Source organism: Parasteatoda tepidariorum, chromosome 5 (genome assembly GCF_982258835.1).
Source record: "Parasteatoda tepidariorum strain Cologne lab strain chromosome 5, Ptep-v5.0, whole genome shotgun sequence".
NCBI classification, from domain to species: Eukaryota; Metazoa; Arthropoda; class Arachnida; order Araneae; family Theridiidae; genus Parasteatoda; species Parasteatoda tepidariorum.
Window position 1 is genome coordinate 25,155,585 of NC_141759.1, and position 72,089 is coordinate 25,227,673.

General features: G+C 30.8%; 5 protein-coding genes and 1 long non-coding RNA gene across 6 annotated transcripts; 5 read left to right on the forward strand and 1 right to left on the reverse strand.

Annotated features, from left to right (window-relative positions):
* Positions 1-10,757: 10,757 nt before the first annotated feature.
* LOC107437228 (uncharacterized) lies at positions 10,758-31,494 on the forward strand. Its single transcript, XM_087162699.1, has 5 exons — positions 10,758-10,832; positions 14,087-14,528; positions 17,632-17,888; positions 28,816-28,954; positions 31,274-31,494. The coding sequence occupies exons 1-5, from the start codon at positions 10,758-10,760 to the stop codon at positions 31,492-31,494; spliced, it is 1,134 nt and encodes a 377-aa protein (XP_087018825.1).
* LOC122269801 (uncharacterized) lies at positions 19,123-22,128 on the reverse strand. The gene is made up of 3 exons (XR_015433652.1): positions 21,911-22,128; positions 20,878-21,037; positions 19,123-19,293 (listed from the first exon to the last, which is right to left on the reverse strand). It is a non-coding gene; the product is annotated as an uncharacterized LOC122269801 (long non-coding RNA).
* Positions 31,495-32,113: 619 nt separating the features above from the next.
* Positions 32,114-34,732, forward strand: LOC122269799 (protein toll-like). Its single transcript, XM_087165225.1, has 2 exons — positions 32,114-32,293; positions 34,295-34,732. The coding sequence occupies exons 1-2, from the start codon at positions 32,247-32,249 to the stop codon at positions 34,587-34,589; spliced, it is 342 nt and encodes a 113-aa protein (XP_087021351.1). The 5' UTR covers positions 32,114-32,246; the 3' UTR covers positions 34,590-34,732.
* Positions 34,733-41,148: 6,416 nt separating this feature from the next.
* LOC107437229 (leucine-rich repeat transmembrane protein FLRT3-like) lies at positions 41,149-48,697 on the forward strand. The gene is made up of 4 exons (XM_087162700.1): positions 41,149-41,628; positions 44,012-44,453; positions 46,760-47,013; positions 48,614-48,697. Exons 1-4 carry the CDS (start codon positions 41,149-41,151, stop codon positions 48,695-48,697), a joined length of 1,260 nt encoding a protein of 419 aa, XP_087018826.1.
* A 274-nt stretch (positions 48,698-48,971) lies between these two features.
* On the forward strand, positions 48,972-50,750 carry LOC147808706 (uncharacterized). The gene is made up of 2 exons (XM_087162701.1): positions 48,972-49,300; positions 50,556-50,750. Exons 1-2 carry the CDS (start codon positions 49,016-49,018, stop codon positions 50,748-50,750), a joined length of 480 nt encoding a protein of 159 aa, XP_087018827.1. The 5' UTR covers positions 48,972-49,015.
* Positions 50,751-54,337: 3,587 nt separating this feature from the next.
* Positions 54,338-56,921, forward strand: LOC147808707 (protein toll-like). Its single transcript, XM_087165226.1, has 2 exons — positions 54,338-54,499; positions 56,580-56,921. The coding sequence occupies exons 1-2, from the start codon at positions 54,453-54,455 to the stop codon at positions 56,872-56,874; spliced, it is 342 nt and encodes a 113-aa protein (XP_087021352.1). The 5' UTR covers positions 54,338-54,452; the 3' UTR covers positions 56,875-56,921.
* The last annotated feature ends 15,168 nt before the right edge of the window (positions 56,922-72,089 follow it).

A 72,089-nucleotide genomic window follows, 5' to 3' on the forward strand; every position in this document is an offset into this window, starting at 1 on the left:
TTAATTTGTAAAATAGACAATGAAATTTATTTCAAGTATTCTTACATAAAATTATAATAATTATATATTTTATAAACAAAATGATCTTTCGTCTTAAAAGTATCGCAATTTTAAGAGGGGGGGAACAAGGATGAACTAGAAGACATCATAAGGATCGGCAAGAGGAACGAGCAGAACGCGAAGCCTCGAGTATAATAAATGATTATTACTGATACAATAAATTCAAAACATTTATTATTTAAAAAGATGGTTTTAAGGAATATTTTTCTTTTTGAAATACTTTAGTCCTTTAAAACGCAAAGATACAGTGAAATTTGATCAAAGACTAACTCTCTTCAATAACCAGCTAGCTTACCTTTCAAATGTACTTTTTGCATTACCTCCAACATCTGTTTTGACAAAATACTTCTTCCTGGGACAAAATTTTCTTAATTCCAAGTTAATAAAATATGAGTTGACTCAGGTTCGAATCTCAGCAGTGGCTGACTGATACAAATCTTGCTGCTCCAGGCTCACACCGTCAAAAGCGCTGGCGTGAAATATCCTCTGCAGTGGAAGGATCATTGGACGGAGTCCACTTACAGTCAGGCTGACCATGGGTGGTTTTTGTGATTTTCCTCTCAATGTAACGCAAATAGAAGTTGGTTTCATCAAAAAGTCTTTGACGAAGGTAAATTCTTCCTGATTTTAGATTCAGGATTGCTTGATTCCTTTGTCTTCTGGATTGGGTTCAAAATTAAAAATTATACGGATATTCTGTAAATTGCGGGGATATTCGGAAAAAGGTCGGTGTTTGAGAAAACATATCACAGTTAAGCTTAAAAAATAATGGCGATACAATATCCTCTACAACTAATAGATTTCGTGAAAACTTGTTTTCAGTTAAATGTTAATTTTTTTGGAAAATTTTAAAAACTATCTATAAAAAACCAATCCGAAATTCGGAAATCTGGTGCTAAGATGTACAAATGCTGTCGACACCTTTAAAATTAAATTTTATAGCTATACCTCATAATGAGAAACACACAGACGCAGTAATTCAAGCATACACACGCAAATTTCCTATTTTACTAATAGCAGTTGTGTAGAGGTATCGATGGAAAAGAAGCTTTAAATATTTTTAATCAAATAAAAATAACTACTTTCACAAAAATTTAAAATAATTTATTGCTACACAGTAGAACGTTGACATTTTATTTGCAGAGCCTGAGAATATTCAATACAGAATACATGTTGTAAAAATCCTAACATACTTAAATGACAGTGAATAAACCAGAGATTGCAATTTAATTATTCATTGTGAATTAATGCATTCATTAAAAGTGGATGTGTCATTAATGGTCCCCTGACAGTAGAAAAAAAATCCATGCGATTCGGAGAAGTTAATTTACATCATTTTTTTTATGCACAAGTAAAGCAAGTTGAATAAGTTCATAATCGTGATTGCCGACCAATATTCAATACCAACACTTGCAGATTAAATGTTGAAAAACCTTCTGTACTAAACTGACAATGAATGAAGTGAACACCAGAGTTTGTGATGTATTTATTTATAATGAATTATTCCATCGACTAAAAGCACATACGTCAAAAATGATCCCATGATACTAAAGAAAAACCCACGTGTTAAAGGTGAAATTTTCCAAACAGTCAAATTTACACCATTTTCCTTACGCATGAGTAAAACAAGTTGAACTAGTTCATGATTGTAATTGTCGACTGACTGGCATACACTGTTCAGCAGTTCCTCCCATGATTCTGTCACCAAAGCTGCTGAACACGTAGATATCAGTAAACCAATTGATAAGTTTATAAACATTGTCCACATTGATAAACGGTATGCTAAAGTCGTACCGATTTCATCTATAGGATAGAGTATTAAGAATATGGCATTGTATATAACGCAGAATCCAAAGATCGTAGATTCAAACATAATTAAGGAGTGAGCATCATCAAAAGAATTAACTAAATACTTGACATCTCTGTATGCATGCTTCAGTTTAACAAAAAGGTGTGGCTCATATAATAATACTTGTTTCTTTTTTATAAGACTTCTAATATGAAGGCATGTGAGTACATAAAAGAAAGAGGCTGAGTTTATTGGGAATATATGTATTAGCTGACACCGTAAAGGATGAAAGAATATTCTAGCAGCATATCCCATGGTAGGATGGTTGGTAAAATATGATTCCAAAAATGGAAGCGGGAATGCTGCAGCAACGGCGTGCGTATTTTTTCTCACGATTAAATGTATGACACAAATTATGTTGATCAGATACATCATAAAAGTTGATACTACCCATGCAGAGAACCATGAAGGTGTCTTTTGATATCGAATAGATTTTCTCATTGCAAAAGCAATTTGTTTCATAACTGGAATCTTGAAGCTGATTGTTATTCTCAATGTTAAAATCATTATAAGAGTAAAAATGCGTATTGCCTTCCCTAAATCAATGCCGTCTATTGCGTTGTGAAGAATTTCCATAATATCGATGAAAGAAAAAAGCATGTTGCAAATGATTAGAAGTAGTTTATAAATTTTATTAACATTACAATCTTTTGAATCAATAGAGTAAGGCACGGCTGCGGTAGCGTTAAAAAACAAGAATATAATTGAAAACGGCAGGCGTTTGAAACTATGCTTTTTATCGTACATCTTTATCAATGATAAAACTGCCCAAACAGCAAATTATGCTACAGTTTGGATATAAATGGTGGAATGATAATAAAAAGTTTTCTATTGGTGCTTACGTAAAAGTTTCCTTTTGGTTACTGGAAACTTACGTTAAGTATACTTACCTATTATTTTGCTTACAACAATTGTTAACGGACTGTGCGCGTGACAGTTTTTCAAATTTAATTAATTCACATCTACTTTCAGATTATAAAAGAACTCGTGATGTTGTTAAATGTTTCACATGTATTCAAAATTGTTTAATTTATTATTCATGCAAATCCATTGACATTAAAACTCAATGATCAATCTTAAGGTATTATTTGAATAGTGGTCTAAATCCAATATTGATTATATTGAAATAAAGTATCTAAAGTCTAATGATTGTGTTGTTTTTCCTACAGAGTCTGTTTTTTCCTTCTTTCGCAGCAAAAATAAATTGGATAGAAATAATCTGTTCTCAAGTTAAGAAGTGAGCTCTACTCCATTTTAATATTACTCGGAATTACAGGACTTAATTTAATCTTTCTCTTATAACTTTAATTTAACAAACCATTTTCTTTTTAAAATGATTTCATTAAATTATAAATAAGACTGCGTGTAATAGTTTTTTAAAGCCTATAAACTGAAGATTGCGTGATTCAGTTTGTTTTGGTTGTTAGAAATCACGCAAGTGATGTTGGAAATGGTTTTCTAATCTAATTTTATTTTCCAGTGATGTGTACCACTAGCATATTAATTGACTTTTCCTGACTGAGTTATGCATATTAAAATAATTATAATTTTAATTTATATTCATTAACTTTATTTTTAATAGTTATTTGATTTATTTTATTCTCTTTTTTCTTAAAAAGAAATACTTATCTAATATGTTAATTAATATATGAGAGAATCATAAAAATGAAAAAAATAGACTTTCAGCCTAATATATTGTATGTCATTTTGATCAAAAGACTATAGAAAAACGCCCAGAAATCGATATGTGTTGTGTACGTATAAGTACTTAAAAGTAAAGTTGTTTTGCTGGCTTTCAAGCAGCATCTATTAGAATTATGCATAGAAGAATTTTATTACAGAAAATATTCTATTCTTTACATTTATTGCAAGATTTTTCCCTTCATTTAATATAAACGTGGATACCTTTTGTGGGACATAACTTTATGCTTAAATGCAAGATAAGACTTTTTTGCTTTACCTGGGCCGCGCAGAAGGCACATATCCCATGCATCGTGAAATATTACCAAAGTTAAAATAAAAAACAGTTTGAGTTCAGCAGTCTATGGGGTTGCTGTTCCTGGAAAGATGAGCATACCTGTCAACTCTTCTGGATTTTCCCGAAGATTTTATTTTCATATTTAAAGTGGTAGCAATACTCAGGTTATTCCAATTAACTTTTTGAATTATAATGATAATTATAGATGAGTCTGACCACCACTACATATAAATAATTACAATAAATATATCAAAGCATAATAATCTTTACACCAGCAAATTTCAACGGGATCAAAATATAAATATATTTTTGAATCAAATTGATTTTCGGTAATTGTTTTACAACCACTCTGAAAATCCATTCTCGGAAGGAGTGAAAGTTGGCAGGTATGGATAAGCACACCTGCCAACTTTTAATACGTTCGACGATGATTATTCCCAGTGGTAGAAAAATGGAATTTAAATTCCAATTTTAGGCTGAAACAAACACTGTAATTTTAGGACATTTATGCGGATTACAACTTAGACTGATGGTGTGTTCGAAGTACCTGTCCACTCTTTCATCATGAGGTAGAGCCCGTAGTCGCCTGTAGCACTGTATTTTACAACAATAGTATTATATTAATATCATACCTGCCAACTTTTAATCCTTTCGAGGATGATTTTCCACAGTGGTAGTAAAATGGAATTTAAATTACAAATTTAAGCAGAAACATACGGTGTATTTTAGTAAAGTTTATGTGGACTACCATAACGGTATTACACATTAATATCTGACAAATTTTTTTAAAAATAGTGGTGGATAAAAGGATAATAAATTAAGTTTAAAAATGCAAGGAATCTATAGAAAACATACATTTTACTACCACTTTTAATATAGAAATAAAATTTTACGCCAAATGCGTAAAAGTTGGCAGGTATGGATAACATTTTATTTTACTTTATTTAAAAACAGCTGGGCACCTGGGCCGCGCAGCGGCCCCTATCCCATTCATCATGAAACTACAAAAATGAGTTAAAAACATTTTGAATATAAGCAGTCGTTGTGGTAGCTTTACAATAATATTACCATGATTAGAGAAAATACAAACTTGAACAGAGATATTTACAGTAATTGCCATGAAAAATGTACAGAAAATATAACCTTGATTAGAAAACATTACAACTTGAAATTTACATTAATTGCCATAAATATGTACAGAAAATTGAATATGAGCATGAATAAATGATGATTATATATATATACAAAAGTCGTGATTCATAGGCGTGAAGGTTTTACATAAATTTTGTCAGGCCTTAGTGGCGCCATCTAGTATGATCAACTTTAATTTGAAAGGGCAGTATGCAGTATTTATTTTAATAATCTGTATGGAAAATTAGAGTTCTGAATAATAATAAGAGTTCAAATAGAAGTTCAAATCAAGTCAAAAAAGACGTTACTGTGCAAGAGTGGCTTCCCCCATAATCCTCTGAAGCAGTTGAAGCACTTCTTGATTTTTTTAAAAGTTCTTGCAATTCTTTAATTATTGTAACCAACCTTTGAGCAAGTCCTGTTGTTGGTGGTGGTATGGCACGTGTTCCCCTCCTGCGGGGACGGGCTCTGCACCCCGTGTAGTTGGCTGTATGAGAGTCTCCGCAGTTACTGCACTTAGGTGGTGTATTTTCATCTTTTTGGCACTCGTATGATCGGTGTTTGGCGGCGCACTTAACACATCTTGACGGTGAATTACATGATCTTTGACTGTGTTCAAATTCTTGGCAGTTGTAACACTGGATTGGATTTTGCCCGCCTCGGAACCTTTCAATACTGACCGGGATACTTTGTATATTGGTGATAGAGAAAATTTGTCGATTAACATCTGTTTCTGTGAGAATTGTGAGAAAAAGTGGGAGGAACCTGTAGGTCCCGCCCACTTTTCTCTTAAACTGAACTATCTTTTGCGTTATGATGTCTGACTTTGCCAGTTCCTGGGAGATATGATCAGTATAGAATCCAACTGGAAGACCACGAATAAGAACTTTTATATGCTTAATTGGTTGAACTTTTGCTGGAGTTGTGGGTGGATCTACAGTTTAACTGGAATCCTCCTTGGGTGGAGCTAAGTCAGTATCAGATATAGATTCAGATGGTTGTAAGGAGGTGGCGGTATCTATCGGTGAACAATGTTTACTATTTGTGGTCATGATTAGATTTGCTTCAGCTTTTTTGACATTATTTTTCTTTTTCTTCTTCTTCAAAGGGGGTTCTGCAATATTTTTGGTTGAGCTTTCTGAATCTCTGGTTGACTCATTCCCCGTCTGCTCCAAAAGTTGGCCGCCTTCATAAGTTTCCATATCAATGACATCAATTGGTGTTGTCGGTATTTCGGGCCTATTTGGCACAGGCATGAGAGACTGCTCCAAATGATTTAGTTTCTCAAGTAGTTCTTTATTTTTCCTTTCATCTTCTTTAATTCTCCTTCCCATGTCTGCTAACTTTTCAGCCATTTTGGTTTCAAAATCCGAGCATTCCTCATCCGTCGTTAAGCCACGTGCACGTCTTTCGGTCAGCCGCTTTCCACCACGTCCGTGTTGGTGATACGTAGCCATTGTTGCGTGATTGCGAATATTAACTTCAGCAGTGATGTTAACGTAAATTGAAAGCTACTATATCGGGCAGAATCTTAACTTAACTTGCATCTACTCATACTCTTAAGTTAATTCAGAATTAGAAAAACATACATGATTGCAAGAGTATGAAATAGGTATTACTCACTCAAAAGACACCAATGATAATCCGAAAGTTCTACGACCTCCTCGCGTCTCGATCAAACGTTTTCACATCACATAACCATAACATCAGGCAGCAGAATTTCGCATCACGATTTCGAATCCGTTACCTCCTCCTTCATCCGCATGTCATCTCTTTCGGCATCCAGAAAATCCGCTTGACATCAAGATTCGGTATGGATAATACAATAATCTTAGACGTATATATTTTCTTAGCAAAATAAAGTTTAGTGGTGAGCTAAAATTTACTTTTTCTTATTACATGTAGGGGAGAGGGGGGCACATGTGAACAGGGGGCACATGTGAACATGGTATGTTTTACCAATATGATTTGAAATAAAAAATCTCGAAAAATTTTCAATTGATGGCAGTACTAGTCCTACCTCTCTGAAAAACTTTCGGAGCAATGAGACATTTTGTTGGTCTATTCTGACAATTTCTTTGTATCAGCTGGTGTTGCATATATTATAATCACTCGCTTCTCCAAGTGAAAGCATAATATAAATCAACTAATAAACTAAAATTAACTATTGCAGATCATTATATGAACATTCAGGTAAGTTTATGACAATTATTCTTTTTTTTTACTCAATTAAAAGTTCATTATTTTTCAAGTTAGGTTTAAGAAGGATGATGGGGGCACTTGTGAACAAAACATCTGGGGCAGATGTGAACAGTTCACAAGTGCCCCTACATAGTATTAAGATTATTATCCTCATGATATTATAAGTTTAAAAAATATGTATGCATTTAAAATTATCATTATTTAATTTTCCATGATTAATTTATTAATTTTTCCTTTAAAAAATTTTTTTTATTAAATGGTTGATCGCGCATCACGCATATTAACTGATACACCTGAGAAAATAGAATTGTTAAAGCTACAAATGAAAAGATAGAAAAAATGAAAAAAAAGCATGAAAGAGTATTAGAGAAGAAAGAAAAAGGCCCATTACAACACCCGTGGAACATGAAGTTGCGAAAAACCCAATTACGGATAAATTATTGTACAGCTGAAAAATTATTTTCTTATTGACAGTACTGTTGTACAATTTAAATTCACATAGTAAGCTGCAACCCCCTCAGTATAATGCGTATCTATATCTGTTATATTAAAGATTTTTTTTCTTTGAAATATGATGATTGCTTTGTGTTTTTAATCTTGTTCATATGTGCCCCAGGCCTGTTCACATGTGCCCCCAATAGGGGCACATGTGAACAATTGAAGTCATTTTTCTAAAATATTATAAAGTAAAGAAATATTTTATTGAAAAATCTCAAAAAATTCCACAAGACAAAGAAAATACTATTTAAACATATGAACTTTTTTACTATGAAAAATTGATGATATTTTTCGAAAATTGAAGAAATAAAAAAAATTGTTCACATGTGCCCCCCTCTCCCCTACTTTGTCTTATTTTCGTTATAACTATCATCAAGTTTTCTAGAAACTGTAGGACACCTGATACTTTTTTAATTGATTAACCGAGAATTTACCGAGGCAGAAGTTGTAGGTTTCCCCTCTATTTAAAGTGCTGGTGTAATATCAATATGGATTAGTTGGTTTAATATTGCAATCCCTTAAAAACTTCCTCTCACTATTAGCAGGTTTTACATACTTGTTTTATTTGTTGATAGATCTCGATGGCCAAATTAATGTAAATCAACTTTTATATATCAGAAATGAAATATGAAATAGCAATAATTGAATATTTAAGAAAAATATATTTCTGAAGCAAAAGTAAAGTAAATTCATTCATTATCAAAAACAAATAATAATAACTACGCCAACCCATCTGCAATTATCGTTCCCACATACTGATTCAATTCTGCACAACTTCAAACAAATATAGTGTAGAGCAAGCTGCTCATTTTACTATTCAAGCAAAGTGCTTGAAGCATTCACCAAAGCTACCCCACTAAATGATTCCCTCAATTTTCAACCAAAATAGAACTACGGTTCCACGATGAATGGAATAGGGGCCGCTTCGCGACCCATGTACCTAGTAAAGTTAAATCACTAGGACTAAAATTCATTCATTTATTAGGGTTTATCAAAAGCAACTTTTAAAAAATAAAATTTATTAAAGAAATGTATGTAGACCTCGGTGTCGGTCTTCTTTGAACTGCTCTTACCGTTAAGTGCTCGACTTCACTCACAGGTCCTCGAGCTATCTAAACGGGGTAACCATCCTCGCTACAGAAGATCAAAAATGTGATCTTCGGATCCTTTTCAGGGATGTTTCCCAAACTTCGCCGATAGCCTATCTTCCAGCTCTAATGCGACATAAATAAAGTAAAACTTATACTATTTCTGATAAAAACAATCGAAAATAATAATTAGTGAGGATCATATCATGTGGTTTGATTGTTCAATCATGATTGACAGCATGAATTGTTTGATAATCGTGACGTTTTAGATCATAGATTCTCAACCTTTTTAACGTTGCCGCCCCCTTTAGGAGCAAAAAATATATCAACGCCCCCTTCGTGAAAATGCAGTTGTTTAGAGCATGGGGACGTAGGGAGGTGTGCTGAATTATAAGCAAAATTTTAATTTCTTTACGCTTTAAATTTGTTTTAAAAAATATAATGTGCTCATTAACTCGATAATTTTCTCGCGGCAGGTAATCGCAGTCTATTTGTTATAATAAAAATAAATACGTTCAATGAAAAAAATGCAACAAAGAAACCTATGCTTAAAAAAATAATTTATTCTCAATTAGATAATTAAAAAAACAACAAAAATGATTTTTAACACTAAAAAGTAGTATCAGCGAAACATTCAAGTAACTATGTTAGTGGGATGATTGAACTTAATGGTTCAGAACCAATTTCTTAACGGTCGGCTCAATACTTTTAGTGAGATGAAGACACTAATCCCCTCGTTGCACAATTTTGAGTCGATTTCTCCTTTTTGTGATAAGATCTGTAACAACATTGATTCCACGTTCGACAAGCTAGGGGGAGGCAATTAAAAAATTTTAATGATAGTCTACAGTCCAGGATAGAGACGACTGATGTTACCTTTAAGCAAAAATTCTGTGAGACGATCATCATTTCAAAGTTTACTTAGTTAAAAGTTCAACCAATTCCTCGTAAATCTGAACCTCTGCTGTTTCAATATTCGCAAAAGGCTTCAGAACCCATAAACCCATTGAGGCACTTCTAGGGAACAAAACATCCTTAAACCGATCAGAAAAGTTCATGTACAAAGAGTCATGGTGTTGACAATAATCTTGTGCGTCATCAGAGTGAATTTCACCTGCTTGGCTGAACTCATTCCAACTAAAATTCTGCTTCCACGAAATGAGTCTTCTTAGAAAGGCAGAAATAACTGATTTTGTAGGGATCAAATTGAGCTCGTTTCCTTGAAGATGCAAATTATCACCCTTAAATTTTACAGATAAATCTGTCAAAGTCTTTCTTAAATTCTAGCAATCTGTCTCTCAGAGCTACATCTCTGTTTTCGAGGAACTCAAGCATAGAATCAAAAAGATTCCAATATCTATTGAGACAGAAGCTCTTGGAAAGCAAGCAAATCTCGGTGTATAGTAGCAAGTGATTGAATTCTTTATCGTTTTTCTTTCTCAGCTGTCTGAATAATCAATCGTAGAGAGCATTACAATGAATTTTGTTCACAGCAGATATGGCATATTGCAATGATTGATGCAAACGGTTGCTGAGATTTTCCCCTACTAAATGCTTTCTGTGAATCACGCAGTGAACAGCTAAGACATCTGGTACCTTCCTTTCCAAAAGGGCAATGTCATCCCACCATTGTAGGAGCCTATCAGTGGTAATAGATATAATATTCGCAAGAGGAATGTTTTTCTCTTTAAAATAATCTTTGAAAGTATTAAAAATAGATTTACCTTTGATATCTACAATCAAGCATCTCTTGAATAATTTTTCCTACCTTTACAAACCGGACCTATGCTTACAGTAAAGCCTACATTATCTGGCAAGGTTGACTTATCAACTTGAAGGGAAAATTCGTTGGATATCAAAAGTTTGCGTAAAGAAATTTCAACGTCTTCAGCCAATTCATCATTTCGTCGCCGCACTGTATCGTTGCTTACGGGATATTTTTTTTTTTACAATGGATGCGACTGGATGGGGTAAAACTGTTTCTAAAACTTCCTTGACAAACGGCAGTCTCAACTCTGCTCCGATGGTATGAGCTTTCCCAGATTTATCGATAATTTTTGATATATTATAAGAAGCTATTAAACCATCGTCGCATTTTTGTGATGAGGTTGCTAGTAACCCCGAGACCGAAGGAGCCTTCAGAAGCGTGAACGAAGATGTTCACGAAAAATGTCAAATCTTTATTTTGTTTGTCAGGATAAGTTTTTTGCAAATGCTCCTGATCACGGTAAGATTTCATTACCTCATTAGATAAAACCTTATTACAAAGTAAACACATGGGTAGTTGAGAGTTCAACAGTGATTGAACTAATCCCAACTTCAAGTACGTGGCACTGTATTGATGACACCTCTTTTTATTAACCGACATTGTTGGTGACAGGGGAAAAACTGTAATGAAGCTAAGAAAAACCATTATAAGAAACACGGGTCAAATCAAAAATTCCTACTGAAAGCGCAATGACTTCAATTTTCACCAAATGGCTTGAATAAGTCTAAGGCAAAAGGTACAGACTCATGCGCTGAGGTGTGTTGGTTCGGATCGGAGAATAGGTGCCGTATAAGTTCGTTTTATTGCTGGTACAAATGGTGTATCGGATAACCTTTATATATTAATTTAATTTTTTTTCTCTTTAATATTAATTTTAGATTGATTTTATTTATTAAGTAAATCTTAATTTAATAATTTTATTTCTAAGTTTTAAATTTGAATGACAAAACATGCTCATCGACCCCTACCACCCAAAACGTACCCAACGCCCCCCTACTGCCCAAAACAAGTTCACCGCCCCTCAGCATATTCCCAACGCCCCCAGGGGGGCGATATTGCCCCCGTTGAGAGCCAATGTTTTAGATTAAAGCAACCTTTTGAAGGAGAAGGGATAAAAAAATATTAAGCAATGTTTGAAACCTTAAATTGATCTGAAATATTGCAAACATCGTTATGAAATTGCTATCTTACATATCTATTTTAATACTTTTTCGAATTTTTTCCCGCGAAACCGGAATAAGTGAGTAGATTGAAAGTGATCGTTGGTATCAACCTTTGTTTTCAAACTGATATTCTTAGAGCATATCACAATATCTTTATATCACAAACAGCTTCATTCTAACAGAATTTTTATGCGTTAAAGATTATCTCACTTCCCAAACACATGTTATCAGAACAAGAAAAAAATAACTTTAAAAACTTTCATTTTATAGAGTATTAAGATTGAACAGGATTGATTTGGTGTGCGATTATTTACTAGTCTTCGTATAGAATAATTAAGTATTCTGATAATTGAACGTGAGACTTATCTACATGCCTGCTTTCTCTCAAATACTAAGTTTCGCTCTTTGCTATAATTTCTAAAATGAATATTACTTTATTGATTTTATTTGTGACGTTTGGCATTTTTTCGGTAGTTGACACGAACGGCAAATGTAAGGTGAAATATGGGGAAAGAAACATCAGCGTGACTTGCAGACGTTTTCGAGACTGTCATTTTAGAAGTACATTTGTTGACTATCCGAAATCAAGGCCAGTTTTCCGAGTGCTACTCCAGTGCAAAGTGGCAAATCAATGCCAAAATTGCGAGAGGTCAAAAATTTGCAAAAGTCCAGGTATAATTAACAATGTATTTTCTAAACTCAGGAATATATCTGAAATAATTATGCAATGCCCCCTTCGAAGTATAGAAGACAACGCCTTCGACCATACTAGATCACTGACTAAACTACTTCTTTCTAAAACAAAATTTCATGGAATCCCAAGTGCCATTAGTAGAATCAAGAGTTTAAAAACACTTGAGATTGTGCAAGGTAGATTAACTGAGATTACAACAGAACTTCAATATATGCCTGAGCTTGTAAACCTCTCATTGACTAAGAACAGAATAAGTTCTATATTAGGCAGTGCTTTTATGGGTGATCAAAAACTCCAATCAATTATTCTAACGCGTAATAAGTTGAAGAGCTTAGATAATAAAACATTTGATCCATGCCTGAGTCTACGATTGATTAAATTGGACCAGAACGCTCTCGTAACAGTTGATGGCTTATTTCAAAATCCTAGTTTGATGGTAAATTTCATAATCTATTTCTATTTTTATCTTTTTCCTTCTATCTTTAATATGTGTCAGTATTAATGAAAGCATCAATGGCTCAATGGTTAAAACACTAAGCTCTCTTTGTGAAGTGCTGAGGTCTAATCCCAAGTGGTCACCTAGCCTTAAATAGATAGGTACAAGCTGGACTGGGAAGTAAAAGCATGCAGTACGCAATGCTACCCTCATTTCCACCGTCACGCAGTTGGTCACGTAACCTCTGTAACTTTTTCCAGCCCACACTGAAACTTTAACAGCAAAGCATTAAAATAATAGCAAAATATCACAGATTTTCAAAAAATATGTGCTACTGCATTTTTTTTCTTTACACGAAAAAACAATTTATTTATTATCTGTTTAACAAAGAATTTATTTGATTATCCATTCGTATATACGGTTTCCTGTTAGTAAATTATTTAAATTTTACTCTAAAAGTCATTATTAAATCATAGACTATATAAATATATATATATATATATATATATATATATATATATATATATATATATATATATATATATATATATATATATATATATATAAATATATATATATATATATATATATATATATATATATATATATATATATATATATATATATATATATATATATATATATATATATATATATATATATATATATATATATATATATTGATCGATTTTATTTTATTTTATAACCGTTTTACTTTCTGGGGAAAGCAGCATATCTTCAACCTACAAGAATGCGATATCACAGAGTGCTTCTTGATGGCCTACAGGAACCTTCAGTACTAAGCCATCTGCGAACTCCACTTTATCCTCGGCTGAAATTCTGTACTTATTTTGCTCTTAGTACCTTGATATTCCTTAGAACTACTTTTAAGGCAATACATCCACAAATACCCTTCCTGTAAACAGGTTTTTTCTGGCTAACGGAACAAACATCATCGAAACATTTCAATGACTCTACTCCCTCTCTAAAGTTGGAACTTAGCAGAACCAACTTTTCTTCCTCAAAATCAGATAATATTCTTTTAAAGAAAGACATATCAAATTCTCCCCAATTTTTTGCCCATTATACTTCTAAACTAATTAATATGCATTAAGAGAACTCTTCTTAAATAGAAGAGCGTTCTACTTTCTGGCTCGTGTTGTAATTAATTTGGCCTATGCATTCTAAACTAATGACTTTCTTCTTTATTTTTTTACAGAAAATCGACTTGAGCTATAACTTATTGACAACAGTACCTAAAGATCGTTTCGACAATTTGGAAAATTTGCCTAGTGTTAATGTGAATAGAAATCATGTAAGGAATGTTACAAAATGGTTTTCTGGAAACAATCGTTTGGAATATATCGATTTAAGTAACAACTTAATCGAATCTTGCGATTATACATTTCAATCCTTGCTATCGTTGAAGACTATTAATTTACAGGATAACCGTGTTAGTAAAATAACAAAAAATTGCTTTTCGTCGATTCCATCGCTTGAAGAATTGATACTGAGTCAGAATGATATTTCCCGAATCGATTCCGAAGCTTTGACTCAGCTAGACCGGTTGCAAAATATTGATGTATCTCTTAATAGACTAAAAACATTGTCAAGAAAATCCTTTCCTGGTGCTTTAAAGATTAGAGAATTATTTGCACATGGTAAGTACATTTAATCTCCAACAATTTTCATCGGAATTTTAGAAAACAAACACAAAACACACAAAATTATTTTTCGTCAATTCCATTGCGTTAATAATTGATACTCAGTCAGAAATATGTTTCTCAAATTGATTCAGAACGTCAATATTTCATTCAAAGTTAATTTTCTACGTTATGACTTGCATTCAATTCGAACATGTATAGATGAATATGAATATATATCAGTCAATGTATTTTAATGTTTAGAGTGTGATGATTAAATGTACCTGCTAAGCCTCTGAACGCGATTACAGCGCCAGTAAAGTTATAATTAAAATCAACTACACGTTACAAAAACTGTCCTTTAATGGAATTCAACCTTGCCAAAAGAATTGTTTCCTTGTTTTTTAGAGATTCAAGAAATATTTTCACTTGGAAAGCACATTTAATTCCCAACAATTTGAATCGGAATTTCAGGAAAAAAAATTACTTCACAGTCGTAGCAAGGGTTGCGTAGAAGGGTTTCGTTAATCGGGAGATGATAGTCTAAATAAAAATTAGCGACAAATATCTCCAATGGCTATTGAAAATTTTCGATAATGAACATTTGAATTCTCAGGAACTATTCTGCCTATTTCGCTCAAATTTTGTGTTTTGTTATCCAGATCCATTTTCTTTAAAATGATATAAAAAGCTGTATACCTTACAGTCCAACTTTTTTTTAATTTAATAAATAAAATAATATGAAATATTTACTATAGTTCTATTTGCCAGGAATTTTCATTGGAAAAAACAACATTTTTAATTCTGTTAAAAGGCTTGTCAATTCGCTTAAAAAGTTTTCGAGATATGGCAAAATACGAAAAAAGTAAAATTAACATTAAGGAGTCCAAACTTTGAAAAGCTCTCCAGAAAAAACTATGGGGGGCATATTTCCCAAGTTGCAGGTATTTCTGAAATTTCGATGATCAAAGAATGGTATGTTTATTCAGAAAAAGCACGTTTTTTATTCTGATTTCGTAACTAATTAACACTAATTAATTAGCATACTTGATACTACACTAATGAATTACCATATTTCAGATTATCCCTTCGAACCATTAAGATTGAGTCCTAGAACCTGAAGTTCCTCAAATTGGATAAAAAGTTATTTAATTTGGTCCGATTGTTATTTATTCACTGAACGTTGATTACCGAAAAGGTACTTTTCTTACATATGAGTATAAATTGCTCATCAAAATAATTGTATAAGAAATTTATTATTACTAGGAGGCTTCGCCCCCTGCTCGCTGGTGCTCACCAACCAACGGAACTGCTTTCACAGTTCATTTCGGATTGCTTCGCAATCCAATGCTCGCTTTGCTCGCTCATTGGATACGTTCTTAACGTCTGGTTTTTGTATACTTTCGAAAACTTTTCACTGTAGAAAATTCTAAACCTGTACTTTTCAATATTAATTTGAAATTGCAAACAGTTCACATATTTTTCTTAATCACACTATTCTAAATTTCAGTTGTTGAGAAAAGTAACTGTTGTAAGTTTTGTTTTAAAGTCTTTCCCACCAGAGGGCTAAAGCCATGTGTTGTAAAACAATATGAAATAGTAGTCTGCCACTGAACGCCGGATGTAAAGCATCGGCTTCGATGAAGATAATTTTGTATTTTTAATTCTCTGAAGGGCACCACCCTAATATTATGGAATTTGTAAAATAAATGTATATATTTTTGATTGTTGATGAAGCCCATTATTTTGTGTTTTCATCAGTGTTCAGAAGCAGAACAACTATAAGTTTTTTATTTTATCACAAAAATATAAAATATATAAAAAACAAAGAAAAGAGTAAGAAAATGAGTATAGTCATAGAAAAAGTTAAAATTATAATATAGTATTTGTCAGTTAAAATATAACTTTTTGTTTAATTCATTGTTAACAATTCAAATTTCTCCGAGGCAATTCTAAACCTTAATTTTGCTCTAAATGTCAGTATTCAGACATACAACGGAAGTTTAATATGAAGTTCTAAAATGCATATATATATACATATATATATGCATTTATAATTATTGCATTTATAATTGCATATATAAAAGGGATCATAGTAATTATGTAAGTAAAAATTAAGGTAGTATTGTTAAGTTGAAACACAATATTTTTAGTTTTGATGTCAACAATACAATTCAATTTTTCACAAAAACGATTGTTTCCATTGTTAAGTCTTAATCTCTAAATATTATTTTTTTTATGTACACATTTCTAAATGTCAGTATTCAACCACAAAGCAACTTCAAGTCCTCAAATTTAGCATGAAGTTGTAAAATGTAATGAAAGAGGGTCATAGCAATAATGAAAGTAGAAGTAAAGTTAGAACTGTAAAATTAAAACAATATTTTTAATCAATGAGCCAAGTTCTTCAAGAAGCAGTTGTAGAAGTAGGTTGTTTATTTAAAACTTTTTATAAAATTTCTTTAAGAACACAATTGTTAATTTGGGCATTTGGCGATACAACACTTTTAGAATTGAAGGATTTGTTACGCCAAGCGCTCAGGTATCATAATTTCGATCTAGTTTGATTTATGTTGCTAAGTTAACTTTCAAAAAATTCTATGGCTTTCAACAGCATTTTTATTTTTTAAGGTGTTTATTTTTATTTCTTTTGGAATTCGTTATTGTTTTAGCGAAATGTTTTTTAACCTAACAGAATTCTTTGCCGGCTGTTTTCTCTATGAATGAAGAAAATAGAGTAAATATTTAACTGTTGTGAAAAGAATCTTATTTAGTTGTACAAAGTACTTCAGCCAAAATTTGGGAGCCACGTAAGAGAATTATATATATTAGATCAGAAACACATCATTAAAAGGCAGAATGCTTTGGTGTTTTCAAAACAAAACAAACGTTGCCACCGGCGGAAAAGAAATACAGCCAAAATTTGGGAGCCACGTAAGAGAATTATATATAATAGATTTTTATGGCTCACGTTTCATCACTGAGAAAAGTATCTGATATTTTTTATACATTTTTTCAGCAGTTCAATATTTATAAGAAATGAAATCGGCAGTATCGAATCACAGACTAAACTTTTCCTGTTTTGAAAATTTAAGTTATTTACATTCTTTTTATTTTATAGGAAATTATTGGATGTGTGATTGTCGCCTTTTGTGGATCAGAGATTGGATGATGGAGAACACAACATTAAATGCATCAAATTTTGATTTTTCTTGTTCTTTGCCAATCAGGTTCAAATCAAAACAGCTGAGCGAATTGACTAAAGAAGATTTATCATGGCCAAAAGAAGACTGCCCATCGTATTGTGACTGTTCGTGCGTTGCCTACCGAGACGAGGGATACGCAAATGTGAATTGCGCATCAAAAAGATTGACTCAGGTATTTATTATTATTTTCTTATAAACTCACTAGTTTAATTACTCTCTGAATCTATAATAATAATAACCCATATAGCAAAAATTCTTCCGTAGTAGCTCCCACGGAGGAATCGCTCACCCTCCCCCGGAGATCCCGACTTTTCCAGAATTCCTCCCGCGGAGCTCCTCAGTAATGCAAAATGTCCGCACCTTTCAATTCCTCAGTCCCTCCGACGGGCTTCCCGAAAGTCACTCCATTGGAGCAGCCGAGGAAGAACGGTTAGGAAGTTTCAAGGTCACATACTTTCCGATGGCTTTCCCCGGGCAGTCTCATAAGGAAGAACTGAGGAAGTTTCAAGGTCACATACTTTCCGACGGCTTTCCTCGGGCAGTCTCCTAAGGAAGTACTGAGGAAGTTTCCACAGGGCAAAATTTTTAGTAAATCCGTACTCCGGCTATACAAGTTAATATAGTTTTTTAGTTATATTTCTTTTGATAAATTTCAAATTATAGCCCATTTGTAACACTGATGCTCAAGTGAAATAATATTGAATTTTTGATTATTTTCATTACATACCTCCTCAGTCTTATTGTCTTTAAATATTTTATTTAAAAATAGATTTTTAAATTGAAAAAGAAAACTTGAAAATTACTGCTACAAAAATTGTAGCAGCAATTTTCTACTAAAAGCAATGATTCTCAATTGGAAACTTAATTCATTAGCATGAAAAACACTGCATATAACATATTTAATAAAAACAATGTGCATTGCAACTTATTTTATTAGTTAACGGAAATTTCAAATGAAGAATATTGCGTTTAATATAGAGCTGCTGACAGTTGAAAAAAAATGTGCGTACATGTTGCTTAAATTTTTTTTTAATATACAAAAGTGACATTTATTGTCACTTATGACATATGTTATTCATTTTAAGTAATTGTTACTTTTCGAAAATTAAACTTAACGTAATGTTTACTACAATATCTAAAATGTTCTTTAATTTACTCTAGGATTAAAAATATAAAAAAGTTCAAAGAGGAATAAATTCATACCAGTAATCACTTCTAAGTCCTGTTTTCCAACTGAAAGCATTTATATGTCAATTGATAATTTTTTAGTATTTGAAACTCTGCTTCACCAATATGTTACTTTTTAAAGATAAACTTTAGATATCACAGTAAACATTGCATTAACTTTCACTCTAGGATAAAAATTAAAAAAAATAAAAGCTTAAATTGGAAAAAAAAAACACAAAACAAATGTTAATTAGAAATATTTTTTCAAATTTATTAAAATTAAGAAAGTTTTTTTTAAAATTTTTTTACAGTTTGCTACATTTCTCTTTACAATGGCGCAGCCAACTCTGGTCATGTTGGTTCCTTCATGTTAGCATTCGTAATATCGCTGTGATGAATTCGTACAACATCTAAAATATAAAAACAGAAATTTTTTATTTTAATTACAATTGAAAGGAAAAAAGAACTACTGAGAGGTAGAATAAAAACTTTATATTTGTTTTTTATACACTGGAAAAATTTATATGTATTTTTTTTTACTAATTTCGAATGGTATTTAAGCTGCATATTAAGCGCTGAATTTTATTTGAAATTTTTACATTTAATGTTTTTTATAAATATAAAACAATATTTAAAAAAAAGTCTGGGTACAAGAATTCACAATAACGTAATACCTTTCCTTTAAAATATCCCTCCTTGATTAGAAAAAAAAAATATATAAAAATTCCCATAATTTTGAGAGCTTGAGATCTCACAGGTGAAAATTTATAGTTTTGTTTTTAATAGACTGAAGCTAGTAATTTCTTCATCTATTTTCAGAGACTCCTCCTGAGCTTCATCTAAAATATTACTTTTTTTTGCATTTAGTTCTTCCATTTGGCTTTCGGCTTCCCTTTTTCCTTTGCCGAAGTCTTCTTTCTCCTGTTGGTGCCTTTTTTCTTTATCTTACACATACCTCCCAGGTGAATTTCGGATACTCAGAATTAACTGCTTGCTGATTATGAAGTCACTTGCTTACCTTGAACAGTTAAACTGGCAAACACAATTCGTCTGGCAGTCAAACTTTCTTCTGTCATGTTGTCCCACAAGAATCGAGAAGTTCTGATTTCGCGGAATTTATTGCAAATTTCCAGGTTTGATGAAGACATTTCTAGGTTTTTGTAATATCTTCACAAATTTCTCTGAATTTTCAATGGGTGATAAAATTTTCTGATTCTTCACTGATTTCCAGGTTCAGTCGCCACAGAAGGAATGTTTTGCCCCCATGTTGAAATTAGAAATGTTTACTAACTTTCAGCGATGTGATTTTCAGCTTTTTTTTTGACGTTTGTAAAGAAATGCAGTTATAATTTAAGAATTTGAAAAATAAACATAAGCCCTTTATAAGGCTTCAATATAAAATTAAGGCCTTTTTATGGGCCCTCAATCTTCTCTCCTTCAAATAAGGTCTTTTTAAGGTGCGTGGGAAGCCTGATGGAACTTTCAAATTAATATTTTGATGAAATATGTAGCTACTGTAAGCTCTATTAGGAAAAACAAACTTAAGATGTGAGAAGTAGCTCATAAGGCTTTAAATATTTTTTCTAATCCTGAAAAACATAAGATTTAGACACCATTCTCAAAATCATAGGAAAGTGTAAATTTAGAAGACAAGAGGTTTTATCTTTTTATTATTAATTTAATAAGGGTGATAAGATACATCTTCAGGATGAATTTTTTATATTTAATTTTTCAGAATTTTTAAAACTTTTTTGTATTTACATTGTAAATATTAACTAGAAAGGTTTTTAAATAAAACATTTCAAAAAAGGTTTAAATACATACATCCCTTTCACTGACTAACTAATCAGTTTGTAGCATTTATACAGCTTTTTTCTCAATAAAACTGCTTCTTATTAATAGTTAAAACAGCAGAAAATTAGAAAAATAAATAAAAGTATAAATAATTATATTTTAAAGGTATTAAAACGAAATACTACATTAGAATTAAATACCTGCAAAAACACTGCATATTTCCAATTCAGCAAATGGTCGTTTTTTGTTGGTGCCAAAATAACTGAAATTAGCAGCTAGCTGTGGGGTGATTATATGTTGGAGGAGACGATATATTATATTTGGTACAGTATTTCCTCCTATTTTTCGCAGATCAGATATCTGGAAAACAAAATGAAATTACTCATTATTAAAGAAAAAATTACTTAATATCTGTGCAAAAAGATTTTTTATAAATTTTTAATAGCTACTGTAATTACAAAATACGATTAAAATTCAAAATGGGATAAAGAGCAGAGTATTTACATTATTTCTTAATAGAGGGAAGTAAAAAACCAAGCTATTGTATTTGTATTTATTGAATTTTTAAAAATAACTGTATCTCTAAATAAAATATAATAGGATTTGAATGTGTATATAAATTTTATTACTTCAACAAATGTTTATTCACCAAGTTTAAATTCTTTTTAACACGTTCGCTGTTTAAAAAGCATTGCAATAACCTAAGTGGAATTAAAATCAAGAACTAATGAGTAAACACTGACTTTGATATTGATATATGACAGCAATAAAATGAAATTGTCACCGAAAAAGTTAAAAGAATTAAAAAATTTTAATTATTAAAGAAATGATGGATCTGGTTTAATGATAAGCACTTAACTGCGTTTTTCATCATGAGATTGTTTACAAATTGCTATGGGGAATAGAACACCATTAATAATGGAAAAGTTATGTGACTTAAAAAATTTATATAAAATCAGAGGGAGGGGATAAAATAAAATGCAAGATGTCGTTTAATCAGAAACAGTTGGGAAAAAGAAATATAAAAATTTTAGATAAAAATATAAACTGCAAGATATTAATTAAAGTTGTAACGTATCAAGCTATATTAAGAAACAGTTCTATGTTTTATTAAAAAAACGTTTATTTCACACCACAACACATACAGTAACGAATATAAAGTACCCGTAACGGGATAATGAAAAGATCATAAAACAACAAGAAAAACCCGTAACGGGATATAAGGAAACTTACCCGTAGCGGGATAGATGAGAACCTAAATTCCACACAAAACTAATTTTAAAAAATGAACAACTTTCTGGTGTTCTAATTTTATCGTCTGCTTTTATTTTTTTAAATTTATCTTTTTATATGCTTCTTTTATTTTATTTATGCTTTTGCCAGCCCGTTATTTTTTTAATATTTTTACTTTTATTCATACTTTTGCAAACCAATTATCTTTCTTATATTTTCAGACTTTAATAAAGTGTACAAAGTCAGCGTTAACAAGCGGCAAAATTTAACATAGCGAAAACCTATACCCAATCGCGACATATTTTGAAAAGATACAAATAATAAAAGTACCACACCACCGGAAATTAGAAACTTAATAAATTCCGATAGATAATCACATAAGCGTTTGCAACAAAATGTTTTTGACCAAGAATGAGATCGAAAAAATATTAAAATAAGTAGCCAAAGTTAGCGAAAGATTCCACTTGTGGTGGCTGATATTCTAATCCTAAATCAATGGAACATCGAACTTCAAACACTCAAAAATGCGAAAATTGGCCATAATTTTATATTTATTTTTAATTAAAAGACGTTGTTGCTGTTTTTACAAAGAATTTAAAGATTTATCTTATCATATTAAAAATGTAAGAATTAATATTTATACTTACTTGCTAATGAAAATCCATCAGAACCCAAATCCCAATTGAACATTGATCACAAACTCATTTCTAATACGTAGAGCTTTGCCAAGCATCCAGTAATCGTAAGTCGGAGTGGTGAACGAATGAGACCAATTATGATGCTCCTATGGAATAACGAGGGAGCAAAATCCATAGGATAGATTTCTTGCGGATGACCGGTGGAGGAAAATCCGTAGGCGATGTTTCCGAAGGACTTCCTACGTATCGTTATCCGTAGGAATGTTAGAATGGAATTTCCCTCGGCGTTCCTTTATTTATCCGCCTCTTCCTTCGGAAGAAAGGGACGCATTTGGGAGGTCCTAGGGAATGTTTTCGGAAGATGAGTGCTATATGGGAATAAACGCGGTTGTTTGTGTGTTTCTCTGTAATCACAATATATCGGCCCAGAAACCTCGCCCAGTCACGAAACTCGGCACATAATTGTGTTTTGACATAATGAAGAAGTATTTTTTTCTTTTTCAAAAATTTGTATTAGTTTTTTAGTTATCAGCCATTTTGTAGGAAAATCTAAGCTTTTTCGTCTTCAAAGAGCCATATTCAAAAAACTATTCGCTATCGCAACGCTCAAGTACGCCCTCTATCGGGAGCCTGTAAATATCAGACATTAATTTATCACGTTTTAATTTAGTTCCATCAAAATCATCGGCCATGACGGACGCCATTTTCTTAGTAGCAAATAAAAATCAAAATTTCCCTAAGGAACAGCTGAAGAACTTGAAAAAACTAACCAGAACATGCCAAACATTGAAGCAGAACACGCCAAGCATTTGAAGAACAATTTCTCAATAATTTTACCTTTCTATTACCAACAAAATAACTTACAATTTCATGATGACTTGCTGTTACAGATGTGTATATTACGGTAAAATAATTTTTTCTGTCTTCAATTCATTACAAATTAAAATGAAGTCAACATTGCTTTCGTCATTCCAATAAAGAAATGTGAATTCAGAACGTCAAGAACTGCAGTAGTTATAGAATTGTTCTTTGTTATAGAACAGTATATATTTCTGTATCTATATAATTCGGAAAACAACAATAAAGAATCAACCAAATTACTTGAAATAGTGTCATTTGTGCTGATGATTAATAAATTTTTTATCGTTTTCTTGGTAAGTATTTCTTAGTTTTGAAAGAATAGATAATTTCAACTAGAATTCAGCTGTTCTGTTTTTAAGCTACATATTCAAATTCATATCGAGATCTTACAATTATAAAATTTTGATGTGTGGCATGTTATCTAAAAGTAATAAAGGGATAATATATGCACATATTATTTGAAAATAAAACTTTCAAACGAAGAACATTTCATTTGGAACTCTACGGATTTACAAAGAAGGTAAGTGTTATGATTTTTATAATAAAAAATTAGCTTGTAAAACTTTTTTTTCTTATTTAATGATAGTTCTCTACAGAATGGTTTCTTACGTCTGATTAAGAACTATAAGAAAAGAAACTATATGAAAGTTTTTATTTCAGTGTAAAGAATTCTTAAAATCGTTTTTTATCCTAAGAATTCTTTATTTTCCGTTTTATAGTTTATAATTTTTAGATAAAAATTTTTGTTAAAATACTTTTTTTGAAAACATAAATGGTATAACATTATGTGTTTATGTATACTTCTTGCATATTCTAATGTTTCAAGTAATATGATTCAGAAAAGTCTGAATAAAAATTCGGTACTTATGTATTAACGTCACAACAGCTACAGATTTGGCTGTTTTTAAGTGCCGCCAATCTACACCTAAAATTTTTGCGACAAATCATAAAACGAAACACTTTATTTAAAATCAAAGTAGTTTATCGGATTTCGGTGGACAATGGGCAAAATATTTCCCTCAGGAAAAAAAAAAATTGCATCTTGTTCTATTTTTGGCAAATCGCAAAGACGCATTTTCGTAGCACTAAAAAATGAACAAAAATCGAAGAACAAATCATTTTGGAATTCTTCTGATTTATAAAGCAGGTAAGTGTTAATTTTAATAAAATAAAAAATTTTACTTTTAAGTAATTTTTTTCTTGATAATAGTTTTCTATAGAATGGTTTTCTACGTCCGATTATGAATCAAAAAAGAAAAAACATTAAAGTTGTTTATTTTAATCTAAGGAATTTTTAGAATTGTTTTGCTTTTTTTTTGTATCGTAAGCGTTCTTTACTTTACGTTTTTCAGTTTCTAAATAATGATTTTTATTAAAACTTAAAATTTAGTAAAACTATTTCTCAGGCATTAGGTATTAACTCTAGTAAGAAGATAAATATTTTTTTCTGTTTATTTACAAATATTTTTCGGATGTGTTTTAGATGTTCCTCCTTTAAAAAAAAAAGAGATACCATCTTGTTTTCGGTTGTATAAGAAAGGATATCAAACATTTTTCTTTTTTAAATTTAATAAGCCACATTAAAGAAGGAACGTTGCAATGCTACACGCTGCATTAAAGACGTCTCCAGAGTAACTGAATGACGGTTCATATAGTAATCGCAGGTATGCGTCTCATACAACAACGCCCCCTATAGTTCGTTGCGATCGCGAACTAAAAATGCATATCTCTTATAAATGTATGCTAATGCGAAACTTACAATTGAAATATTAATTTTCGACAACTTATACCAATAATATACGAAGGAATTAATAATTTAATTGTAAGGTTCGCATTAGTTTACATTTATTAAAGTGGAGAAAAGTTTAACTTTCGTATTAAAAATGTGGCAACATATTCGATACGTAAATAGAACGCTTCGCTTTGATATATTTGTCGCTGTTCATCTGGATATAAAGACAAAATTGCAGGACAGGAACACTTTAATTGTCAACTAATCTTCAGATTTCCTGCTATGTTTTAAAAAACTTTATTTGTGAAAACCTTTAGCGTGGCGGACAGCTGCCCGTCTTAAGCGGCTAGTATATTATTATATTTAGTGAAATGTTTAGAGAAAAATTCTGAATAGTGGGTTACTAAATTGTTTGTTAAAATCATATACCTAAAGCTACTTATTCTCGTCTTTGACTTATCTTACCCTTAAGTGATTCAAATAATAACAGGGAATATTCGTTAAGATTTCAATTTATTCATTTTTAGAACATTTTAAAAGAGACGCTAACTTGCTTCGCTTTAGTGGTAGTGTTATCATAGTTGAAATGGTAAAAAAAATTGTTTTAAAATGCAGGTTTGCCCACTATATATTTGCTTTATGTAAAACTTCTTCTTGCTATAGCTATATTTATTTTCAAATGCATGATTCTTTGTTTCGTTAATTTGATTTAAAGTCATTTTTCATACCACTACTAGTAAGTGATTTAAAAAAATTCATGTAAGCACTACTATGTTGACAGACGAGTAAAGTAGACTATCCTCTACTAGAAAAAAAATGAATACCTTATTTTTAATGTTATTATATTAATTATTAACAATTTTTGACAGTCGTGCACTTATTACAATTGTCCCCACGTACGGGTTCAATTGTAAGAGTTGATAAATTCAACTAAAACATAGTTAATTATACATATTATCATAGTTGTGATATATTTTTTTATTGATCAAAATAGTAGTGATATTTTAGGAGTAAAAATAATAATGAGCAGAGACCTAAGGGTTAAACTTTTAACTTTAAGGGGCTAAAAATTTTAATTTATGCTGTGAAAGGTGACAAATAAAATAATGCACATGCAGCATAATATAAATGATATAGGAAACTATTGGTGGTTCTTAAAGAGTTAAGTAATGGTTTGTAAACATAAGATTGTTTATTTTCAGATGTTAGAATTTAATTACTGTTACAATCGTCCCCAAGACGCCATTTCAGCTTCATTTGCTAAAAACAATGCTAGTTAATTAACAAAACTAATATCTTTTTTTGAAATGTTAATTAAGGTGTCCACTTACATATTCGGTTAATAATTTTAATTTTAAACAAAATTACTTTGTTACAATATAATATTCTAATACCAAAAAAAGTACTTACGTAGCGTGAAAATATCTTTTGTGATGTAGCTCTTTCAAAAGTACATAAAAGTAGTTGCCAGCAGGGGTGTACATGTAGATTTATTAAATACACCTCGTGCGCCACCTAGGAATCAAATCTAGAACCCGACACTCGAAATTTTTGCTCTGTTACAATTGACCCCACTCTCCCCTACTTTATTTGTGCTTTATCCACCTTACTTTTTTATTGTAATCTTTCTTTTTTTTGTTCAAACATTTAGAAAATTTTATGCTTGCATAAAAGTTCCAAACCATTTTATATTTTTGCCGATCTAGTTCTAACGGACTAAACTCGAAATCTTTTATAGAATGAGTTTATATTTTTAAAGCACAGTTTACAATGCCCACAAAAAAAGGCTAGAAACTTTAATAGTTTTTGATTTAATGATCGGATTTTACGGAATTTAGAATCGGTTTTTATGATCCGCAGGCTTAACTATAAATATGCTGTAGTTGAATGCGCTATTTATTTTGTGCATGAATTCGTAATTTAAAGTATCGTTTGCACAAATAGGTTGTTCTAAATTAGGGTTAGTAATTTAAGGTTGACTATTGGGATAGGAAAATACACAAGAATTTATATTTCATTGTTAGCTACTATATTGCAATGTCAAAATAGTAATTAATGAGTAAAAATGTGTGCTTTTTATATATAATAAACCGTTTTAACAGCAAGTTGAAAATAATATTTAGAGATCCAAACTGTCAGCCATTCTTCTCACCGAACTATCGGGACAATATTTTCCAAATCGAGGCAGCCTCCCATATTTGAAACGTGAAAATTCCGAATCCATAGTAAAAATTTTATGTTTATTCGAAAACACGTAATTATACACGTTTAATTCGTAACATAATATATTGTCAACTCTTATAATTTTAGCATATTTAAGAATAGATCTTCAAACCATTAAAGTTGAGTCCAAATATCTGAAAATCTGATCAGTAGATCGAAAGTTATTATGGGCTCCAGCTTTTTTATGTGCAGTGTAGATACTTCGTATAAAAATTTCTATTGTAATATTTTTCTTAATAATAGAATATCTCATCATTTTTTGAAAGATACCAAATAGATTTCCGGAATTAACAATTGAACTAAACCTTCAAGGAAACATGCTGTTTAATCCAATCGAGATCAACCTTCCTTCGACGTCCAAACTACGTATTTTGAATTTGGAGCGCAACTTTATTTCACGATTGGATTTCAATCTTCTAAACAACATCGAGGTTCTTTTACTGGCAGAAAACAATATTACAAGATTCTTCAACATTCCGCCGTCTAATGTCAAGACCTTCACTTTATCTCGAAACCCGTGGCGGTGTGATTGTAATACTCTACCGTTTAGAAAGTGGATCATAGCACACAATTCTACGGTAAGTTATAACTTAAACCATTACCAAATAATTGCTAAATCAATCTTATTAAAATGCTCCAAAACTTGGAAATTTTTTTTAAAAAAACGCTATAAAATTTTTGTTGCTTGAACACATAAAACCGAAGTGCTAGTGCAGATTTACGAAATTCTTTCAAACCATTTAACACAAATATGTTAACATGTTTGTTAAGGGCAAATTTCTTTGCAAATGGGATTGTTCCTTTTTTTAAAACTACTACAGAAGTTTTTTTTTAAATCATTAGTTTCAAGTAATGAGAAGAAAGTTCATGTAAAAACTTTCTAGCAATTCATCTCTAATGCCTAAATTTGGGTCAAAAACAATAATCGATTATACTTATAAATTTTAATTTGCATTGTTACAGAAAATGATAGCATAGTAATCATTCAAAGTTATTTCTTTGAAAGTGAAATATAAGTAAGCTGTAAGGGGTTTATATAAAGGAAGCAGCTATATCACTAAGTTTTGTTTTGATATATTATTAATATACCAAAGTAAGTAAAACATTCAGTTTTGAGAGTTTTTCTGCCCTGAAAATCTTGGTTAAACAACAACACCCTAATCTATATTTTTACCGAATATTTGAGTTCACTGTTATTACAACACAAGGACTAAGCACTTTACTGATGTTTTTAGTAGATATAAAAATTCAAACATTCAAGAATTTCATAATCCGCATATTTTTAGTTAGCTTATCTCAAAACAGCATCGCTGTTAAAAAAAAATATATTGATAACTAAGTATACCGTCGAGTAGATAAATGTATCTAATAACCAAAGAAAAAGAAAAATATAACATTCTTTTAAATGCAACAATACTTCTTAAAACGTCATGAGTTTGAATTATTTTCAGATTTTAGATGTAAACGAGATCCGATGCAGTTCTGAAGAAGGCAGAAAAAGTCTGAGAGGAAGAGTAATAATTACTCTGAGTGAAATTGAGCTTTGTTCTAAATCACAGAACTATATCTTAATGGGAGCGGTGGGATCTGGTAGGTACTATTTCTCATCAAATCCTTTCATATCCTGAAACTCCGTAAAGAGTTAAGCAAGTCATTTAAAAAAGAATTTTCTTCTCTATAATTATTTTAACAATAAAGATTGCTTATAAGTCTTCAATATCCTGGCACCCAAATAATAAGGTTCACTCAGTAACAAAAAGTTCATAAATCTAAAACTGCACGTTTCTCAGTTTTTTGATTTACTAAAATCTAATTTTATTTCTGTTCAAAGTGATGAAAACCAATTCAGATGACGCTGAAAAAATTATTTTAACGTTAATAACACAAAAGTAAAGATATCTATCAAAAATATAAGTAACAGGCTACTACATACAAATTAATTACCTTTCAAAAAGTGTTGATTGCAGAATTGTATTGGCATCATTTTGTCACAAAATTTAATTGATTAGCTAAAATACCGCATGCTTTATACCTCAAACAGTGATTGGGTGTGCAGCCTGATATTTTACATGGGTCGAAAAGATGCAATGAAATAAAGTAAATATTTAATATCAGTTTGTTTATGAAAATTAAATCTGAAGAATTAACCCCTTTGCCAGTGTCGTCCGAATCCAGTTCGGACAACTACTACGTGTAGTATTTGTGAACCCAAACTGATTTCGGGCAGGAGAATAATTAACGTTTCTATTTTGTGAAGCCCGAGCAGTGTTCGTTTCTACTTTAGAATACTTAATTCACTGTTTCAGAAATAGATGGCATTAGTGGTCCTAGTGTTTCACCGATTACGACTTCAGTCGAGGGTGGGAAATGTGGGTGGGTGTTTTAGGTTATACCATACTGTAAAAGATTTGTAAAATTTTTGTATTGAGAATCATATTGTTGTGTTTTTATATTATATTATACCAATTAAAATTATATCTAGCTTCAAAATTTTGCTTAATTTTCCCTAATTGTATAAGATGTGCGTGTAATCCATTACTTTTTTGTGTGTATGCAAAAATTATACACTGAGTGGCCAAATTATTATGACCACCCCTTCAGTCGCCTGCTTCCATACCCTATACGGCGCAATGTGCGTCGAACAGTACGTTCAGAGACGTTCACAGTTGCTCCTAGATTAAGATCACTTGCAATTTGTCGCACTGTTGCTCTCCTATTGCGCTGCACAACACTGGCCAGCCTTCTCTCTGATCGAGCATTCAGTACCCTGTGACGACCACAAGTCTGACGTTGAGATCCGGTTTTTTGCCTGATTGTCCATTCTTTGTACACATTAACAACTGCTGCTTTAGAACACTTCACAAGCGCAGCCGTTTTGCTGATGCTCGTTCCGACACATCTCGCACCCACAATCATTCCACGTTGAAATTCAGTTAAATCACTTTTCTTTCCCATATCTGAGCAAGCAACACAGTATAACTGATGACTCACTAGTCCAGCATTCCCGTGTTATGGTTATCTTGCCCTCTATCGACAACGCTGTGACGCAATAACTCATTTGCATAAGACTCTGAGGTGGTCATAATATTTTGGCCACTCAGTGTATATACAGTAGTTATTGCATTTAAAATTTTATTTTTGTAATAAAAAAACATTTGTTAACTTTTTCAATAATATAAAAAACATAATTAAACAGTCAAAAAATTTTCCATTTTTGGTCCATTTTTCTAAAATATATGTCACTGTTAAGGGGTTAAAAGGATATTTATAATTTTCCCCTTCTCTCTCCACCCCTTCGACAGCTGAGTTATCACCTCCTATATCAGAAAGCCTCCACACGGTCTTTTTTTTTTTCACAAGTAGTCTGTGCACACTATTTAAAAAGTGAACCATTTGTGCGCATAATCCCGAATTCCATTTTAGATGTAATTCAGAGAAATTGAACTTTAATATATTTGAGAATTGAATCTGTGGTGGTTAACTAGTAAATGAGGCTAACTAATCATAACCATAGATTTTTTTGAAAAAAATTAAACATATATTTGTTACCAATTTCTTATTTTTACGAGATTTGGTATTAAATAGCTCTTACGATAACTAGTTTCTAATAATCATAGTAGCCTGATTGAACTATCCATAAGAAATCGTGTGGGAGTGAACTCGGTCGAGCGAGGAAAGTTCTTCTAAAAGTGAGTGATTGAAAATGTTTTATTGACTACTGTATATAACTACTATTATTAGCGTCAAGCTTCTACAGATTTTATGTAACTGTTCAAAGCAAAGCTCATTTGCGTTCCATGTTATGCTATAAAAAAATGTAGTTGATGTTTTGATCATAGATTTATTCATTTATTTTTTTTTTAAATTTTACTAAACACCTTTATCGACTTTCTCCTTCAATCATTCCAGTGATTCTAATAATGACAGTGATCTTCATTTTGCTGTGTTTCCGATATCGATATCATATAAGAGTGTGGCTCTATTCAAGAGGATTGAGATGTTTGAAAAAAAGAGGGGAAAGAGATGTTGGAAAACTATTCGATGCTTATATTTCATTCTCAGATGTAGACGCCTCAGATGTTCGAAAACACTTTCTACCGGGCAAGTTTAAAGATGTCTATATATTTTAAAACTTTTATTTAACATTTTCTTAAAGGAAAATATAGCCATGGCCTCATTTAAACTAACGATTATTATTATTTTTCAATCCAGATTTTGTAGGACTGTTTTCATAAATTACCCGTACCAAAAGGATTAATTTTTAGCATTAAATTTTTATTTAATATGACATTTACCGTCGTGACATTAAAATTAAACATAGTACATGGAGAGACATGTTAACTGTAAGAAGATGTGTTCATGTTCTGGCTAAATGAAAACTTTTTTTCCCTTGATTGTAATTCACTTGTCACTTCATTGATATTCGAGAAAAATTGTCTTCGGAAGGAATAAAAGATGACAGATAGGAAACGTTATTCTAGCTTCACTACCATTTTCAAATTTTTTTTGCATAATGGTCAAATATCGGCAGTTATGAGCACTCATATTAACTGAGTAAATACTCTAATAAATGAGTACTCATAATACTCATACTTACAGAAAAGTTTAGACTTGGTTAGCTTTTCATGACTGCCAACTAAGAGCTTAGTAGGGTTCGTTGGGATTTCGTTTTAGTCTTCATTTATATTTTTTTGCTTTTGCTTTAAAGCTAGCCTAAGAGTATGAAATATAATTTCTGAGCCAGAAAGTAACCGTAATTTGTAAAACTTTATCATTGTTTCATTTGTATTTTCCTTTAGTGCTGGAACTGAAGCATCCATTCTATAAATTATTTGTACCCCAGAGAGATATTAAAACTGGAAATTTCGAAATAAACAATCTGATGAGACGAATGGTGGATTGCAAACGTACAGTCGTTTTGCTCACTAAGTAAGTGTAGCGATCTATTTTATTGCCTTGGCTATTTTTAGCCCAATTTTATGCAGAAAATATCGAGATAAGCTATATAATGAAACAAGTGGTGAATAGTAAGCAGTCATTTGACTCACTAAGTGTACCAGTTTCTTTCGGATTTATTTCCTTAATTATATTTAATTGAATGTAAATATCATGAACTGCAAATTTATTAGTAGTATAATTTTACTGGTATCGATCTACTTAACTGCTTCGGAAGTTATTAATGACACACACCGCCTGTTTGAAAAATATCTATTAATTTAAGACAAAATTTGCAACCTAAACGGAGCAACTAATTTGAGACGGAGGGAGTATAATATTCGGTCCATCGGAAAATTCTGTCAGTGAAAGTACGCGTCTTTTTCTCAGTTATGTAAAAGATTCTTTTATAAATGAAAGTGGTATGATATTTACCTTTTAATACAATGGAAATGTTCTAGTTTAAAGATACATAGAATATATGCCTCTAAAGAGCATGTGCATACACATTGAAAATCGTAACACAAGAATCTGACTGAGCTCTAAACGGTACATCTAATATATACATTTAAGATCAAGCAAATGCTACATTAATTAGATTACAGAATCTTCTCAATCAAGAATACCTACAACTAAAATTGAAAATATTATTATACACATTCATGTTAAGAGCAAGAATGACATAAGCGTAGGCCGCCTGATAAAATGTCACAGACTGCCAACTGAAAAATCTTTCTCAGCAACAAAAACATTATTCTGAAGTGAATTACCAAGTCCAAGAGGTTTCAAAGGAATACTGATATGCCTGACCTAAGAATTAATTTATTTCGTCAGTATTTCAAGAAGCTTAGTAAACACTCCTTTGAACTCTTGACCTAACTAATGGAATCATATTTTCCTGATTGCATCTACTATTTTGGGTGTCTGAAATCCGAATTAGTCAAAAAGAAGGTATGTTCATTCAGAGAAAGAACGTTTTTGTTTCTGATTTCGTAACTTAAAATACCGTCTGTACTTACTAATACGAAAATTTGATGTCACCCTCTCGAACCATTAAGATTGAGTACTAGAACGTGAAGATCCAATCATTGGATCAAAAGTTATTCCTAGTGTTCCGTTTTTTAATTCAGAATTTTAACTCCTTCTTTTAGAGTGAGGCAAAAGGTTATTTTTTAAATGAAATTGGTGTGATATTTTTCAAATTCATAAGTGCAGGTTATTAAGTGCAAATATTAACAGATTCAAACTTGTAACGCATCTACACAGAACTAAGCGGTATATTTGATTCATACACAAAGGTAAATGCCCAACAATTTCTTTTATAAAAGAACCTTACCATAACTGTAAAAGGAGACGTGTACTTTGGCGGACAAAACGTTCTGGTAGGACCTAATACTGTGATATAGCTCTCCTATTTCAGCAAAATTATTTCTGATAATGAAGTAGTAGCGTTACTACGTTTTATTTTTGCGAAAAAGGGAACCGTCATTATATGAAGACGCTAGGACGCTTCAATGTAAAGTACTTAAAAGAAATAATTCTATCAACTATTTCGCCCAGATGTTTTTAGTATGAAAGCCTCTTATTGAGGCTGAGTGTTAATAGGTTGAGAATCAGGCAGTATTACATGGTTGACATTTTTATTTTTGTTGAAATGAAAAGAATATTGTCTTTTTTAGTATAACTATTTATATTTTAGTTATAACAATTTATATTTTAATTACAACTAGTCATATCTTATTTTTGTCAGAAACTTCTTTCAATTCGAGAAGGGATGAAACTATGGTTCTTAGATATTTTAAATAAAACTCATAAATTTATGTAGGACAATGCTTTCTTATCCCGAAAAAGAGCCATGACTTCGTAACTTATTCACTGTTAAATACCTTTATAACTTTTATAAATTTTATGCTGATTAAAACCAATGAAATCTAGATTTTATTTGTTCATAAACGACTATATCATGTAAATTATCTGTACACTACCTGAAAACAGGAACTACTTGGAAAACGAGTATTGCATGGGGATATTCAGAATGGCATTTGCGAATTCATTGGAGGAGAAATTGCATCGGATCATCCCTGTGAAGTTTGGACCCCTTCCACCCCTGAAAGAGATGGATCAGAGTCTGAAGACAGTCATGGAATCGACGATATGGCTGGAGTTTGGAGATAAGTTATTCTGGGATATGCTGCGATACGAAATGTCTGAAAAATCTCCTGATACTATTATTGATTACGAAATGCAAGAAGATAGCTCTGATGATGTTCTTTTAATACAAGAGTTCTGAGTACATATTATATCTAGAAATAAAGTGTACATATATTTTAATTTCGATTTCCTACTACCAAAATAAATGTCCAAGAATCTGTAAAAATATAATTTTGCTTATTTCGTTTTAAGAAAACATAGTGTCGGTAAAAATAAAGTGACATTAAATACATCTGAGTTTTTGTATGTGGCTTTCCCGACACAGTTATGAATTTAAATATAGTTGTAGTTTAAATTTTTTCATTGACTTTATTCATAATAATTATTTATTTCATTCTACTTTTAAAAAAACGGTATTCATTTATATTTTCATTAATATATGAAAGGAATATTGCGAATTTGTAAAAACTCCACACACTTCCCTCATCTTTCTTATCTGATTTTTATAGATAATTTGACTACCATTAAAGGTCGATTAATATCTTTTATAGCTATTATTATTATTATTTTTTATTATTAAACAATCAGCGAGAAAGTAATTTCTAATATTGCTTCACCACTTTAAACATTTGTTCATGTGTTATTTCTTTTAATTGCAATTAGTTGTCGGGTCAACCAAAGTATACAAAGTTTATTCAAATAAAATGCAACAAATTTATTTTCCCTGAAATTATAAAAAAGAAATTTAATACAGCGTTTAATAACACTTAGTTTGTTTTGTTTTAATTTTCGGTAATTAATAGTCTCACGGTAGACTGATCGTAAAACACGATTTCCAGTAAATCGCAGAAGTGAAGCATCACTGAATGTGGTCAGTGGGTGAGTGAGTGGCCCCTTTTATCAGACTGCGAAGGGTCCGAGGGTGCACAGTGTCGGTCTTCTTTGAACTGCTCTTACCGTTAAATGCTCGACTTCACGTACAGGTCATCGAGCTACCAAAACGGGGTAACCATCCTCGCTACAGAAGTTCAAAAATGAAATCTTCTGATACTTTTCAGGAATGTTTCCCGAATATCGCTGATAGCCTTTCTTCCCTCTCCAATGCGACAGAAATAAAGCAAAACTTATACTACTTCTGATCATAAAAACAATCGAAAATAATAATTAGTGAGGATTATATCATGTGGTTTTATTGTTCAATCATGCTTAAAGGCATAAATTGTTTGATAAAAGTGATGTTTTAGATTAAAAACAACCCCATTTGATGTAGAATAAAAAAAATATTAACCAATGATTAAAAACCATAAATTCATCTGAAATATTGCAAACATCATTATGAAATTGCTATTTTAATACTTTTTCGAATTTTTCCCGGAATATGAGAATATATCTCAAAGTGATTGTTGGTATCAACCTTTTTTTTTAAACTGATATTCTTAGAGCATATCACAATAGCTTTATGTTACAAGAACCTTCATTCTAACAGAAATTTTATGCGTTAAAGATTATCTCATTTCTCAAACACATGTTATCAGAACAAGAAAAAAAGTAACTAAAAAAACTTTCATTTTATAGAGTATTACGATTGAATAGGATTGATTTGGTGTGCGATGATTTAATAGTCATTCTTCTTACAGAATAATTAATTATTCTTGTCTGCGTGCCTGTTTTCTCCCAAACACTAACTTTCGCTCTTTGCTATCATTTCTAAAATGAATATAACTTGATTGATTTTATTTGTGACGTTTAGCTTTTTTTTGGTAGTTGACACGAAAAGTGACACATGCACAGTGCAATTTGGGGAAAAAAACCTTAGAGTGAGTTGCAAAGGTTTTCGAGACTGTGATTTTAGAAGCACATTTGCTGACCATTCGAAAGCAAGGCTAATTTTCCGAGTGCTTCTCGAGTGCCAAGTGACAAAAAAATGCCGAAATTGCGAAAGGTCAAAAATTTGCAAAAATCTAGGTTTAATAAACAATGTACTTTCTAAACTCAGGAATATGTCTGAAATAAATATGCGATGCCCTCTTCGAAGTATAGAAGACAACGCCTTCAACCATACTACATCACTCACTAAACTACTTCTTTTTAAAACAACATTTCGTGACTTAGGTTCAAATTTACACGTCTACGTCTATATATATATATATATATATATATATATATATATATATATATATATATATATATATATATATATATATATATATATATATATATATATATATATATATATATATATATATATATATATGAGTCATTCTCACGAAAACTGTCATTTTTCAGTTCATAAAATCCCAAAAAAGTAAAATGAATAAAAAGCGCTGAAACTTTTTATATTAATAGAAATATGTAATGGCATTATAAAGAAAGTATATATCCTGTAAATTATACTTAATATTTAAATTAATTAATTTTTTAAATAATTAATTTATAATTAATTAATTTATAATTATTAATAATTAATTAATTAATTTAATAAATAAATTAATTAATTTAATAAATAAATTAATTAATTTAATAAATTAATTTATTAATTTTTTAATTTATTTTTCGAATGAATTAATAAGTAAATTAATTATTTTCACTATTTGAAAAGTGAGGGAATGACACTAATAGTAAGGGAATGATATTTTATTTTAATACATGTTTTTATCTAAGTTACATCTACCTAAAGTTTGAAAATGATAACATACTAAGTATATCTAATATTTATTATAATTTAGTCTTATATATTTAATAGTTTTTACAGGTTTGGGAAATAAAATTGACTGGCACGATTGAACAAAAAAATATTTGATAATATACTCATCTTGAATCATTCCCTAACTTCAGCGTCATTCCCTCACTTTATACACTAGTGAGGGAATGACGAATTCAATAAAATTTAAAAATAACAGTTAGGCCTAATTAATTTCTGAAGTCAATCACATACAATTATATTCATACAAAAAAGCAACATATAATTATCCATTTTCTCGATGAAGTTGTATTTTATTTTACTCTAAAAAATGACATGAGGGAATGACAAATGTAAAAAATTTTACCTGGTTTGATTCATTCAAATTTATTCCACAGCAAAGCTTCTTTAAGTGGAAGATGGAAACATACTGCAATTTTGTTCTATGTTGCCAGTTGTTAACTTCTGAAGTTTTTATTAAAATATTTTTATTCTAAGAAGATTGCAGGTGATAAGAACTTTGTTGTGAGGAAATGACGCGAAACACTGGAGACAAAGTTTAAAGTAGTGCTGTGTTAATATTTTTATCAGAAATTAAATATAAAATTGATTTTCTAAATTCTATATTTCAGTATTCTGAAATAAAAAACACGAATTTGTAAAAAAAAAAATTTTATTTCAGAAACAATTTTTTTCTTTTTTTAAATCACCAGTGGGAACAAGTGAGGGAATGACATATTGGTATATTTTAATCACCTAAAATAAATAAAAAATAAAAATTGATAATTTTATTTCTATTCTTTTGTTAGCTTGCATTCCGAAGGACACTTTCCCTGAATTTTTTTTTTCGTAAGCTGTAAAACAAACATAAAATATACTGGGGACATGAAAATGACAGTTTTTGTGAGAATGGCCCATATATATATGCAGAGCAAAATAAATACAAAAGGACACGAATAAAATTAAGAAAAACTATAAGTTTCATTTATTGCGCATAAGCTGCAAGTAAACAGAACTCTTAAGATAAGTTCAAAATAAAGATAAAACAAAGGTAAATTACAGACATATGAAAAAAGGGGAGAAAAGAAAAATAATAATAAAAAAATAACAAACAACTGGAAAAAAAGTATAAAATTTTTTTTAAAAAATCCAGAAAATAAAAGGTATAATATTTTCATCAGCCCACACGATTATATCCACAAAAAAGAGTGCTTTCTGATATTGTATCAATATAGACAAAGCAAAATATATCAGCACAATAGTGTGAGGAGCACTCATAAAACTTTCTGCAAAAATTACAACAAATAAAATAGAACACAATAAGTAAAAATAACACGTAAAAACAGAAAATAAAATGAAATAAAAATAAAAAAAGAGAATAAAACATTATCTACAAAGCGAGAAGCGAATTCAAATGTACTTACATATACGGGAAATTTTTCAAGAATGATTTAAAATAATTTTTTTTAAATATTTTCGTATTAAGATAGCCAGATTTCAAAATATGAAAACGTAAGCACAAATTGAGCGTAACTAGAGGAATTTTGTTTTAAAGTGCCGTTCTTACTGCATTGCTACCACAAGGATCTAATTATTCATCTCTCCTAGCTAACTTATTTTTGCATTATTATGAAAAAAATTATACTCTTAGTATTAAATTTGTATTTAGATATATTCATGACTTAATTTTCAAGATTACACTATTTTATTAAATGATATTTACCCCGAGGAATTAATCTTGCTTCGTAATCATGATTGTTATATTAATTTCAATTTTTTGGATTTGGGTATTAAAAAAGAAGAAAATATCTGCTTTGTTGATTTATACGATAAAAGAAATGATTTTAATTTTAATATAAATAAACTAATAACTTGGAATTCTAATGTTTCTAGGAGCATCTATTTAAATACCGCTTTTAATGAAATGAATAGAATTTAAAGAATATGGAAGTAATATTTATTTATCCAAAAAACAAACCTATAAGCTCTTTCAAAATTTGATAAAAAAACAATGGATACCCAAATAAAGTAATAAAATTCTATATAAAATCATTGAATTAATCGTATATTTTTGTAGATATATTTACTAAAAATTTTATTTGTTAATTTATATAATTTTCCCATATGCAAATTCATTTCGATTAAATCCGTGGCCAAAATTATTTACTAAATAATTTCTTTGTTAATTTGTATAATTTTTCCATGTGCAAATCCTTTTCGGGCAAACCCGCGGTCAGAATTATTTACTATAAAATTCCTTTACTAAAAAAATTCCTTTGTTAATTAATATAATTTTTCCATGTGCAAATTCATTTCGGGCAAATCTGTTGCTAAAATTATTTATTAAAAACTACTTTATTAATTTATGCAATTTTTCCACGTGCAAATTCATTTCGGGCAAATCCGTGGCTAAAATTATCTACTAATAAAATTTCTCTGTTAATTTATAAAATTTTTCCATGTGCAAATCCATGGCTAAAATTACGTGCAAAACAGACAATTCATATTTCTCTTTTCCATTTTATATTTTTTTCTTCAATAAATATTTATTTTCTAAAACTATTTATCGTCAACTTCTCTAAATCATCCAGTACAATATTACCCTGCACACATCCATTTTCGGGCCTATCCTTGGTAACTAACAAATCAAACGCACTTCAGCAATGCAGTAAGAACGGCACTTCAAAACAAAACTCCTTTAGTTACGCTCACTATCCGCTTATGTTTTCATATTTTGCAATCTGGCAATCTTGTTACGAAAATATTTTAAATCGTTCTTGAAAAATTTACCGTTCATGTAAGTACATTTGAATTCGCTACTCGCTTTATAGATTATGTTTTATTCTGTTTTTATTCTATTTTATTTTATTTTTTTACTTGTTATTTTTACTTATTGTGTTCTATTTTATTTGTTGTAATTTTTGTAAAAAAATTTAAAGTTTGGTTAACTGTAACAGCTTGTTTGTACTCAAATTTAGTTGATCGATTTTATTTCATTTTATAACCGTTACACTTTCTGGGTTCATTGCTTAATCATGTGTAACATTCATTTACACTACTAACTGCAACCATTCATCAAATTCAAAGCAATCGTTTAGCAAGAAGGCAATTACGTTATTTTGAGTGTAATCTGAGATATTTTTTAAAAAAAGTATTGCAAAAACGAAAATCAATCCTCATTCTTTACTTGAAACAAATATTTTAAACCTACTACTTTTTATTATTATTATGATAATTATTTATTACTTAGAGTATTTTTAAATAGGTCTTCAACTCTCTGCCTAAAAAGAATAAATTAACTAGAACTAGATTATTGAAATATATATGTAACGTAATTAAAAAATGCTGACCAATATTTCAAACCTTATATTAACATGAAATGCTTTATTCTTCATTAAAAAATTGCTAACATACATAGCTATTTCAATAGTACTTTGTATTTTTTCTTAAAAATTAGAATAGGTATGCAGATCGCAAAAGTGATCGTTGGTATCAATCTTTGTTTTCAAATTGATATTCTTAAAGCGTTATCTTTATCACAAATAGCTTCCTTTTAACAGATTTCTTATACGTTGAAGATAATCTCCTTTTCTGAAAATAATTTGATCAGAATAAGAAAAAATTTCAAAGAGTTTTAAAAACTTCATTATAGTTCGATTGATATGGTGCAAGATGATTGTTCTTTTTTTTATTATTCACAACGAGTCACTTTTTATTCAGAAATATCAAGCGTTCTGATAACAGAATGCGAGACTTATCTGCATGCTTGCTTTCTTCCAAATACTAACTTTCACTCTTTGCTATAATTTCTAAAATGAATGTTACTTTAGTGGTTTCAATTGTGATGCTTAGCATTTTCTTGTTAGTTGACACGGAAAAGGATGCATGCAGGGTGCGATATGTGAGAAAAAATCCCAGAGTGATTTGCGAAAGTGTGGTTAACTTTAATGCAATTAGAACTTTCTTAGTTCGTAATTTGAAATCAAAACCATTTGCTCAACTGCGTCTCTATTGCAAAATGTCAAAAAAATATCAAAGGCTACGTTTATTTCGAAGTACATTTTTTGATATCAAGATACCTGAAATAAGAGTGAGATGCCCCCTTCAAAGAATAGACGACAACGCCTTCGATCATACTAGATCACTGACTAAGCTACTTCTTTCTGAAACAAGATTTCATGGAATTCCAAGTGCCATTAGTAGTATCAAGAATTTAAAAACACTTGAGATTGTGAAAGGTAGATTAACTGAGATTACAACAGAACTTCAATATATGCCTGAACTTATAAACCTCTCATTGACTAAAAACAGAATAAGTTCACTATTAGGCAGTGTTTTTATTGGTGATATTAAACTTCAATCAATTATTTTAACAAATAATAAGTTGAAGATCTTAGATAATAAAACATTTGATCCTTGCCTGAGTTTACGATTGGTTAAATTGGACAAGAACGATCTGATAACAGTTGACGGCTTATTTCAGAATCCTAGTTTGATGGTAATTTTTATAATCTATTTCTATTTTTATCTTCTTTAATATATATTGAGAATAGTGAAAGCATCAATGGCTCAACGGGTAAAACACTGAGCTATCCTTGTAAAGTGTTGAGGCTTTATTCCAAGTGAAAGCGTGAAGCTCGTCTAGCTTCAGATAAATAAGTATCAGAGTTTGGGAAATAAAATCAGTCAGTGAACAATGCTCTTCTCGTTTCCTTCTTTGGGCTGTTAGTCACGATACTGTATTAATTTAACCTAAATAATTCTTTTCCAGAAATGAAAAAATGTGGAAAAAAATCGTTGAAAAATGCTCAAGTATTTAAAGTAATCCTTAACAATACTTTTAAAGTAATCCTTGGTAATACTTTTTTTTCTGCAAGCTTTATATGATGAGGGTTTTTTCAACCAACACTATTTTGTGATATAAACAAAATTTAATAAGTGCTGATAATACCCTAAAATGATGGTCTGGACAACACGATGTAATGGGAATATGAAATAAAACAATTTGTGCGTTTCCATATATAATGCCGATATCATTTTTAATAAATGTTGTTTAATACTAAAAATTAAATTTGAGGAAAACTCTTTTCCATTTAAAGCTTTCGTTACAAATTAACAAATTTTACTTAGAAAGTCAAAGTGTTTAATAGTCAAAATCTTATAAAGTCAAAGTTACTAGATATAGATAATTCTTAACTCAACTTTTTACAAACATGACAACTTCATAACTAAATTGCATTTTTGTATTATTTAATAACTGAAACATAGAGGCAGTGACTGAAATAATTTTCATATACTGAATTTTTCTTGTTGTTTTTTCAGATCTGGAGGCTTTCTTTTAAATATTTAAATATATATTGACTTAAATCTACGCTACAATATAATCGGGTAAAATAATATTACCATTTCATCTTATCCGCACTCAGTTCGTGCTGATTGGCTTATGCTTTTTATAAATGCAACCTCGCTAACGTCTCTAACCTAATTTCCTTTTTCGCAGTTTCCGTAGCCACTTTCCATCACAAGAGCATTTTTCCCAACTGCAAGAGTTGTTTTCGGTATGTTTTTGCTAGTTTCATAATTCTTTCGATTGCCTATATCTTCCTTAGTACCATTTGCCATATTTATTTCTTTTTTCTGGGTTAAACAGCATATCTTCAAACTACAACAGTGTTTCCCAAAGTGTGGCACGCGTACCGCCAGGGGTACGGGAACAGTTTAGCTGGGGTACGCGTTCTTATGCGAAATATCTTGCAACAAACGAAAATTTCAAAAAATTGTATTCAAAAACAAAGCTAGTCATGAAAATTTACGATTACGTATTGTTCTATTGGCTATTTTTTGCAGAGTTAACAGTTAATAATTAGTGGTGTCAACAGACAATTGTGATTTTTAATTTTTGTGGAATTTTTTTGTAGTAAAAAATACATTCATTTTCTTATTATTGGTGCACAGAGTTGCGAAAAATTTAGAAAAGATACACAAAAGTCATAAGTTTGGGAAACACTGACCTACAAGAATGCAGTATCACAGAGTGATTCTTAATCCCCTGCAGGAACCTTCAGTACTAAGCCATCTATAAACTCCACTTTATCTTTGGCAGAATATCTATGCATATTTATTTTTCTCTTAGTACATTGATATACCTTAGAACTGCTTTTAAGGCAATACATTAAGAAGCACCTTTCCTTTCCACAGACTTTTTCCATTTCGGTTAGATGAATTCTGGTAAACGGAACAAGCATCATCTAAAAATTTCCTCTTGTCTACTCGTGATCATTCTTTTTGTTCCGATGAAACTCCTTTTTCTTTCTGAATTTAAATTTTGGCAACTTTTGTTCGTCTCCTCTCTCCTGTCACTCTGAAATATTACTAGAATCTGGTTTTCAAGTATTATTAATTGACTTTCCAATCACCCGTCGAACAAATTTTGGCATCCTTCTCATTCTATCCTATGCTTAACCATATATCTTATTCATTTACACTACTAACTGCGATCATTCATCAGATTCTAAACAATCGTTTCGTAAGAAAGCATATTTGTAATTGTCAGGTAGTCTGAGGCATTTTTATAGCTTCCATATTAAGGATCAGGGATTCATTTTTTATTGAAGTTAATTTATACAACTCTAAAAGTTCTTTTTCTAAACACAACTAAAAACAATCAGCACCAACTTTTCTTCTTCAGAATCGGATACGACTCTTTCAAATAAAGACTTATCAAACTCTCCACTATTAAATATTGCCCATTGTACTTCTAAACTAATTAACATGCATTAAGAGAATTCTTCTTAAACAGAAGAGCATTCTTCTTTCTGGCTCATGTTGTAATTACTTTGGTCAATGTATTCCAAACTAATGACTTTCTCTTTTTTTTACAGAATATCGATTTAAGCTATAACCTATTGACAACAATACCTGAAGACCTTTTCTACAATTTGGAAAATTTGACTAGTCTTAAACTGAAAGAAAATAATATAAGTAATGTTACAAAATGGTTTTCTGGAAACAATCGTTTGGAACATATCGATTTAAGTGACAACTTAATCGAATCTTGCGATTATACATTTCAATCGATGCAATCGTTGAAGACTATTTATTTGCATGGTAACCGTCTTAGTAAAATAACAAAAAATTGCTTTTCGTCGATTCCATCGCTTGAAGAATTGATACTCAAGACGAATCATATTTCCCAAATCGATTCAGAAGCATTTTCTCAACTAGACCAGCTACGAAATATTGATGTGTCTTTTAATAGATTAAAAACATTGTCAAGGGAATCATTTCCTGATGTTTTAAAGATTCGAGAATTATTTACCACAGGTAAGTACATTTAATCTCCAACAATTTTCATCGGAATTTCAGAAAACAAGCACAAAACATACAAATCCATTGCTTTAAGGATTGATACTCTTTGAGAAATGTATTTCCTGAATCTATTCAGAAGTATTTTTTCAACTAAAACGATTAAAAAAGATAGATTTGTCAAGAGAATCGTTTCCTAGAGCTTTGAAGATTCAAGAAATAATTACAACAGGTAAGCTTATTTTTATCTCTTTCGATTACATACCTGCCAACTTTTAATCCCTTCCATAATAATTTTTCCCAGTGGTAGTAAAATGGAATTAGCATTTCAATTGTAAGCAAAAAATACGTTGTATTTGAAAGAGCTTTAGCTGACAACCATGATAGCTTACCTGCCAACTTTTAATCCCTTCCATTATAATTTTTCCCAGTGGTATTAAAATAAAAATAAAACTTCAATTTTAAGCAAACAAATACGTTGTATTTGAGAAAACTTAAGTCGATAACCATGATAGTAATGCATATTAATATATGTGCTTAATTTTTGTAAGAATAGTGTTGATCAAAATCATTTAAAAATTAAGTTTATGAAAGAAAAAAAAATAGAATATATATACTACCACTTTAAATATGAAAATAAAATTTTTTGGTAAATCCGGAAGAGTTCGCAGGTATGTAATAGTAATACGTGTTTATATATGCTTACTTTTTTTTAAGAATAGTGGTAATCAAAATCATTTTAAAATTAATTTTATAAAAGAAAAAATAGTATATATTTACTACCACTTTAAATATAAAAATAACAAAAAACGCCAAATGCCTAAAAGTTAGCAGGTATGCGATTAGCATCGGAAAATTCGAAAAAAATTTCTCAACTCTTTGCGCTCGAAGTTCTTTCATCAATTAAAAAAATGAACGGAAAAAATGGACTACAAACTTATATCCGGAGATCACTGAATGAAGTGGTAACTAAACATTAAGATGAAAAAAATTTCACAATTAAAGTGATGGATAATTTGCAGGCAACATTGGTGACTGACAGTCTCAAGTGCAAAGGGTTAATTCAAAGTTAATTTTCCGCGTCATGACTTACATTCAATTCGAATATGTGTAACTGCTAAGCCACTTTACGCGATTGCATGGCCAATAAAGTTATAATTAAAATCAAGTGCAGGTTATAAAAACTGTCCAGTAATAGACTATAAACTTTTCCAAGAGAATCGTTTCCAGGTGGTTTAGAGATTCAAGAAATATTTGCATTTGGTAAATACATTTAATCCCCAACAGTTTGCATCGGAATATCAAAAAAAAAAATTCTCTTCTCAGTCATAGCAAGGATTGCGTTAATCGAGTGGTGATAGTCATAAAAAGTAATAACAACTATCTCAAGTGGCTATTGAAAATTTTTCATTCTTTAATTATTAATTATGGTAAGCGGAAGATGGTAAGATGGTTTACGGTAAGAAGATTAGAGTTTCTTAAAATTCAATATCTCAGGAAATATTCTACCGATTTCGCTCAAATTTTGTATTTTACCATCTAGATTCACTTTCTTCAAAATTATGAAAAAGGCTGTATACCTTACAAATCAACTTTTTTTTAAATTTAATAAATAAAATAGCAAGAAATATTTACTATAGTTCTATTTGCCAGGAATTTTCATTGGAAAACCAAAATTTTTAATTCTGTTAAAAGCATTTTCAATTCGTTTAAAAAAAAAATTGAGGTATGGGAAAATACAAAAAAAAAAGTAAATTTAACATTAAGGGGTCCAAACTTTAAAAAACTCTCCAGAACAAACTATAGGGAGAATATTTCCCAAATTGAGGCTATTCCCCACATTTCGATGATCAGAGTTCTGGATCCATCGAAAGAATGGTATATTTATTCTGAAAAAGTACATTTTTCATTCTGATTTCATAACTAATTAATTAGCATATTTGATTCTACACTAATGAATTAACATATTTGAGATTACCCCTTCGAATCATTAAGATTGAGCCTTAGAACGTGAAGTTCCTAACATTAGATCAAAAGTTATTCAGGGTGGTCCGATCATTTTTTTACCCACTGTACGTTGATTACCGAGATGTTACTATGAGTATAAATTTCTCATCAAAATCATCCAAAGAATTTTTATCAAGGGATTTATTATTTTTTTTAAGGCTTACGTTTCATCACTGAGTGGAAGTATCTTATATTTTTAATTAATTCCTTAATAAAATTTTAACAGTTCAAAATTTATAAGAAGTAAAATCGGCAGTATCAGCTAAACTCTTTCAGTTTTGTAAATTTAAGTTATTTATATTCTTTTTATCTTACAGGAAATAATTGGGTGTGTGATTGTCGCCTTTTGTGGATCAGAGATTGGATGGATAACAAAGCATTAAATACATCAATTTTGGACTTTACTTGTTCTTTGCCAATCAGGTTCAAATCAAAACAGCTGAGCCAATTGACTAAAGAAGATTTATCTTGGCCAAAAGAAGACTGTCCATCGTATTGTGATTGTTCGTGCGCTGCTTTCCGAGACGAGGGATACGCAAATGTGAATTGCGCATCAAAAGGCTTGACAAGGGTACTTATTATAACTTTTTATAACCTCTCCGGATTAATTACCCTTTGAATATCATAATATTTATCAAAATCCAAAAAAAAATTTTAGAGGAAAGTTTTGAATAGTTGGTTACTAAAGAGTTTGTTACTTTACTGTTCTATTATCATTCAGTGTTTAGGCACTGATAAAAAGTTTTTATATAAAGAATCAAAATTATAGTATGTTTATTCCGTTAAATTTTAGAGGAAAGTTTTGAATAGTTGGTTACTAGAGAGTTTGTTACTTTACTGTTCTATTATCATTCAGTGTTTAGGCACTGATAAAAAGTTTTTATATAAAGAATCAAAATTATAGTATGTTTATTCCGTTAAATTTTAGAGGAAAGTTTTGAATAGTTGGTTACTAAAGAGTTTGTTACTTTACTGTTCTATTATCATTCAGTGTTTAGGGCACTGATAAAAAGTTTTTATATAAAGAATCAAAATTATAGTATGTTTATTCCGTTACTTTATTTATGCTTTATTTACGTTGTTTTTTGATTTAATCTTTATTTTATTTTATTTATTTTTTTGTTCAAACATTTAACTCTACGTTCACGGGACGCGTCATTTTGACGCATTTCGAATTTTATAAGGAAAATTACAAAACCCGTTAACATTTTTATTTTATCTCTTGTAATGACTTTTATCCACTGATCGAGGTAAATAATATATTGAAGTCTATTTTCTTCAAAAGCGCTGAAATATTGAAATTCTCTTTGTGGTATACCTATCTCTACGGATATGCGTCAATTTGACGCGATCGTAATTTAGACAAAATTTTGAGTAGACATGCAAACATCACATCAGCAATAAATAGGAATTTGCAGACAATACTTCGATCCGTTATCCGATATCGTTATCTCAAATGAAACAAGCGATAAACAACTGTCGCCGATAAACAATAATGGAAAGAACAAACGCAGAATGTCAATGATGTCAGAGGGATGTCAATTGATTAGAGAGACGTGTATAGTAAAATTATTGAATAATAAAAACTTTCCATAAATATATACCTCATATTTTCATTTTTCTTCTTCATGCGTTAAATTGACGCGTGTTCGTGGAGATAGGTATAGAAGAAACGTTCGTAAACCTAGTGTTAAAAAATGTTATGCTTGCATAAAAGTTACAAACCAGTTTTGTATGTTTGCCGCTTTAGTTCTAATAGACTAAAGTCAAACTCTTTTATGGAATGTCTTAAATTTATAAAGCGCAATCTACAATGCACACAAAAAACGCAAACAACTTTAATAGTTTTAGATTTAATGATCGGATTTTTCAAAATTAAGACTCAATTATAATGATCCGCAGGCTTAACTATAAAATAAATACCATGTATTTAAATTTGTTAGTAATTTTGTGTATGTATTCGTGATTTAAAGTATAGTTTGCACTAATTGGTTGTCATAATTTAGGGTTCGTAATTTAAAGTTAACTACTGAGGGAAGCAAATGCACAAGAATTTCTACTTCATTCTTAGCTACGATATTGCAATGTCAAAAGAGTTATTAATGAGTAAAAAAAGAGTACTTTTTTTATAACAAACCGTTTTAACATCAAATTGAAATTAATATTAAAAGGTCCAAACTGTCACCCACACTTCTCACCGAACTATCGGGACAACATTTTCCAAATCGGGTCAGCCTCCCACATTTGGAAGGTGAAGAATCCGAATCACTCGTAAAAATGTCATGTTTATTCGAAAACGCGTTATGCACGTTTAATTCGTTACATAATATATTGCCTACTCTAATAATTTAGCATATTTAAGAATAGATTTTCGAACCATCAAGGTTGAGTACGTGAAAATCTGATCATTAAATCAAAAGTTATAATGGGCTCCCATTTTTTTTTTTTTTTTTTTTTTTGTGCAGTGCAGTGCAGATATTTTTTATAAAAATTTCTATCGTAAAATATTTTTTTGAGTGATAGAATATCTTAATATTTTCTCTAAGATACCAACTAGATTTCCAGAATTAACTATGGAACTAAATCTTCGAGAAAACTTGTTGTCTAATCCAGTCGAAATCAACCTTCCTTCAGCGTCCAAGCTACGTATCTTAAATTTGGAGAGAAACTTTATCTCACGATTGGATTTCAGTCTTCCAAACAACATAGAGGTTCTTTTACTGGCAGAAAACAATATTACAAGATTCTTCAATAATCCGCCGTCTAATGTCAAGACCTTCACTCTATCTCGAAACCCGTGGAGGTGTGATTGTGATACTCTACCGTTTAGAAAGTGGATCATAGCACACAATTCTACGGTAAGTTCGAACTCAAACTGTTACCACCTAACTTGTAATTCAATTTTATTAAAATGCTCCAAAACTTACAAATTTAAAAAATAAGCTATAAAAGGTTAATTGCTTGAACGCACAAACCTGGAATGAACACAAAATTCTTCCATATCTGTTCATATTTTATACAAATATGATAACATTTTTTTAATGAATTCCTTTACAAGTAGGATAGTTCCTTTTCATAAAACTACTTCATAAGTTTCTTAAAGTATTTATTTAAATCAGTAGTTTCAGTACTAAGAGATAAGTTCATGTCAAAACTTCAGAATAAAAACTAATAAAACTTCTAGCAATAAATGTCTGATGCCTAAAGTTCTGCCGATAACAATAATCGATTATACTTGTAATTTGTATTGGTATTGTTACAGTAAATGATTGCATAATAATCATAATCACTGTTCAAAGCTATTTCTTTAAAAGAAAACATAAGTATGTTTTAAGGGGTTCATATAAGGAAAGCAACTATACCCCGAAGTTTTGTTTCGCTTTGTTATTAATATACCGCTGGCTAGTTATGGCAGCCAAAATAAGTGAAACATTCAGTTTTGAGCGTTTTTCTGCCCTGAAAATCTTGGTTAAACAACAATTCCCTAATATTTTTTTTTAACGAATATTAAGGTTCACCGTTCAGGACAACACTAGGACTCAGCATTTTACTGGGTTAATGATGCTTTTAATAGGTATAACAATTGAAACATTCAAAAATTGCAAATTTTGTATATTTTTATTTAGCTTATCTCAAAACAGCATAGTTACTCAAGAAAATAAATATAAATAAGTATGCCATCATGTAGATAAATGTATTTAATAACAAGAGAAAAAGAAAAATCAATTTGACTTTGTCGCATTTCCAAGAAGAAAAAAAATTACCAAAGTTGCATGTACTAAATCCAAATCAATTACCAAAAATGCATATAATGAAGGCTAAATAAGAGTTTGTCACTAGGTAGAATTTATTTTGTTTAATTTTCAGGTGTCTTGTAATATACTGGTCTCGGGAATTTGACTTAAAAAATGATTTTATCCACCGCATTGTGTGAAAGTTGTGATAATTAAAGTGTAATATTTTTAACTGTCAGATAAAATTAGCTTACTTAATTGATGTTTTCATACTACAATTATCTGAGACCTGACAACTCTGTTCTCGATTTTAATAAATAACACATTTTTTTAATACAACAATACTTATAAAATTGTCAAGAATTTGAACTATTTTCAGATTTTAGATGTAAACGAGGTACGATGCAGCTTTGAAGAAGGCAGAAAAAGTATGAGAGGAAGAGTAATAATTACTCTGAGTGAACTCGAGCTTTGCCCTAAACCACAGATCTATATCCTAATGGGAGCAGGGGGAGCGGGTAAGTACTATTACTTATCGAATCCTTTCATATTCCGGGATTCTGAAAAGAGTTAATCTAGTCATTTAAAAAAGAATTTTTTTCTCTATAATTATTTTAACAATAAAGATTGCTTATAAGTCTTCAGAACCCTGACACCCAAAAAACAGGGTTCACATCAGTGACTAAAAGTTCATAAATCAAAAACTGTGCGTTTCTCAGTTTTTAGATTTATTAAAATCTAATTTTATTTCTGTTTAAAAACTAATGAAAACCAATTTAGATGACGCTAAAAAAAATTTTAACGTTAATAACACAAAAACAGAGATACCTATCAAAAATATAAATGACAGGCTACTGTATACAATTTAATTACCTTTCAAAAACGGCTGATTGCAGAATTGTATTGGCATCATTTTGTCTCAAAATTTAATTGATAAACTAAAATACCGCATGCTTTATATCTCAAACTGTGATTGGGTGTGCAGCCTGATAATTTACATGTATCGAAAGATACTACTAAATGAAGTAAATATTCAATATCAGCTTATTTAGGAAAATTAAATAGGAAGAATTAAAAGCATATTTACAATTTCCCCCCTCCACCCATTTCGACAGCTGAGTCATCACCTTCTACATCAGAAAAACTCCACACAGTTTTATTTTATAAGCAGTCTTCGCAGACTTTTAAAAAATTAAACTAGTTGTGCACGTAAGCCCAAATTCCATTTTAAAAGTAATTCAGAAAAATTTAAATTAAATTGAATACATTTGAGATCGAATTTGTGATGGTTAACAAGTAAATAAGACAAACTATTCATATTTATAAATAAAAGAAATTTTTAGACAAATATTTCCTACCACTTTCTTATTTTTACTAGTTTTCCTTTACTGTGATCTGATAGGACTATCCTTAAGTTAATATTTTTTTCTTAATAACGGCAGGCACTGAGCTTTCGTTCTTCGCCTTAGACGATGCCGGAAGTGTTGCTTATTTATCGTTACCCAGTGGGCACCTGTGAACCAACGTCACGGAGGCGAGCAACATTACCCACGCCACACTGCCACAAATACCGTTCATAGGGTGGGCCACATTCATACATTCACACATCAGAAGACAACACAGAGAGAGAGAAACATGCATGCCCAGAGCGGGATTCGAACCCGCAGCCATTGGCTTCGCAATCAGGCGCGCTAACCGCTCGGCCACCAGGCCGGCGAAAAGTTGCTATATACCTACTATTACTGGCGTCAAGCTTCTACAGATATCATGTAACTTTTGAAAACAAAACAACCTCATTTGTGTTCCATGTTATGACATTAAATAATGTAGTTGTATATGTTTTGATCATAGATTTATCTTTTTTTTCTTCTTTTTTTTAAAAAAAAGAAATTTACTTACCACTTTTATCGACCTTCCCCTTCAATCATTCCAGTGATTTTAATAATGACAGTGACCTCCATTTTGTTGTGTTTCCGATATCGATATCATTTAAGAGTGTGGCTCTATTCAAGAGGATTGAGATGTTTGAAAAAAAGAAGCGAAAGAGATGTTGGAAAACTATTCGATGCTTATATTTCTTTGTCCGATGTAGACGTCTCAGAGGTTCGAAAACACTTTCTACCAGGCAAGTTTTAAAATGTCTACATAATTTAAAATATTTATTTTTGTTTAACATTTTCTTTAAGGAAAGCAATTCATAATAGTTAGGCAGTAAAATAATTCACTTAGATGTACATAGTTAACCAATATGCAAATACAAGTCTTTACATGACACATTTAACTGACATGACACATAGGTCATCATCTCCTACATTAGAAAGCCTTCACACGGTTTCTTATAAGTAGTCTGCGCAAATTATTTAAAAAGCGAACCACTTGTGCGCATAAACCCAAGTTCTATTTTAAAAGTACTTGAGAGAAATTCATCATATATATTTGAGAATTGAATCTGTAGTGGTTGACAAGTGAATAAGGCAAAACAATTATATTCATAAATTTAAAAAAAATTTGGACATATATTTGCAACCACTTTCTAATTTTTAATAGATTTTATATTAAATGGTTCTTTAACTAATTGGTTTACCCAAATAGTGGTCTGATCGGACTACCTACAAAAAACCGTGTGGAGGCTTTCAGTTATAGGAGGCGTGTATTAAGTGTGGCGATTTCTGAATTTAACTGAATAAGAAAACTTGGCCGCTTCCGGGCTTATATGCAACCCTTCTCAATTCTTGATAGATCCAGAGATGTAAACTTGCTCTGATTTGTAAAAAAAATTCTATTGGTAATGAAATTTAAATTCTTTTTAGTTTAATCTTTTTAATTTTCAGTAATTTTTCCATCACTATGTATCGCGAAAATTCAAAGTATGATGTAAAATGATATTTAATTGCAGTTAGCTCGTTACGGCACTTATAAAGTGTAAGCGTAATTATACTTACTCTAAAAGTCTTACTACCTTTAATCAGCTAAAATTAATCAGATGTGGAGGTGAGAAAGCAAATAAAGTAAAATAAAATCTTGATGACAGATGAACGTTAAATTATGATATGTAGTTATATACAATGTAGTAATTAATAGTGTGGCAAATTCGATATAATCCAGTAATTATAACAACAAAAAAGAAATGGTGTCTCTTCTGAATAACTAATAAACAAGTTATTTTTTTACAAAAAGCTTTCTTATGTTTATATAATTCTGCCAAATTAGGCATGCCCTCATTTAAACTAACGATTATTATTTTTTCAATCCTGATTTTGTATGACTGCTTTTATGAATGACCAGTACCAAAATGATTCATTTTTAGCTTTAAATTTTTATTTAATATGACATTTACCGTCGTGACATTAAAATTAAACATAGTACATGGACAGACATGTTAACTGTAAGACGATGTGTTCACGTTCTGGCTAAATGAAAACTTTTTTCTCCTTGATTGTAATTCAATTGTCACTTCGTTGATATTTGAGAAAAATTGTCTTCGGAGCGAATAAAAGATGACAGATAGGAAACGTTATTCTAGCTTCAATATACCATTTTCAAAAATGTTTTACATATGGGCCAAATATCGGCAGTTATGAACACTCATAATAACTGAGTAAGTACTCTAATAAATGAGTACTCATAATACGCATACTTTCAGAAAAGTTTAGACTTGGTTAGCTTTTCATAACTGCCAACTAATAGCTTAGTAGGCTTCGTTGGGATTTCGTTTTAGTCTTCATTTTTATTTTTCTCTTTTGCTTTAACCCTTTCGCCCCGACTGTCACAAATACGTGACAGCCAAAAACCGTATCAATCAGGGTAAGAAGATAAAACTGGTAATCAAAGTATTTCTTTAGCAGTTTATTTGTAGGCGGAGTTATAATTTTTTGATTTATTTAATTCACCATTACTTTGTTCAAAATAAAACTATTTAGTTATACTTTGAATTAAGATTGATTATATATATGATTAAACTAACAATAATTAAAATAAAATCAAAGTAAGTCTGTCAAATTAGTAACGACTACATTTAAGTTACCGTTTTTTATTTAATTGCAACTTGATTCTGATTTTGTACGAATGCTTTTCTGAATCACCCGTCCCCAAGGGGTTAAAACTAGCCCAAGAGAATGAAATATAATTTCTAAGCTAGAAAGTAGTCATCAATTGTAGAATTTTATCATTGTTTCATTTGTATTTTCCTTTAGTGTTGGAACTGAAGCATCCGTTCTATAAATTGTTTATTGCCCAGAGAGATATCAAAACAGGAAATTTCGAAATAAGCAATCTGATGAGACGAATAGGGGATTGCAAACGCACAGTCGTTTTGCTCACTAAGTAAGTGTAGCAACCTCAATCTATTTTATTGCCTTAACTATGTATTTTAGCCTAATTTTATGCGAAGAATGTCGAGATTAGCGTAACAAGTGGTGAATGGTAAATGAACAGTCATTTTACTTACTAAGTGTACCAGTTTCTTTCGGTTTTATTTCCTTAACTATATTTAATGAAATGCAAATATCATGATCTGTGAATTTATTAGTAGTATAATTTTACTGGTATCGATCTACTTAACTGCATCGGAAGTTATTAATGGCACACATGTTTGAAAAATATCAATAATTTAAGAGAAAATTTGCAGCCTAAATGTAGCAGCTAATTTGAGAGGGAGGGAGATTAATATTTGGTCAATCAGAAAGTTCTGTCAGCGAAAGTACACGCTTTTTTCTCAGTTATGGAAAAGGTTCTTTTATAAGGGAAAGTGGTAGGATATTTACCTTTTAATACAATGGTAATGTTCTAGTTTAAAGATACATGGAATATATGGCACTAAAGAGCATGTGCATACACATTGAAAATCGTAGCTCTAGGAACTGACAAAACTAAACGGTACATCTAATCTATACATTTAGGAACAAGCAAATGCTGCAGTAATTAAATTACAGAATCTTCTCAATCAAGAACACCTGCAACTAAAATTCAAAATATTATTATATACCTTCATGATAAGACCACTAAGGTCATAAGCATAAGCTTCCTGGTGTAATGTCACAAACTGCTAACTGAAAAAAACTTTCTACGCAACAAAAGCATTATTCTGAAGTGAATTACCAAGTCCAGGAAGTTTCAAAGGATTACTGATATGCCTGACCTAAAAATTGATTTATTTTGTCAGTATTTCAAGAAGCTTAGCAAAAACTCCTTCGAGCTCTTGACCTAACTATTGGAACTATACTTTCCTGATTACGGCTACTATTGTCAGAAATCCGAATTAGTCGATAAGAAGGTATGTTAACTCAGAGAAAGTATGTTTTTGTTTCTGATTTCGTAACTTAAAATACCGTCTGTACTTATTAATAAGCAAATTTGATGTCACCCTCTCAAAGGATTAAGATTGAGTACTAGAACGTGAAGATCCGAACATTAGATCAAAAATTATTCCGGGTTTTTCGTTTTTTAATTCCGTATTTTAACGCCTCCGTTAAGAGTAAAACGAAAGGTTCTTTTATTAATGAAATTAGTTTGACATTTTTTCCTTAACTCGATGGTAATGTTCCAGATTTATACAAATTCATGAGAATAAAAATATACAGATTCCAACTTGTAACGAATTTTCACAGAACTAAACGGTATATCTGATTTATACAACGGTAAATGTCCACAACAATTTCTTTTATAAAAGAATCTTTTTCATCACTGTAAAAAGAGACGTGTACTTTTGCGGACAATACTGTGATAGAGCTCTCCTATTATTGCGAAATAATTTCTGAAAAGTAGTAGTGCTACCCCTTTTACTTTTTTGAAAAAATGGAACCGTTAATATACAAAGACGCTAGACCTTTTCGTTAAGCTTGAATGTAGAGTAGTTGAAAGAAGTAATTCTATCAACTCTTTCACCTATATGTTTATAGTATCAAAGCCTCTTATTGAGACTGAGTATTAATAGGTTGTGAATCAGGCAGTATTACAAGGCTGACATTTTTATTTTTGTTAAAATGAAAATAATATTATCTTTTTTAGTATAACTATTTATATTTTAGTTATAACTATTTGTATCTTATTTTTTTTAAGAAATTCTTTCAATTCGAGGAGGGATGAAACTAAAGGTACTTAGGTATTTTAAGTAAAACTCATAAATTTATGTAGGACAATGCTTTTTTATCCCGAAAAAGAACCATGGCTTCGTAACTAATTCACTGCTTAATACCTTTATAATTTTATTAATTTTATGCTGATTTTATGTTCTAATGAAACAAATTATTATTAATGAATCAAATTATTATTAATGAATGAACCATTAATGAACCAAAATATTATTTTTGCTAATTTTATGTTCTAATGAAACAAAGAAATTTGGATTTTATTTGTTCATAAACGACTATATCATGTGAATTTTCTGTACACTACCTGAAAACAGGAACTACTTGGAAAACGAGTTTTGCATGGGGATATTTAGAATGGCATTTGCGAATTCATTAGAGGAGAAATCGCATCGAATCATCCTTGTGAAGTTTGGACCCCTTCCACCCCTGAAAGAGATGGATCAGAGTCTGAAGACAGTGATGGAATCGTCGAGATGTCTCAAGTTCGGAGATAAGTTATTCTGGGATATGCTGCGATACGAAATGTCTGAAAAACGTCCTGATACTGGCATTGATTACGAACTGCAAGAAGATAGCTCTGATGATGTTCCTTTAATACAAGAGTTCTGAGTACATATTATATCTAGAAATAAAGTGTACATGTATTTTAATTTTGATCTCCTACTACCAAAATAAATGTCCATCCAGAAGATTTGATTCATTCTTCTTCCGGATTCATTTACGATTTGCTTCTTTTAAAATTAAATTGAAAAAACGTGATAAATGGTAAATACATCGATGTGTGGCAAGCTTTTTCAAGCGTAAGGATTAAAATCAATCGGAAGTAATTACCCGGAAGACCTACTACGAATTTTAACCTCTAGAGCCATCTGTGCATAGCCTTACACGGTCCATAAACAAATTATTAAATATAAGTTAAAAAGTATTCAGATCTCTAAATCGTTATAAATATTTGGTTTTACAAATTTTGTTCTCAAAACTTCTTGAGATAAAATTCTAGCCTATTTCAATTTCCATAGTTACTATGACATTTTCCAGTAATTTTTTTTTAAAACTCTTTTTAAATTTTTGAAAAATTATAAAAATTTGCTGAATGTTTCTCGCCGGAGAATTTTTTTTTCGTAACAATTGTCATAATCAGCTGTAACAATTTGCATTGGGCTCTTTAATTAATTTATAATATTAAGGAAGAATTTAATTAGATTGGATCATAATACGTATGATCAGAAACTTCTTAAATTTTCAATATTTGGCCTTCAGCAAAAAAAAAGAGATTACTTTTCTAATAGCAGCTTCCTATAATTTAATTTGAAAGAATGGCCGACCTGGTGGCTGAGTGGTTAGCGTGCCTGACTGCGGAGCGGCTGGTCACGGGTTCGAATCCTGCTCAGGGCAGGGATGTTTCTTTCTCCCTGCGTTCTATGTCCTTTCTCCTTTGTGTGTGATTGTGTGAATATGACCCGCCTTATAAACGGGTTTGTGGTTGTGTGACGTGGGCGACGCTGCTCCACCGTCGTGGCTTCGCCACAGGTGCCCACTGAGTAACGAGAATAGAGTAGCAGTTCTGGCATTTCTGTGGCCAATGCGACAACCCCCAAGTGCCCGCCATTAAAAAAAAGAAGAAAAAAATTCTAAGAATGAGTGATAATTATTTTAAAAAAATATGTAAATAAAAAAAAAGAACTCTGATCATTATGTCTCTAATTATATCATGTTTGAAAAGCTTTAAAATCTGACTTTGTTTCATTAAACCAGTTAAGTTGTCACTACTTCTTTTCATCTGATATAATAGTGAATAACATAAATATTTTATAATTACTTAATGTTCCGAATTCACCCATAAATGCAAGATTACTAAAATTAGAATAGTTTTTCTGCAAATCTTTGATTATATGTAATACAATTTTTGACTCTATAATTCCTTAGATAATCTTTTTATTGTGCGTCTATAGAAAATACGTCTATAAGTGCGACGATACGCGATTTTGTCAATGGAACTGTTTCTCCAAGATATGCCTCTGGAGGGGGTGGTAAAATGTTGACGGTCTCATAAATTCAAATCGGTGGTGGTATCATCTTTCTTTTGGTAGCGGCACACGTTTTTTTCTATTAGAAAATAATGTTTAAGCAATCAATATTTTTGGCAACTATATGTGTACTTTTCTAAATAATTTCAATAATCTATTCGATGTTACTAAACCAAACATTTTGGGCACAAACTTTACATTTTTACACATTAAAGAGTTCAAACATAAAAACTATACTTCATTTAATTAAAATATAGCACACATTTAAAAAAAAATTCTAGAGTTTTATTATTTCTTTGAGATTGAATTTTAAAAAAATTTTTTACTTTTACTTTTTGTCCTTTTTTGAATCAATGCTTCTTATGTCAAAAGAGAAGCCATGGCTTCGTAACTTACTCATTGTTAAATATAATATAAATATATGTTTTATAACTTTTCTTAATTCTGCGCCGATTAGAACCAAACATATCTGAATTTTATTTGTTCATGAACGACTATATCATGTGAATTTTCTGTTCACTACCTGAAAACAGAAACTACTTGGAAAACGAGTTCTGCATGGAGATATATAGACTGGCCCTAGCGAATTCATTGGAAAATATGATACATCGGATCATCCTTGTGAAGTTTGGACCTCTTCCACCCATGAAAGAGATGGATCCGAGTCTGAAGACAGTGATGGAATCCTCAAGGTGTCTCAAGTTCGGAGATAAGCTATTCTGGGATATGCTGCGATACGAAATGCCTGAAAAACGCCCTGATGATTACGAACTGCAAGATAATAGCTCTGATGATGTTCCGTTAATACAAGAGTTCTGAGTACATATAAAAAATCTAGAAAGAAAAATATGCATGAATAAATAATCCTTTATGAAGTTTTATTATTATTTTCTACAACCAAAATAAAAGTCCTAGGAACTGTAAAACTATATTTTTTTATTTAACTTCTCGAAAGCATGGTGACATACAGAAAGAAGAAATTAAGCTACACTTAATACATTTCGAGTGACTTTCCCGACAGAGTTATGAATTATTAATGTATTTATAGTTTTAATTTATATTCATTAACTATATTAGAGATACTTATTTTATTTATTTTATTCTATTACGAAAATGATACTCATTTAATATAAAAATGAGAGAGAAGAATAAAAATAAGAACAAATTTTCAACATGATATATTGTATGTCATCTTGATCAAAGGACTGTAGAAAAACGTCCACGAATACAATATGTAACATTTAGATGTAATAAATTAGTAATAAAATTAATTTGCTTATTTTGACGTAGTATATACTAAAATTATGTGGATACTCTTCATTTAATATGAATGTAATCATTTCATTAAAAAATCTTCCAAAAAGGTGAGTTTATCCCTATGTATGACAAAGAAATTCCCTTGTCTTATGAATTGGGTACAAAAATGGACAACGAAGTTGATTATTAGGAGTCTATCGTCCGTTAATTAGATCAACAGTCAGTTTAACAACGGTAATAAATAAATTAGTTTAACATATTGTTCAAAACATAACTTTAATTTTCAAATATAGCTATTGGATTATTTGCCGTAAAAAATATTGATATTTATATCATTAATTGAATAGGGTGGCCATGAATGTCTCGTTTCTCAATGATAAACTTCATGATATAAATAGTTAAGTGACCAGTCTTGCTATTTTTGAAAAAATAGCTTATGAAAGGCCTTAATATTATACGCAATTTTTATTTCCCATAATTGGACTTTAAAAGTTCCATGCTTCACTTCCTAGAAGAAGAAGAAAAAATTAGTTAAAAATGTTTCAAACTCTCATTGTAACATGTAAAAAATGAAGTTTTAATGGTATTTCAATTTAAAGCAAGTAAGTGCCCAATATGTTTGTATTTACTAATGGGCCTTCCCCCTTCCCCTTCGTAGGCTTAGCTCACCAACCTCCACGATTTCTACAATCAATTTTGTTTCTTGACAACAAACGAATGTTACATCTTAGTTAAAAAGTATTCAATTGAAAGATCTCAAAATGATTGCAAAGATTTTGTTTCACATATTTTTTTACCAAATCTTTTGAGATAAAATTCTAACCTAATCAATTTGCATGGTCTTGACAACTTCCTGTAATTTTGTTTTGTTAAATTCCTTTCAAATTTTTATAATAATTCAAATTTGTGAAGTGTTTATCGACAAAAAGTGTTTTTTAGTAATGAAGCATAACGCTTATTCCCATTAATGTTTTAAAATTTTATGCGCACTATTTAAATTGAAACTGTTGTCTGGACACAATTTTGCACGAAGCTTATAATAAAAGTACATGCATGATTTATAAAATATAAAATACTTATTGTTGTTGTAGCTTACTCTTCGACTGACTGGCGAAGTCAGACAAAAACAATAAGACCGTTAACTCTCAGGAAATCAACAATGAGAAAGGGAGAAGCGTTAAAATCCTCCCTGGAAAGACCAAGCAGTAAAGAATGTTTTCTGCAGCGGTTTGTTGATCTTGGCATTTGGAACAGACAGCAAAAATCCCCCTCAAAGAACGAGAGACTGTGTGTCCACTTGCCAATCTTAAACATGCCGTTCATGAGGCTTTGTTACACTTGAGAACAAATGAAGGGCTCAGCTCCTTCCCCGCATACCAGTGGTGGCAAGGAGGGGTCTTCCACTCCCTTGAAATTTCAGATTTAACTTTAAATTGATGCTCTGAAAAGATAACGGCTGAAGAGGAAGATCGTATAGAGTGACAACAACCTCATCTGATTTTTATGTTTAGGAGTGAGGAACTTCGATGAACATGGGGTTAGTGTAGACAAATAGAATATCTTTGCTATGCATCATTCGAAGTTTCTCTGTATATTCGGAGAGTCTGACGAACCATTTTCATATGTAGTTACATGATAAAACACTTGAAGCACTTGAGTAAATTAAAAAATAAAGTTTTTCAGGTGGAGAAGTAATTTCTTAAAATTTACTTTAATATTGCAACTTTAATAGTCAACCAACCTTTTAATTTACCTACAATAAATATTAACAATCTAATGATTCCACGTGACAAGTATGAACACATAGGTGTGGGGTTGCTATGAACATGTCATTATTAAGAAAATTTGAGATTGAAATAGATGCTTAAGTAGAAGGAATGAATATTTTTGCCACATTTAAATTAAAATAATCGAGTTACTTTAGTTCGAGTTATTTAAAGTATACTTTTAAAACTTTGTACCTGAAAAATAGTTGACTCCATATGTATCAATTTTCATTCATTTATTAAGAAGGTATTACAAAAATGAAAATTCGTCTTCTTTCTTGTTCTTTACTTGAAACAAATATTTTAAGCCTACCATTTTTTTATCATTGTTGTGATAATTATTTATTATGTAGAGTATATTCTAATAGGCCCTTAATTCTCTACCTAAAAAAATAAATAAAGTAGAACTAGATTATTGAAATATATATGTATTGCAATAAAAAGCTGTTAACCAATATTTAAAACCTTATACTAATCTGGAATCTTTCATTAATCATGAAAAAAATTCATAACATTCATAACTATTGAAATAGTATTTTCTATTTTTTTCTGCCAAACTGGAATATGTATGCAGATCGCAAAGAGATCGTTGGTATCAACATTTGTTTTCAAATTGAAATTCTTAAAGCATATGTTTATCATAAATAGCTTCCTCTTAACAGATTTCTTATACGTTGAAGATTAACTCCTTTTCTGAAAGAAATTTTATCAGAATGACTATTTTTGGATTGGTATGGTGTAAGATGGTTGTTTTTTTTTTAATTAATTCACAATAAGTCACTATTTATTCAGAATAATCAAACTTTCCGATAATTGAACGTGAGACTTATCTGCTTGCCGACTTTATTCCAAATACTAGCTTTCACTCTCTAATTTCTAAAATGAATGTTACTTTAGTGGTTTTAATTATAATGTTTTGCATTTTTTTTTTTGGTAGTTGACATGAAAAGAGATAAATGCAAGTTTCAGTAAGTGAAAAAAATTTATAGACTGATTTGCAATGTGGTTATAACTTATATACAATGTGGTTATAACTTACATACAATGTGGTTATAACTTATATACAATGTGGTTATAACTTATATACAATGTGGTTATAACTTATATACAATGTGGTTATAACTTATATACAATGTGGTTATAACTTATATACAATTAGAAGTTTACTTAGTTCGTGATTTGAAATTAAAATCAGTTTCTCATGTGCTTGTCCATTGCATAGTGTCAAAAAAATATCAGAAGCTACATTTATTTAGAAATACATTTTTTTAAACAAGATATCTGAAATAACTAAAAGACAACGCCTTTGACCACACTAGATCACTGACTTAACTACTTCTTTCTAACACAAAATTTCATAGAATTCCAGTTGCCATTCGCAAAATCAAGACATTAAAACCACTTCCGGCAGTAAATTAACTAAGGTTACAACCATATATGGCAACGTTACTTTTAAAAAGTAACGAGTAAAAGTACAAGTATTTTTAAAAAAAGTAACGAGTAAAAAATTAAAAGTTCTTAGTTTAAAAAGTAACGAGTAAAAAGTACAAGTACTTAACAAAAAAGTAACGATTTAAAAGTACATTTCTAGGAAATCGAAAATTCAAAGTAACCTAAAATTTTATTGAATAATATTCTTATGTTCTTTAATGTTTTTTCCAAAATTGTTATTTTTTTTTTTTTAATTTTGAAAGTTATGGACATTAATTTATTTTTAAATTCGGAAGAATATTATAATATAATTTTAAAATATGATCGTATAATGTAATTTTAAAATCAAATATAATTTTAATATCAAACTTTTTATGAATTTGCACGAAAATGAAATTTTATCTATTGATTTTAATTTTTAGTTTATTATTTTTATTTATTTAAATTACCATTGATTTAAAATTGTTTTACTCTATAGAAACGCTTTTTAAAAGCACAAACATAAACAAAGCAAACACGGGATTTCAGATAGCTTTGTGATTTTTGAGCTAGTAAAAAATAATTGAATGTGCAGTACAAGTTGAAACAGAACAGTCTACAATTTTATTTGTAACAATGGCTAATGCTGAAGTCATGCGAGAAAATCATTTTCTGAACATTTCTGCATAACGGAATAATTAAATTTTGTAAATGAATTTTAGTATCAGCGGCTAAATTAATTACTTCGATTTTTCAAGAGTTAAAATAGTAATTATAATAGTTTTCAATAGCATAAATAGTTCTGAAGTTCTTAGAGATTTGACTGGGCGTTGTTTGACAAGCTAGGGCATAAACATAATTTTAGTAAAAATGTACTAGGTAAAAATGTATTTAGTAAAAAATGTACCAGGTAAAAATGTATTTAGTTAAAAATGTACTAGGTAAAAATGTATTTAGTAAAAAATGTACTAGGTAAAAATATATTTAGTAAAAAATGTATTAAGACAAAAATGCATTATTAGTGAGTTCAAAAAGAAAATTGAAAAACGTAATAACAAAATCCAACATTTTTTATTTAAAATGCATTGAATAAAAGCATAAAACTCGAAAATGAATTAAAATAACTTGCTGATTAATATTTTTATTCATTTTGCAAAATAATTGCATTTCAAAAGTGGTGTCACTGAGTCTGCTGCGAGAATTTCTCAGAACGTGCTTAGCCATGCTGAATAAGCGTTCCACTGGAGCACTAAAAGGTACTGCAGTATTATATTTCACATATAATGTTTTTATGACTGGATTTGATTCAAAATTGATATGCTTTCCGTTTCGACATTTGAGCTCATGTATGCCATAAATTCTTCTGTCGCTGGTGATTGGCATGATGTTTTCAGCTTTAGAAAATTTGAAATCCCTGGGATTTTTTTCTGTTACGTTGTCTTTTCTCTTTCAGGAATGACAATTATAAAAGGTCAAGGTATTTAAACACAAAGTTAACTGTGAATGCATTTACTATATTGCACATTAATTTTATAAAATAAAAAAACATTAGCATTTTTTTTTTAATTTAATTTTTTTTGGAAAGCTTACCGAGTTTTAGAAAAAAGTAACGAATTCATTCGACAAATACTTGTACTTCTTCCCTAAAAAAGTAACGAAAGTACAAGTAAAAGTAGTAAATTTAAAAATTAACGAAGTACAAGCAAAAGTACGAACTTTTTACTTGTACCGGCGGTACAAGTAACGAAAGTAAAAGTACTGCCATATATGCTAGTGACCGCTGGTCAAATAACATGTAATGCGAGTTACATTGTACTATATATACTCATATTATGTATTCTTTACCTTGGCGTAACCTTAACTGTACTTTCGCAACTTAGGTATACAACGATGGGAGCAAGAATATCCAAGTCGGTAATTTTTCAATATTTAAGATAATTGCTGCAGTTGAGACGTGATGGCTCAGGAAATAGAGAGCTCGCCTCTGAACGAGGTGATTCTGGTTCGAATCTCAGCAATGACTGGTTGATGCGAAATCTGCTCCCAGCTCGCACCCGCCCATAGTGCTGGCGAAAAGTATCCTCCATAGTAGACGGATCATTGGTTAAAGTTTCCTTGCTTTCAGGCTATCCGTGGAAATTTTTCGTGGTTTTCCTCTTCATGTAATGCAAATGCGGGTTATTATTATTAAAAAGTCTAATCCAAATCCCTGTCTTCTGCATTAGTTTCAAAGTTACTAAGCAGCGGAGTTGAACATCAGTGGTAGCAAACCCAAAAACTTGGATCTGCTGTTCAACGACAGTTATAAAATAAAATTGAATAATATGGATTTGCGAAGAACAAAATTCTTTTTATTCCAATTTATTAAAATGTTGATACATTTCCTCTGTTAACACAAGGAAAGATATTTTTTTAAGTATCCGGCTACCTTTTTAAAGCCAGTTTTGACCGAAATATATTTTTTTCTCTTTTTTATACATAAAATAAAACAGTGGACCTTTCCCATTCTAAAACCTATCGATTTTTGTTTCTACGTCAAATAAAGCAGAAGTTATTGATGATTTAAAAAACCATCCGTAATTATTAAATTGGGAATATGTCTTTTTTAATTTGCCTTTTTCTCATAATTTTCCTTCGGTTATTCTCCTTCATTCTAAATGCAATATTTAAATATATTTTAGTTTATATTCTTGAAATTTTGCAGGAATGTTTTCAATATGTATGTCTAGGGAATAGACAATGAACTAGTGGATTTAACTACTAGTTTTTATTTTACAGCTACAATAAAAATAATTAATCGCAGTTTTCGACCACTTTTTGTCGAGTAAGTTTTTATATTTGCCATAAAATATCTAAATATTAATATTATGTCTATTATATTCCCTAAGTTGAATTTATATGAGCATTATAAAGCAAGAATAATGAAAAAATAAATTGGCCAGTTTTCCCTTTTTCTTCATTTTTTTCTGTATTTATATTATGTTTTTATGTATAATAAAAAATTTTGTCTCTGGCGCTATTTGGGTACTTTATGAGAAAAATATTTTAAAAAAAGTTAATAAAGCCTAAAGAATAATTGAGGTTTTTAATAATACCAGAACTAATTGAAGTACCTCGTGTAGTTACGTAATCTACTGCAGGTTGGTGAAATCTGCACTATTCTCATCATATATCGAACGACTTGGTCAACCGAACAATTAATGAATTCTCTTGTTTCTGAAATAAAATCTAAATATGGTGAGTAAGTCAATGATTGAAACAATAATTATTTAAAATTAGTCGCAAGATAATTTTGAAGGTGTTTATTTTGGCCAAAAATATTAAATTAAATAATTAAAATGAAATTTCTTTTAACATAAATGTATGAAGTAATTTGAAATAGCATATGAAGTAATATAAATTGATCTGAGATATAATTTTAAGTTGTTATTTTTTTCCTTTTTCTATTGAGTTTCTTATTTTTCGGGGGGATTTTCTTGCTTTTTTTTTCTTTCCTTTTAACTCTTATTTGTTTTTTTTCTTCCGAGACACAAAATTATTCTCAACACAAAGGACAGTTATATTTTTAAATTTTTTTTCCGCTGTTTTTCCATTTTACGATTTTTTTGATAGGTTAGGTGTGCACAGAACATCTCTCTTCTTTTAAGTACCACTCGTTTTCATTTTCCTCGCCGTAGCGACCAAACCTTAATTCATTCGGTATCTTTTACATCATCTACAATCTCTCCTACTTCTTATTCTCTCTTCCTGGTGGTTGGCTACTTGCTGTTGATGGTTCAATATCTGTTCCTGATGTTTCAATATCTCTATTAAAGTTGATTTTTGGCTATCTGCTCCGTTGTTGGCCATCTGCTCTAATTGGTTAACTATCTACTTGCTTTGAAAAATAGATCTCCCGCCAAATGTGAATTGCGTTCAATCATTCGATTTCTACATGCTGCAGGAAGCAACGCAGATAAAACTCATAAACGAATGAGTAAAGCGTACAGAGAAGCGTTCATGAGTGACAACAATGTGCGGAAATGGTGCAGGAACTTTGATGCTGGACGAACAAATGTTCATGATGCAGGCGGCCATGGAAGGAAGTCAGTGTCAACCGATGATCTTGTTCAGAGAGTGGATCAAGCGATTTGCGGAAATCGTCAGTTCACAATTTCTGGGTAGAGTGAATTGATTCCTAAAATTTCCTCGGTAAGCTCTATACCATTGTGAGTGAAAGACTCGAGTACCGCAAACTCTGCGCGAGATGGGTTCCCAAGATGTTGTCTGGTCATCACATAAGTTAACGAATGGGCGCCGCATTAACCTTCCTCCAGCTCTACCATCACGACGGAGGTGAGTTTTGGGGCAAATCTGTCACAGGAGATGAGGCATGGGCTCATTACGAAACTGAAGAAACACTGGCTAGGAGGACAAACTTTCTCCACAGACAACGAGCTGCAAACCAGCGTATAGAATTGACTGAAAACACAGGCGGCTGCATTCTATGATGAAGGCATTGAAAAATTGATACCACGCCACGACAAATGTATGAATCGGAAAGGCGATTATGCCGTAAAGTACCTTAATGTTGTATCACATTGTTCCATGTAAAATTTTCTTGATTCTGACAGTGATCTTCTCTACGCGACCAATCGAACCTTGAAAATAAACGGCCCTCGTATTTGCTCCTGTATTACAGCCAGCTTGATAAAAAAGAGCTTTCAATTCGAATTAAAATTTGCTATTACAAGGTAACTAAATACCTTAAGACATAGGTAAAGATATACCTAAGTATGTTGGTCCAATGAAATTGTGCTATATATTTAAAATTCAGGTATAACACTACCTGATACATTAAGAAATTTAGGTAATACGAGGGCTATTTTTTTTCAAGGTCCGATTGCTCGTGTAGAAAAAATCACAGTCAGAATCAAGAAAATTTTACATGGAACAACGTGACATGATATTTATCCGTTTCATACATTTGTCGTAGCGTGGTATCAATTTTCCAATACCTTCATCATAGAATGCAGCCGCCTGTGTTTTCTGCCAATTCTATACGCTGGTTTGCAGCTCGTGGTCTGTGGCGAAAGTTTGTCCTCCTAGCCAGTGTTTCTTCAGTTTCGTAATGAACCCATGCCTCATCTCCTGTGACAAATTTGTCCAAAAACTCATCTCCGTCGTGATGGTAGCGCTGGAGGAAGGTTAATGCTGCGCCCATTCGTTAACTTTTGTGATGACCAGACAACATCTTGGGAACCCATCTCGCGCAGAGTTTGCGGTACTCGAGTCTTTCACTCACAATGGTATAGAGCTTACCGAGGAAATTTTTGGTATCAATTCACTCTACCCAGAAATTGTGAACTGACGATTTCCGCGAATCGCTTGATCCACTCTCTGAACAAGATCATCGGTTGACACTGACTTCCTTCCATGGCCGCCTACATCATGAACGTTTGTTCGTCCAGCATCAAAGTTCCTGCACCATTTCCGCACATTGTTGTCCCTCACGAACGCTTCTCTGTACGCTTTACTCATTCGTTTATGAATTTTAGCTGCGTTGCTTCCTGCAGCATGTAGAAATCAAATGACTGAACGCAATTCACATTTGGCGGGAGATCTATTTTTCAAAGCATGTTTATGTGCTCCATACGTTTTCATCTTCTTTAAATTTATCTCTTTTCAAAGTTCTTATATCTTCCTCCTCTCTCTCGATGTTTACTTTCTCTTCTTTAAACTCTTTCGCAATCTCTCTCAAAATTCGTCATTTCTGGAACACATTTTTAGCCAATCGGGTTTCATCAGACTGGTTGGTTCTAACCTTGTTCCTATGCGCACATAGTTTTAAAACATAAACTTATAATAATTATTGGAACAGAAAAATATGAATTTAGATTCTTCTTGCAATCAGTGCATGCGCTTCTTTTTGAACGAAAAACATCTTGTTAAGGAAATCAACTTATTTCTGAAAGATTTTTTCTTATTTTTTGTTTCTTCTATTTTTTGCACGGATCTGACTACTTCGGTGAAGACGGGTGGAACTTGCTGACTGGATGGATTTTCTCTCTTCTTTTTTTCTATTTCTCTATCAGCCTGTCTTGCTTTAGCTATTATTTCGAAGTAAAATTCAAGATTTTCTGTTGATCCAAAATCTCTGTAAATGGGATCATGGTATTTGGAACTGTCAGGGATTGTCTCACTTGGAGGCCCAGCACTTTCCTCTCCTAATTCTTGGGCAGATGATACATGGGGGGAACTGCTGAAGTTTGGTGCTTTAGTTTGAATCCCGGAATTTTCCTCTACTGTGTTTTGGATAGATGGTGTCAAGATGGAACTACCGGAATTGATATTTGCCGTTTCATATGGAATCCCGATATTTTCCTCTGAGTTCTGGATCGATGGTGGGAAAGAGGAACTGCTAGTGATGATGTTTGATGTTTCATATGAAATCCGAGCATTTTCCTCTGAATTCTGGATAGGTGGTGTCAATGAAGAATTGCTGGGACTGATGTTTGATGTATCATATAGAATACCAGTATTTTCCTCTTCCGAGTATTGGATCAGTGATGTCAATGAGGCACTGCAAGGGATGATGTTTGATGTTATAGTTGGGATTTCATCATTTTCCTGCCATGGGTGTTGGTTCTCCTCTTCTAATATTTTTACTTTCATTGCTGGACATAGTTTGAAGAGTCTTTCACGGATGTCATTCCAGTCAATGTTTATTGGATCTTCATCTGATTGGATAAGCGTGGACACTTTGGTTTCTCTGGATGGTGTTAGTATTGGTTTGATGTTGATGCTATTGCAAGATGATATTGTTTCATAATGTTCATTACAGTATTTTTCATTTTCAAACACTATGTGGATAGGCTTAAGGGAAGTAATTTTCTTTTTGAATCTGAAAAGTAATTCAATCTGTCAGCATATCTGTTGTTCATAACTATTAATGTTGCACATAATTATTTTACATAACTCTTCAGTTAAATGTAATTCAGCGTGTTTCACCTTTTTAAATTCTTTGTACTCAAATATACTTTTATGTGTATATTTTTAACCATTCCACAACTTGAAGTTTTCAACTCAAAAGTTTTGTTCTAGTGAAAGTAGAAATTAAAATTTTAAACGTTTTAGGGTTTTCGAATTCAAAAACTTTTACGAAAATTTTTTACTTACTAAATTTTCTAGAAGTGACAAATTCTGTTTTATCCCTTTGTATTTTTATGACCGATATGTTTAACAACATGTTTATAAACATTGAAATTTTTTTGTTCTAAAAATAAAACCTCAAGTGTTTTTACACTAAGTTCCTCAATTTAAGTTCATTCGAGTCCTACTGTAGACTGACCATAAGACACGGTTCCCATTAGATCACTGAAGTTAAGTATCCCTAGCAACGGTCAATGAGCCGGTAGGTGATACTTTTGATCAACTTACAAAGATATTGAGGGTAGAAAGTATCTGTCTTTGTTAACTGTTCTAAATGCTCGCAACTAAGATTGTCAGGCTACCGAGCAGTGGGAGCTAAGCCCTTTCACAGAGGATCAAAATTAAGACAATGTCTCCTGATCATCCTCAGGAATGTTTCCCAGACCGTTGCCAATAGCCTAATGTAAATGCCTGCTTCTAATAAATTACATATGAGATAGCTTTTCATACTTTGACTTTGATAAACAGATGCAATCTAGATGTTATTCAAATATCACCCAAAAAAGGATTTTGCGATCGAACATCAATGGTAACATTTTATTAAGACATGTAATAGTGCCATAATGGAGCAAAGTTTAAACATGAAATAATATTAAAAAATTTAAAATAACAGCTTTTGAAATAAATGAAATATTACTTACAATTTGGAAAAGACAGTTCTGAAGAAGTTCTTCATGATTAGGATGTTTTTAAGCGAGGTTTTGCAGTTTGAAATAGGAAATTACTTATGGCAATGATTTGTCGGAAAAGTAAGGGATCGAAAAGAAAGACTGCTAACAATCAATACTTTAATTGTTACACTTTATTAAAAAGATTTTTTAAAAAAATTTAATGAGGTTACATTGTTGCTAAAAATTGACAACAATACCCTTATTATCTTGGGCATAACGTGGAGAACAAGGGAAGGCATGCTCCCCGGCTATAGTTTCAGGGCTATTCACAATCACGTATTTTACAAATATTTTATAGATTGGTAACTAAAAACTAAAACTCTCATAAACTTTTGTAAATTCACCAACATTTTAAATGCTTCACCACGAGAGAGTCACGTTTTATGTGAACTTTAGAAATATTTACATTTAGTTGTGAGAAGATAACATTAAATTAAATTTACAGAACAAAAAATCATACATTTAAACATAAACGTCGCTGCCATTAAAACAAAAATTATTCCAAAAAGCGTAGAATGTTGGCAACCCTGTAATTTTTCTTAAACTTCAAGATCATTTTTAATGCTGTTGTTTTCAGGCACGAACTATGTTTTATTTATTAAAAAATTAAAATTAATGGTTAATTAATCAAGATGAATTTTTGGTTATACTTTTATATATGTCAAGTTATATTTTAAATACAATTTAATGACAGAAAATCTCACAATATGGGCTGAATGATTTCCCAAAGAAAAATTTTTTCTATTATTAGTTCATAACTGAATTTAGTATATATTTAGTATTATTATGAAGCAATAAATTTTTTTTAATTGTATTTAATTCTTATTAATATAGACTCATTCCATCGAAATGGACCAATGGCAGTTGACCTCATATCATTGATTTTTATTACATTTTTTCTGAAAAGTCCATGTTGAAAAAGGAGTAAAATAATTGTTTAAATATTTTTGAGACAAATCTTACAATTAAAAAACTAGTTTAAAGTTTCACTAACTTTTTTTAAAAAAATGATGTATTTAGAGTATATGAATAATTTTAAACGGCTATCTCTTTTTTCGTAGTTGCACCCACATTTCTTTATTTTAATTTTATTAGATAGAAAGAAAGCGAGAACTATGTAATTCAACTAATGAAATTCTGGAAATTTATATAATATTTAAAAATCAGCATTGTAGTCATTTTTGGGAAGAAATGTTATAATGAAATCACAAGTTTACAATTTCGACTTTTCTTTTCATGTAATGTTATACAACTTTCAGAATGAAAAAAATAAAAGAATGTTTTTTTTTTTTTTTTTTTTTTTTTTGGTCTAGAGAAGGCTGCACGGGCCTTTCAGTCCGCCGCTTCCGTTCACGTGCACATCGCTGGAAAGACATAGCCGCAGAGCTCGGTCACAACGTCTTGAATCTTGAGAGAGCGAATTTTTGAATATGAGTGTGCCAATCTGAATGTGTAAAGATGATATATCTGGCAAAAGTGGTGAATTAAATAAGCCTACGAAT

Coding starts and splice junctions, on each gene's coding strand:
- LOC107437228 (XM_087162699.1), top strand. CDS start 10,758: ATGGATGCGACTGGATGGGGTAAAACTGTTTCTAAAACTTCCTTGACA. Junction 17,889..28,815: donor CATCAAAAAGATTGACTCAG/GTATTTATTATT, acceptor AATTATTTTCAG/ATTTTAGATGTAAACGAGAT. Junction 28,955..31,273: donor AATGGGAGCGGTGGGATCTG/GTAGGTACTATT, acceptor CAATCATTCCAG/TGATTCTAATAATGACAGTG.
- LOC122269799 (XM_087165225.1), top strand. CDS start 32,247: ATGAGACGAATGGTGGATTGCAAACGTACAGTCGTTTTGCTCACTAA. Junction 32,294..34,294: donor ACAGTCGTTTTGCTCACTAA/GTAAGTGTAGCG, acceptor ACCTGAAAACAG/GAACTACTTGGAAAACGAGT.
- LOC107437229 (XM_087162700.1), top strand. CDS start 41,149: ATGTCAAAAAAATATCAAAGGCTACGTTTATTTCGAAGTACATTTTTT. Junction 44,454..46,759: donor TCGAGAATTATTTACCACAG/GTAAGTACATTT, acceptor TTTATCTTACAG/GAAATAATTGGGTGTGTGAT. Junction 47,014..48,613: donor CATCAAAAGGCTTGACAAGG/GTACTTATTATA, acceptor TAATATTAAAAG/GTCCAAACTGTCACCCACAC.
- LOC147808706 (XM_087162701.1), top strand. CDS start 49,016: ATGGAACTAAATCTTCGAGAAAACTTGTTGTCTAATCCAGTCGAAATC. Junction 49,301..50,555: donor TCATAGCACACAATTCTACG/GTAAGTTCGAAC, acceptor AACTATTTTCAG/ATTTTAGATGTAAACGAGGT.
- LOC147808707 (XM_087165226.1), top strand. CDS start 54,453: ATGAGACGAATAGGGGATTGCAAACGCACAGTCGTTTTGCTCACTAA. Junction 54,500..56,579: donor ACAGTCGTTTTGCTCACTAA/GTAAGTGTAGCA, acceptor ACCTGAAAACAG/GAACTACTTGGAAAACGAGT.